The 72,089-nt window shown below is 36.1% G+C and overlaps 1 protein-coding gene across 1 annotated transcript; it reads left to right on the top strand.

Moving 5' to 3' along the window:
- The first annotated feature begins 20,041 nt into the window (after positions 1-20,041).
- ZPLD1 (zona pellucida like domain containing 1) lies at positions 20,042-59,831 on the top strand. Its single transcript, XM_040980921.1, has 10 exons — positions 20,042-20,147; positions 33,493-33,713; positions 36,181-36,362; positions 37,676-37,748; positions 42,224-42,321; positions 43,574-43,654; positions 47,171-47,346; positions 49,216-49,341; positions 59,279-59,308; positions 59,656-59,831. The coding sequence occupies exons 1-10, from the start codon at positions 20,042-20,044 to the stop codon at positions 59,829-59,831; spliced, it is 1,269 nt and encodes a 422-aa protein (XP_040836855.1).
- The last annotated feature ends 12,258 nt before the right edge of the window (positions 59,832-72,089 follow it).

Below are 72,089 nucleotides of genomic sequence, written 5' to 3'. Positions count from 1 at the left end.
TAAACACCTAGCATTTCTCGTAATACATATTTGAAGAATTTGTATTGCTTATTAAATCACTAGGCTTATCTCACATATTTCAAACTTTATTTGAAATATTGTTAAAAGTTGATGATTTTATTTTCCAAGTTGCCAAGTTTTAAATGTCCCTAAATGTCTTTTTATTTCTCTAACAACACATATAATGCTAAGCTAGATTTAAAAAAAAAATCTAGAAGTAAGCTATATGTACTTTCTGTTTAGGATTTTTAAAAATGTCTTCAAGATAAGTTCTGGCCATCATTATTATCAGTAGACATACAAAATAATAGCAAGTTCATGGTAGTTACTGCAGCAACTATGATCCTTTCAAGAAATTTAAAACTTTTTTTCTCTTAAGAAAGGATAGTCTATAATGATTCACATGTAATACACAAGTGTATTTTCCTGCTGGGAAATTTTATTTGAAGGGTAATACTTGAGCCGTTGAACCATGAACGAAAGGTCACAGTATAATCTATTTGATTATGGCCTTAGTAAACCACTGAAGATTCATGTTTTTAGCCTTTTATTGGTGTGAATAGCATTGTATTTTTTGGAGAGAATTATGATACTTATATCAGTTAAGGCTTTAATACTAATATTTTCTGTATTTCAATTTTTTTGGTTAATTTATCAAATTTATACTACAGAGCATTAAAAAAAAAAAAACTTTCCTGTACTTTGGCTGGAATGTAAAGTAGGTCAGGTCTGCAAATTACATTTCATCTAGTTTTCCATGTCCTGTGTTTGCTATAAAATGAAAACTAAAAGCCAGGCATAACAGCTTTACTAAGACATGATAGAGAAAAACATTAGAGTCATTTATAACTGTTATTAGGTGTCTAACTTGATTTCAAATTCTCCAAATGTCAAGAATGAGGGTAAGAATGGCATATCTTAAGAAAAGTAGCTGAACCTTTCTATTAAAACAATTCCTTTCTAAATATTGAATAACATCATGATAAATATTTTATTGCTAGTGATCAATGGCCTTTACCAAGGCAATCAAAAAGATGCATTAATGAGAAGACAACAGAAAAATAATTGTTTGAAGAAATCTCCTCAAAAATATCTTAAGTATCCTTCTCTAAGATTTGTAATTTTTGTGTGTTTATAGTCCCATGCTAAATTTTACACATCCTGTGAAGGCCAAGACAGTGAGTCCTCTAGTCTTTGTGGGCCTCTGTTATACCTACTCACATCTTCATTACAGCTCCAAACCGGCCGCAGAAAAATATATGCACAAATAACTTGTATTTCAAATCCAAAGTTTGTAAATGCAGGTATTTCACATAGGTGCTGGTTTGTGTCCCGGCTGCTCCACTTCCCATCCAGCTCCCTGCTTGTGGCCTGGCAAAGCGGTTAAGGATGACCCAAAGTCTTGGAACTCTGCACCTGTGTGAGAGACATGGAAGAAGCTCTTGAATCCTCCTTTGGATTGGTTTAATTGTGGCCATTTGGAGCTTGAACCAGAGGATGAAAGATCTTTCTCTGTCTTTCCTTTTCTCCATAAATCTGATCTACTTTTCCAATAAAAATAAAATAAACCTTAAAAAATACAAGCACAGCAACACATGAAATAAACATTAAATACAAAAATCTTTATGAATTGTTTAAAAGATTTATTTATTTTTATTACAAAGTCAGGTATATAGAGAGAGGAGCAGAGTCAGACAGAAAAATCTTCCATCTGATGATTTACTCCCCAAGTGACCACAACGGCTGGTGCTGTACCAATCTGAAGCCAGGAGCCAGGAACCTCCTCCAGGTCTCCCACACGGGTACAGGGTCCCAAGGCTTTGGGCCATCCTCGACTGCCTTCCCAGGCCACAAGTAGGGAGCTGGATGGGAAATGGGGCTGCCCAGGATTAGAACTGGTGCCCATATGGGATCCTGGAGCATTCAAAGTGAGGACTTCAGCCACTAGGCCACGGCGTCAGGCCCTGGATTTTTTTCTTCTCAAAAAAAAATAAAAGCTTTAAAATTTATTGTCAAATTCAGTGTTGGAGTGAACTGTTAAGTCACAAGAAAGCTAAGTTAAATTATATTAATAGGATAATTTTATCATACCCAATATGTGTGACAGAACCATGTACTAAACACATGAGATGCTTTAAGTTTAGTTAGGCAGAGTTTGGCAACTATTACTTTATTTGTAGTTATATTGCACTGTGTAATGAGTCTAACTTGACTCACTAATGTTATATTCATTGAATATACAATTGTGACCTAGAGAAAGAGTGAAGACTACTTATTGCCATAGAGTTCATTTAGCTATAGTATCTTTCAGTTTAATGCACCATCATTATACCACAAAATAAAAATAATCCTAGATTACAGACTAAACCATTTTCCTTTAGATAATTATATTATAGAAATAAAAAATTTGCATGGCAATCTTTATATTTCAAGTGTAATATAATTTGCATATCAGGATGAATCATAATTGTAACATTTGAAAATATTAATTTTTATATATTTTAAATTATTAATTTATACAGTTTAAAAATAATTTATATTTGTGAATTATGTGTATTTGTGCTCTGTATCTGCATTATTCAATTCTAATTAGAAAATTATTTTGAATGAGTATTTTATCTTATGGTAATGCATTTCTGATTTCATATCAGTACCATTAAAATGTGTGCCAACACTCTCAAGGTTGTGACAAGAAAATTCAGCAAAGGATTTGTTGTAGTTTTTGCAAATTGAGGCTATTAATAAGGCATAAAAAGTACTAGTTAAATTTTGTACATAGGTAAACCAACTAATTAAAGTTACTTATAGAACTAATATTAAATATATTAGTCGATTTTTTAAAAAAATGGAACCAATTAATTGATTAAAATTCAAAGAACTGTTAAATAACTTTTTATACCTTAGTATAATTTCAAATAAATTTTAAGATTATAAAATATCTCTGTTTTGAATGAAAACCTAAAATAAGTATAAAATGTTTGTGGTGATAGGCAAATTATTCAAGGCTTTAAATAAATTTGAAGTTTTAAGGAAATTAATCATTTTAATTTTATTGGTGATGTAATATTTAAAGAATAAATCAGCATCTTGAACAAAACAGGACCTGATACACATAATTTTTCACATTTTCATGTATGTACTCTCTTTTGTAACCAGCTAATGATCCATTTAGCCAAAATTTCTTGAAAAGCTATAGTGCTCTGACATTTACCAAATACAACATGAATGTAACATTCTTGCTCCTATGAAGGCATCAGGTTAGAGAAAAACTATGATGTCCATGTAAGTCAACAGTTAATTTTATCCTCTAGGAAACGTTCAGTTATATCCGGAGATATCTTGAGGTGTTGTAATTTAGGGAGAGTGTCCTTACTGTGAGGTTAGTAGAAGCCAGAACTAGTGTTAATCATTTTGTAATGCTGTTAAAACATCTACCAACAAAGAATTACTTAGTCCAAGATGCCGATGACTAGTTTGCAATTATTTCCTTCCATTCTGAAAGTTGTTGTTTTACTTTGTTGAACGTTTTATTTACTGTGCAGGAAACAAACCTTTTAATTTGATAAAATCCCACCTGTCTAGTTTTGATTTTGCTTTCTGTACTTTTTGTGGTCTTACCCAAATCATTGCCTGTATTGATCTTAAAATGTTTCCTCCATGGTTTCTTCTAGCAGTTTTACTGTTTCATTTTTGCATTTTTTATACAGAGTAAGAGTGTTATACTATTTAAGATTGCCTTTTATTTTATGTGTTTTGCATCATACTCAAGAAACAGTTACAGGATCTATATTCTTCTGTCTGTTGATCTGCTTTTATATATTGGTTTATTTGTGTGTGTGCTAGAACCATGCTTATCATGTTGTTTTAGTTACAACTCTGTAGTATAGGTTGAGATCAGATATTGTGATGTCCCCAGCTTTGTTTCTTTTATTCAACATTTCTTTGGCTATTCATATTGTTAATCCAAATAAAAATAGGCAAATTGTATGAACAAGCAGTCTTTACAAGGGGAACTAGAAATGATTAATGAATATATGAAATTGAATGTAATCACTAGTCATCAAGAAATGCAAATTACAACCATATGAGATATCACCCCTCTTTTTAGTCAAAAAGGCTACTATTGGAAAGATTTTTAATAACTTGTAATAATGTGGAGCAAAGGAAACTCTTACATACTGTTACAATAATATAAATTAGGACAACCTTTTTGAAGAACAATATGACAAATCTTAAAAAAAATAGGTCAACAATGTGGCCCAGTTTTTCCACTTTTGCATATATCCAAGAGAAATTAAATCATCATGTTGAAAGTATGCCTGTTTTCTCATATTTGTGGTGTTGTTATTTACACTATCTAAGACATAAAATAAGTCTACATGATCATTAGTAGATAAGTGGATAAACAAAACGTGGCGTATCCTTACAATAAAATGTATTTCAGCCACAAAGGAGAATGAAACCTAGACATTCACAAGAGAAATTGATGACTCTGAAAATGATATGTACATTGAAATAAATCATACAAGGAACACAAATATTTTGTGATCTTTCTTTTGCAAGACCATGTATGTTGGTATAAAGTTTTGGTCCGTGGGTAGTGTGTTTGTTCGCTTTTTTCACAAATTGAATAAGGCTCACAGGGAAATATTTTCATTCTTATCTAAAAGCACAGCTTAACATAAGTACATACTCAAACATATTTTAACAAAGACAGTACATACACAGTTTTTTGAATACTTTTCCTTTCATTTTGTTGCATTTCGTTTCATTTGTTCCCATACCATGTCATCATATTTTATGTCACATGAGAAATAATGTTCTTGACCCTGATATTCCAGCCTAATAATTATCACAAAAGATTGCTGTCATCTAACTCATGAATTTTCGTTGAGTTTAATGTTCCTAAAAAGATCAGTTAAATTCCAAAGGGATCTGCAGACAGTTTGAAGTAAAAAAAGTTATCTACTTCATTTTGTGGTGAAGAGTTAATTTATTTAAATTTCCACAAGTTATAAATGAAAGAAAATGAGATCATTCTGTGTTTTTCAAAATCCTAAATCCCTGTACTTCTTCAGGTTCTGTTGATGAATCATCTTGTTCACTGAGTTGTTCGAGGAATGGGCCAAACTGAGTAGTCACTGCAATTCACATGACAATTAGCTACGTATTGCTCAGTGACATTATTTTGTGTAAGTCTTCAATAGAGACGTTTTTGTTGTGTGCTTTGGTTCTCATGGTGTTATTACTAGAACATTCATCAAAGTATAGTGAAATGAACTCTCCTTCATATCAATATTATGTTCAAAATTCTTAAGTCCAATAGACAGCAACATTGAATCATTATGTGCAATGCCATTCGGTTTGATGTATTCCTTCATCCACATCTCTGCCAGCTCTTTCCTACTCACTTCATTCTTGTCAGATATTCACTGCAAAGATAGCTTACCCTGCCTCCTGTGTCCTGCAAGTACCCCTAGTGCTGGCTTCATGCTTTAGTTCTTAGGGACCATTTTGTTTGCCAGAACAGGAACTGAAAGGGGGTTTAGAATTGTTTTATATTTAATCAATCATATTTAAACAGTCTGATTATTTAAACTCAGACTGCACTTCTGTGGGAATTTCAGTTCCTCCAAGTTCCTGAAAATACTGATAAATCATCTCAATAAGAAATTTCTTCTCAGTTCTTTCACTTTTCACTATCATGGCACCATACGTTTTGATCTCATAACTAAGTAAGTCTGATGCCAGGAGCCAGGAACGCTGTGCGGGTCTGCCCTGTGGGTGGTAGGGACTGCAGCACTTGAATTCTTACCTGTTGCCTCCAAGGTGCATTAGCACGAAGCTGAATCAGAAGCAGAGTTGAGACTTAATTCCATGTGCTCCAACAAGGATAAGTGACTCCAAAATGGTGGTTTGCACACTGCGCCACAATTTTCTATGGACCATTGTAATAGAGGCAGATTGTTACTACTTGAAAAGATCATCAAATAAAGTAGTTATCTTAACATTTAAAATAGCTCAATTCAATATAGCTAAGACATTGAATTAGCACAACTGATTAACATCAACTGTTGACTAGATAAAAAAAAAAGTGTGTATGCACTATGGAATACTACTTGGTCAGAAAAAAATGACATCCTGCCTTTTTCAACAGAATGAACGCAATTTGAGATTATTATTCTTAGTGAAACAGGCCCCAAAAGACAAATAGCACATGCTTTATATGATTTGTAGCTAATAAAGGAAATGTAAATAAGTGAAACTGACATTTTGAGGTTTGATTATATTTATAATTCTTGCCTGCAATCCTGAGGATCAATAAACTTCTTACTTTTTACTTGTTGAGTTCTTTATACAGTAGAGGATTAAGCCTGTGGCTATAAAGTAAATAAAAACTATGCTAGCACAAAATAAAAAAGGAAACAAAGGAAGAAAGAAATGAAAAAGAGGGAAGATGTACTTCAAATGTGTAAATGAAATCTGTTCTCTTTATACAAACCAAAATAAATCAAAACCAATGCTTATTTTCTTTTAGTTGCTGACATTGACAGTAAGGATTTAATATAATGGCAGTCGTTAGCAATCAGGTTTTTTTTTTTAATCTACAAAATCAGGACAGCGTTGTGATATAACGGGTTAAGCAGCCATCCACAGAGTTATTATCCCCTGTGGGAACTGGTTAGAGTTATGGCTTCCTCACTTTTGACCCTGCCCCTTGCTAATGCACCTGGAAATGTAGTAGGGGATGGTCAGAATGTTTGTTCCCTTACAATCATGCTGGAGACTGTTACGGAGTTTATGGCTTCTGCCTGGCTTAGCTCCAATCATTGCAGCCACGAGGGGAGTAAAACAGCACAGAGTAGATCTGTCTCTCACGGTCACTCTGCTTTTCAAATGAAAACATATTTAAAAATCCATAAAATATAAACAATATTATGCTGATTGAACTGGTTAATCTGTATTTATTTACTTATTTGAGAGGCACACTGAGAGACAGACACAGACTTGCCATCTTTTGCTTCACTCCTCAAATGCCTGCTAGCAGCCAGGGCTAAGCCAGGCAAGTCAGGAGCCAAAACACAGAAGGTCTTGCATGCGAGAGGAAATGACACAACTATTTAAACCATTGTCTGCTACCCCTCAAGGCATACATAAATGAGTAGCAGTAATTGAGCATAGAACTGAGAATTGAACCTGGCATTCTGATACTAAATATAAATTTCCCTATTAGGTCCAATATCTATAGCTTGGAACTTTTAAATGACAAGATTTAGAATTTAACACCTCCCCCTATCGACATTGAAACTTTTGAGTATATGCTACTACCCACAACTTTTGAGGACTTGGTTTCATTGTTCTTAAAAATACTACACTTTGAACACACAATTTTGTTTGTGGCATAGAGCTCAATTGAATATATTAGGTTATTATTTCAAGATTTGTTTTCTAGTTATTTTCTTTTCCATTATTTCTAAAAGCAATGTAACTACCTATGAAGAACATTGACCTACTTGGCATTGACGTCCAGTGTATTCCTCAGGGTAACATCTTGAAGGTTAATTTTATATCCCTCAAAAGAATTCAACAAATGACAATAATAAAAAAAAATATCTTGACCATTAGAGACATCAGGATTGAAAATATATTGCTGTCAAAATAGAATTCTGTCAGAAATTTCTGGCAACTTATTTTATTTTATAATTTTTACTTTTCAAAGATTTATAAGAAAAAAAAACCCAGAAATTGAGATTCTAGGAAGAAGAAACAAAAGGAAAGCCAACAGCAATTCTTTTTTTTTTTTTTAATACTTGATGGTAGGCAAAAGGCTGAGAAATGATTTTTTTTTAGGTTAACTTAACTGTGATTTCCACAGGAGAAAGAACAAAACTATCCAAAAGTAGGATTAATATTTTTAACAGATTTGAGATTAGGACTGTAAGCCCTATTGATTTTTTTATGTGTGATAAAATTCTAAGAGGTAGACATGGGGGTGTTTCTGATGTATCTTCTGGTATGTTATTAATTGTCATGGATCCTCCAAGAAGTCTGGATCTAAAAAAACTTGATATAGAAAAAATCTAATTCTGAAAAATAACGGAATTTTTAGAAGTTCCCATGGAATTCATCGCTATTTTTTCCCTGTTGTTAATCTTTATGGTTTCATAGGCTCATATGACTGGACATTACCTTATTTGTTTACTTGTCCAACAATTTGTTTGACAAATGAGGTAAATAATAATAAGGCCCATTTTGTTAATTCTAATGAGCACACACTTAGTGACAGGGTGAGACTCAGCATTAGCCTTCTGGTTGTATTTATGTCAAGGGTTCAGTTGCATCATGGGAACAGGAGTGTCAGCCAATGTCATTTTGTTCTAACAATATTATATTAGGCTGTTGCAGAGATGCCGTGTTTGATATTCTCAGCTGCACGAGTTCAAGGGAGCGGCTTTGCTGCTTTTGAATGTTGACCATAGGTGAAATTTCAGAGGAAGCTCAGAGGGAGGGTGTGATGGCATACTTCCTCTATTTCATCAACTCTCAACATTGACAATCCACTGATTTTCAAAAGTTTTAATGCTATTAACATAATAATCATGAAGCTAAAATTCTTGGTTGGTTTTCATGGAAAGTATTATTTTATTTTTTGAGAGAAGACATACATTCTGGGAAGTTAGTGAAATCACATGCAGGGGTATTTATCACCACCAAATTCAATTTAGAAGGAAATGCAATTAATATGAATAGTGCATTTAATCTTCATCTTTTTCCATTCAATGAACTTATTTATGAATTGGCATAAACATGGCAAAATATCAAACTGATTTGTTTCTGTTGGTTTTAGTTCTCATGTGGTATTCTGAGTGTATGTATATCAACATGTGCTATATACTTTTAGTGTTTAAAGAAGTGAAATATATTTCTAAGATGGCTTTTGGAAGAAAATACATAACTATCCTTGGCTCAATATGAAGTATTTCGATGCTCAGTTTTGAATTATTTTAAAATATGTTACAAATTTTAAGGACTAATGTTCAGAAATAACCCCCAAATAAACCCCTCAACCAGCTATTCCTGAACACTTTAAGTTCAAATTGTTTGTTAGATTTTAGCAACATACTACAAAAAGTCTTTGAATAATGTTTGATGATCATACATGCAAAACTAGTTGATTGATACCAAAGAAGAAGTCAAATGTGAACAATTTTTACTAAGGATAATGAAATATATTTGATGAAGTTAATTTGCTATAACAAAGAGTGAATCTCAGGTATTTAACAATTTTGTTACTCTTTTATGTTTCTGAAATAAGTCAGTCTCAAAAAGACAGCTATTATAGACTTCAGACAAACGTACCTAAGTGAGACGGGCATTTTAGGATATGATTATCATGTCCAGCCTTGCTTATGCTCCTGTGAAACTGTGGCTCTTTTGCTTTTAACTTTGTGAATGTTATGACTTGTGGTGAATTAAGCCTGAGAATATAGAATGGATTAAAATATTGACTTTGCAAAAACAGATGAAGAGAGAAGATGGAGAAGATATTAGTGAGCAGCGTGAGGAAGGTTTCCTACTTAGAACTGCATCTATGGAATGCATGAAATTTGTTCTTTTAATATTAACAAAAAATTAAAAGCATTAAAAATTGGATAAGAAAAGAAGATGTAAGAAATATAGTAATTACTGCAGTTGCTATTAGCTCTTATTAAATTTTTAATAACAGAAATACTCAAAATCTCAATAATCTCAATAATGCATGTAATCTTACTATTATTTCATATTTTCATAGGAAGTTGAAATTATTTATGTATTTCAAATAAATATCAAATAAAAATAAAAGCATTAACCTATTATTTAGGCACATGAAATCCTCTAAACACATTCAAACTTCTAAAAATATTGACATGCATAGATTTTTCACTCCTGTCCAAATTATTTTGTATGTGATTCTTTAAACACTTTTAAGCATTGCATTTTCAAGATTTAGTGATATTTATCTATTTGTAAAGTTTCTATCTTCTAAGCTAATTATAATTATTTGTTACTTAAAGGTTTTGGCTAGTACAATGGCAACAGTTTATTTACTGCCATTTGCAACATATCCCCTTTTTATAGAATAGAAAAGGACTTGATAAATTAGAAAAGTTGATATCAATGGTGTTGTAGCCCACATTACTTACACTGCCCATGTAACCTGTGCATCTAATGTCCCTATGATTCAAATGTACATTATTCAATTTTCTTTTATGGGTCCACAGTTTTGGAGCCCAACTACTTGAATGCATTTTTCATTAGTACATTTGTAGTTTTTCCTTTATTGTTGAGTATTTCTGATTTTGAGAGAATCCTGGCATTTTCTCACACTTGTGTTTTGGTAAGCCATAGAATTCTAAAGATATAAAATCATATTTTAGCAGTGGGATTTTTTTGGATTCTTGATATGGAGAAAATCAGCTAATAAATATATACTTTTTATGAACAGCAGAAATCAGGATACATAATTAATACTGCTACTGCAGGTAAATTTTGATGTTCTTGAAATTGGTGATGTCATTATGATTCTTATAGGAAGGTTTTTACTCCTATAAGATGTGGGCTGAATCATTAATGATCAAAAATGTGTAAAATGTACTTTCAAGTGACTCAACATCTACCATCACCACCAAAGTTGGATGGATGGAGATAGGCAAGCTAGGTGGAACAAAAACATGAAAAGTAACATACAATTGCGATTTTCACATTTCCAGACTCTTTCCTACAGGCAGTTTGAGATTATAACAACAACAAAGATCTGCCTGACTGAGAGGAGAAAAACTAGCTGTGAAGAGGCCAGGGAATCTGCCCAAGATTTAAACATGTTAGATTCTCTAACATTTTTCAACCATTTCTCTTAGGCGAAATGATCTCTGTGTAGAATATAAAACCAGTTTCTCCTCAAATCTAGCCAAAAGCCATTTTTGTTATATCTTTTTAAATGGACTCAGACTACATAAAGAACTTTTCTGCACATCACAGCACCTTATCTTGCCAAAATAACTCTAGTTTAGAATTCAATTTCTTAGGGAATAGCGATTCAGCTATAGTCAATGTTGTCCCCATCTGCCTCTGTCCTGCTTATGCTTACATGTGAAAAGGGAAGGAAGGGAGACAGCATGAAGCAGGTTTAGGAGCTCAGGTTACTTGGTCAAAAAGCCATTGCTAGCACTGCCTAGACAGGTGAATAAACCACTGTAAACTGCGCGCTTCAATGTCCTCTCCTCTAAAACAGAAGAAAATTACAATACAAAATTATTGTATTTCAGTGAGAGTTAAAAAATAGTATTGTTGGGCATCTTTGAATCATGTCTGGAAAATAGCCATTATTGTACCCATTAGGCATTTCAAGAAATCTTTTTTATCTAGCTACTCTGGCTTTTCCATTTCTCTCTACACTTTTTTTTATTTTTTTAATAAGGGACAGAACATTTTGTTGACAGTGTATGTTGTCCTGCATTCTCTCTGTGTTAGTCCTGCAAACTTGACTTCTAGGCATAAAAGTTGGAGATCCAAAAATTTCTCTGAATCTTAGTGGTCAGAATCATATGCTTTTTTTTCACATTTCTCTTATTTACTTTTATTAAAATGGGACTTTTGCATTTTAATTTAATTAATATAATTTGTCAGAATTAGGCTATTCTTTCCTTTTCATATAGGTTCTGTTCTTATTTCCTCAATAGATAAAGAGCCGTGGAATGAGAAAGGATCTGCAGTAAACCCACTGAAAACATTATTAGCTAAGGGTGCTATGCTAGGCTTGGCAATTTAAGGAATTTCAGAGGTACCGTGACTGTTTGAGGTGGCTCTAGGATTCAAACTCGTTGAAAAGAATGATCTCCCTGAATGATAGTCACATTCTCCTGTCAGTATGCTGTATATTTAGTGAAGATCCATGTGATAATTCACAGAGCGTGTCCACAAAGCTTTAAGGGCGATACTGCCATACTGCCTGTTAACATGTGTTTCAATTTCAAAACTTACTATGACACTTCCCTCCTTGCTTACAATCATGGAGCTTTCCAAGTTTCAGAAAACACTGACTATTGCTAAATTTTGGTACCTGCAGTTATCCAGTAAGTTTAACCTAAAGTACATTTATCCTGCCATCATCTAACCCAAATGAACCCCTATTTCTTATGAACAATGACACCTTCCAGAAAAAAAAAAAATTCTTGAAAATTGCCATTTAAGTTGCATTGTCATACTTCCTTGAAACACACTTTTTATTTCTTTCAAAGCACTTGCCAATTCTGTTTTGTAATTCTATTTTTATGTGTGCAATTATTAGTTTTGGTGGCTGGCTCCCTTCGCAGTGTGCAAACTGTGAGGTAAAGCTCATGTGGGTTTTGCTGTTTTCTAGATCCCCAGCATCATGAAATTTAAACTTAGAAACTTCAACAAAAATATCTGTATTCAATAACTAATATAGGTATTTCAAGAAGTGGAGTACAAATATAAAGCAAATACTTTACATTTAGGATAGGATTGACCAAGTTATGAAGTAATATTTCCGTTATTGTTTTTTTTATACCAGGAACATATTTTGACTGTTGTGTCCTGGGCTAGTATTCAGGTAGAATATTTCAGCATGGTATATTTTGAGATTGTGTGATTCTGTACTATTTTATCTCAGAACTATCTTGTAACTCATCTCTATTGAGAAAGAAATGTTTTCATTTTGAAATAATCATAAAGTCTTTGTTCAATCAGTTCAAATCAATGAATATTTAAAACAGCTAGTTATAATTTTGTGGCTAATTTGCTGTAATTACACTGTTTAAAGGGATAAAGTCAATAAACAAATATCAGCATATATTTAAAGTTCCTTCAGATGAATAAAATATTTAAGTATAATGAAAATGAACCTGCTGAATTATTAAGGACAAGCTTTTAAAGTGGATTAGTTTAACACATCTGCTTTCCTGCATTTGTAAACTAAGATCCTATACTAAATATTCTAAACTATTTGTAGATTATTTAAATGTCATAGATTATCTGAGAAAACCAACAAAGAGAAAGACAAATGAGGAAGGGAAATAAAGCATATATATGAATAGATATTTTGTGTCAGAGAAAATTGGAGAAGGTTTTTCTCTTAGAAGCAACTTTGAACATTTATATTTCTTTATGTTACACATCAGTATTTTTACAATCATAAAAAATTTAGATATTTTCTTGATGGCTAAATATACTTCATTCTTTGAAGCATTATTCTGAATGTACATGGTGTATTTTATTCAGGGATACTCTACATTAAAAGATGAATGTATGCAACAATTAATTTTTCAGATGAAAGTTTTGTATTACCATACCCCTTTTAACATAAAAATATTCATATAAAAACATAGTTAAAGATACACACATACACACACACACACATATATGTATAGCTTCTAATGTCCAAATTAAACAAAGAAATAGAGAATATAGAGCTCCTGTAAGGACAGCCTATCAGAAAACACATAATTTTTAAAGTAAAGAGTTGTGATATCCAGCATTTTAATCATTGGGGAGGGTGAGCTTATATTTCCTTTCTGGAGGTAACATCATATAACACCATGACCCTTAACTGAACAAGACAGTTGGCTTCTCTTACGACATTATGGCCTCTATGCTAGGTTCCTTTCTGTTGATTTTTCTAAGGCTGGCATGGGTCTTTATTCCTTAAACCTAGATCTCTGTTAAAATATGAATGTGTGGGCCCCGGCAAGATAGCGCAGTGGTTAAGGCCCTGGCCTTGAACGCACCGGGATCCCATATGGGTGCCAGTTCTAATCCCGGCAGGTCCACTTCCCATCCAGCTCTCTGCTTGTGGCCTGGGAAAGCAGTTGAGGATGGCCCAAAGCCTTGGGTCCCTACACCTGTGTGGGAGACCTGGAAAGAAGTTCCTGGCTCCTGGCTTCGGATAGGCGCAGTGCCAGCCGTTGTGGTCACTTGGGGAGTGAGTCATCATATGGAAGATCTTCCTCTCTGCCTCTCCTCCTCTCTGTACATCTGCCTTTCCAATAAAAATAAATAAATCTTTTAAAAAAACCAGGAATGTATCTTCCCTGCCCTTATTTGGGGAACTTTTAGGATGATTTACAGTCATCGAAAACTGAAGAAGCTGTACCTGATCTTTTCTCATGGGCTAGTTTGAGGGGGTGACGGAAGTATTGGAATGAGTTCCTGCTTCCTGTGTGACATTATGCACGTGCAAAGTAGCTGGTTAGTAAATGCAGAATAGAGCTGATGTTTAGAGGATGAGGGATGGCTCTGCATCCTGGTCTAGTAGGTTAAGTTTCTACATGTGGTGCAGGCTGCACCACTTCCAATCCATTCCCTGTTTATGTGCCTGAGAAAGCAGTGGATGATGACTCAACTCTTCCGGCCCCAGCACTCTTTTCAGAAACCCAGAAGAAGCTCCAGACTCCTTGCTTCAATTTGGTCCCTCCCTGGCTATTGTGGCCATTTGGGGTGAACTAGATGATGGAAGTGCACGCTCTCTGTCTCTCTCTCTCTCTCTCTCTCTGTCTTTCAAATAAAAACCAATAAATCATTTTCAAAAAAGAGGATGGGGGATTCCTAATGTGAAAGACATACTTAATGCTTTTTTTGTGAATCTATATGGTTACAAAAATGTTTTATTTGGTGAAAAAGATGCATAAATCTTGGATGATTCAACATTGGAATAAATGATGGTCACTTTGAAGTTTTAATTTTCTTTCCAATTATGGTAGTATCATGAGGACCAGATGTTAGGAAAACGTTACAATTAACGAGGTAGGAAACTGATAAATTGAAGAGTTCATTTGTTTCTCTGAGTGTTATTTCTTGAGAGTAGATAAAGTCACTTTCAAACATGCCCAGTGTACTCCAGGTCACAGCGCTGCTATTTAATGAATTATTTTCTCAGGTGCCAAGAGCCAACTTGATTCATCTGAAAAGGTTAATGCAACTTCTTCAAGTGCCAAAGTTATCTCAGTGAATACTTTGTGTTTTTTTTTTTAAACTCTTTTAATTGGGAAGTGCCTAAATAAAAAAAAAAGTAGTAAAATTCAAAGTCAGTCATAAATTAAAGACAGATTGATTTGCTTTTTCATAACTAAAGTTCTTTTTTTTTTCTTAAGGTTCATTTCTGTGTTTGGTTATACCTCTTTTACTATGAAAGTTTCAATATTCTTTGCTCCACCCAAGAGCCATTATTTATTTGTCTGCTTTATTTTTCTCCGAAGTACCCATAGTAAATATACTGTGAGGTGCACTTAGAGGTATTGATTCTTTCTTTTTTTTTTGTTTGAATGTAAATGCTGCACAGAAAGAAATGTTTTTAAATGCTGGACCTCAGACCTTATAGCCAGCACTAGGAACATGTAAAATGTTACTAATTGCATAATTATTGTAATTAAGTGGAGACAGGCAGAAATACATTAGATTAATAAAATTTACCAGGTGACTGCCAAGTTTCTATTTGAATTAGTTCTATGTATAACATTTTGTGCAAGGTAACTGTGTAATGATTGTGGGTGGATAACGGAGTTACTGGGCCTGGCCCTGAATACTGATTTTAGCAAAGGATTGGCTGTTTGGCTTTGGGTAATCTCCATAGCATTTCTGTGCCTTAGTTTTCTCATCCCCAAACTAAGAAAAAGTAAATTGTGTATGTCGTGGTTAGAAAATATATAGAATAAAATAGAATAAAATAAATATAAAATAAAACATTTTGATGCATAGCTACCCTTAAAAGTAGTACAATTTTCAACTTCTGAGAAAAATATTCTTTTTATATTCATTGCCTGTATAAAATAGAATCATGATAATCATGTAAGCATTAGAAAATATTTTGTCTCAATTATGAATTGTTTAGTTTGAAGCACATTTTAAACATAATTTACTTTCTGAGAATTAGGAAGATTGTATATATATATATATATATATACATATATATTTATTTATTTAACAAACGCCAGTTAATCAAATAGAGTAGTGAACTAATTATAAAGGTCAAGCTCAATCTGTATTTCTACCTTGCTAATACAGTAGGTCTGTGACCCTGGGAAAGTCTATTAAAACGCTAAGTTATAGTATTTGCATTAGTGAGCTGGGTAAAACTTAAATGCATGCTCATAGTTAATATTAAGCACAGCACAGTGCCTGGGATGTAATATATCTCAATAAAAGGAAGATCATCTAAAAGATTGCTTTAGCACCTTGAGAACTGTGCTTGAGACAGAATTGTATCAATTTATGTGAAATTGAGAGAGTATTGAGAGTGGAATTACATTTTTCTCACTTCAGTTTTAATACTAAGCAAATACATCAGGAAATCTTAGTTTTGAAGGTATTTTAAATAGCAATTTGAATATGAGAAATAGTGACATACTTGGCAGTAAATCACTTAGCAAGTCACCTTTGAGCTGCTAAGTGTAAAACACCAAGCTTGTTAATGCCATTTAAGACATGTGCTGCTTTTGAAAGTGACCATTCCTGAATTTCTTAAAAGCTCAACATCTTACATATGAATCTTTCTCGCCTTACAGTTTTTATCAGTTTAAAATGTATGACTGTACTAAGAAATATATACAACACTGTCATGCACGCATTCTCTTTCAGATCTTTATTACATAGGAATATGTTATAAATTTTTTAACACTAGATATTAGGAAATTTTATAAAGCATTACATTTACTAAGGTTACTCTTAAATACCTGGAGAAGATGGGTAACGCCTCGCAGTTTCTCAAAGAAGCGCTTGCTGGAGTCGCAATCAGAAACCAGCCGGACACAAGCACTTTCAGACCGATCAGAACTGAAAGGCACATGCCTAGGTCACGGAACCCAAGAAACTGGGGTTTTATACTTCCATGAGTGTAGAGAATGTTAATATTGTTGACAAATACTGAAGAATTCCATTTCTGCTGGCCCTAGTGGGTAAATCCTTGCCTTGTACTTGTCATATGCACACTATTTCCTGTTCCAGCTGCTCCACTTCCCTTCCAGCTCCCCCTTTTGTTGCTTGGGAAAGCAGTAGAGGACGGCCAAAAGCCTTGGGACCCTGCACCCATGTGGGAGACCTGGAATAAGCTCCTGGCTACTGGTTTGGGATCAGCTCAGCTCCATCTGCTTTGCCACTGGGGAGTGAACCAGTGGACAAAAGATCTTTCTCTCTTTATCTCCTTTTCTTAAATCTGTCTTTCCAATAAAAATAAAATAAATATTTTTTAAAAAGAATTCCATTTCTGAAAATAATTTAGGAACTAAGGTAAGGCAGCTCCTTCAAACTTGCCACTATGAAATGTTGGTCAGGTTTCCTGTGTTCAGAGGAGTTGGCAAACTAATAGTTCATTGTTTTTGCTTTAGCTTGAGGGTGGAATACAAAGCATCCCTGTAGGTTTTGAAATGTCATTTTGTAGGAATTCAGATTGCAGATCATCCTTTTACAAAATATGTGTTGTCCTTTTGAAATTCCCTTCTTAATATACCTTGATATTAAAATAAAGATCAGTGCAAATGCCATTGTAAATCAAATAATACAACTCAACTAATCAGAGCTATCACTAGCCCATGGGATAACTTTGTGTCCCAGTCCAACCAGAGCACAGATCTTGCAATAGAGTCTAGGTCTGGTCACTGTCTTCTCTGTTGGATGCCAGGATATAGGGATCAACCTGCCTACCAACATCAGTGCCCCTGAAATTAATATTTCAATGACTGAAAAAAGAGATTTCAATGATTCCACTATGTGCAGATTCTAGGCCATGGGCTATTTTTTTTTTATCACTTATGTTTTAAGGAGTGTTATGACCATCATGATTGTTCACAAGTTTACTGATTTGAAAGAGAAAAAAAAAAAAAACCAGTGTGAGATCTTTTATCCAGCATTTCCCCAAATGCCCCTCCAAAGCCAAGGCTGGGAGCACATCTGGGTCTCCCCCATGGCTAGTAAAGACCCTGAAACTTGAACATTGTCTACTGCCATCCAGTGAGCGCATTAGTTCGTCTATTTTTGTCTATTAGTTCCTCTATTAGTTCGTCAAATGTGTTCAATCTGCAGTAATATTTTTGAATGTGTTGGCAATGAGAAACCATGGCCTGTCCTCTTGTTTTTGTACAGTTTTTCCTGCTCTATCATCGTGTTACTTTGGTTTGGTGAATGCATTGCAGACCAATCCTCCACCCGCATCAGCATCCCATATACCTGTGGTCCTTTTCCTCACCTCTATACTACTGAGTGAGCTCCCTGCGAACATGATTGGAGAACAGTGGAAAATGGCCCAAATCTTTGGGTCCCTGTACCCACATAAAACACCTGACTCCCAGCTTCGGACAGGCCCAGCTCTGGCTCTCATAGCTATTTGGGAAGGGAACTAGGAGGTGGAAGACTCTCTCTCTTAGTAATTCTACCTTTCAAGTAGAGTAAATTAATCTTTAACAAAAATACTCCTGTTTCATACACACATACATTTTTAAAGAACCTGTTTATTTTTTTATTGTTATTAACATTGTTTTATGTGATACAGTTTTATAGGCACTGGGGATTCCCCCCACCCCTCCCATACCCCTCCCCCCATGGTGGATTCCTCCACCTTGCTGCATAACCACAGTTCAAGTTCAGTTGAGATTCCTTCCTTGCAAGCATATACCTAGCATAAAGTCCAGCGTCTTATTGTCCAGATAAGTTCAGTGGCCTCTTGGGGAGACCTTCTGTGGTCTGAAGATAGGGCTGAGTGAATGAGCCATTATGTGAGCCTTTTGTTTATAGGCTGTCCCAAAGCATCAGAATCAAGCTATGTGGTTGTTCCATTCAGATTATTAGATTTTTGCCTAGGAAAGTAGTGTGTCACAATACTAAAAGAAGGAAGATCTCTCTGAATTTATTGAGTTTTTTTCAGTCTATTTTTGAAAGTAAGCTGCTTCCTTCCTTTCCCACATCCTCACCAAAGAAACTTTGTTCACCATAAACTCGTTAATATAAAATGATGATTCTAAAGCAAGATGTATTTCCTTCCTTGTGCTCAAGTCTTGATTAGTCATTTAAAGGGTAAATTTAGGGAAAGCTAAAATACTACTCTCTAATCATCTCTCAACCTTTCCCCTTTAAAAGGTACTAAATGATTTGAGTAAACCATTTACTCTATCTTTATTCTCACTTTATTTTTCTGTGCTTAGGACAAAATCATCAACTTAATGATTTTTTTTTCACTTCGAAGCTATACCCCGAAAGTAAGCTGTGCATTTCTAGAAGATATTATAACTTTATCATGCCAATAAAAGGACATCAGGAAAATAAGATTAAAAACCAGATTGGCTGATTCAACTGTTACCAAAAAAGTCAATTTGTATTTATTTGTCCAACCCAGAAAAACATCTTAAAAAGGATCTTCTGTTACTCTCTCCTAAGAATTCACTGTTTTCATAAGTTTGTATTAGTTCTTATTACCCACCAAGGAGTGGTTGTTGGAACAGCTAAGATGCTGTGTATACATACATTATTTTCATGTTTTTCTTTTCCTTTTTTATCAGTGTGTTTGAGAAAATGATGAGAAGCCAGCTATTGGGAAAAGTTTTATTGACATTATATAGCTATTAAGGACATTAAGAATTCTCCAGAATCAAGTGTTAAATTCCCTCCATGTATATTGGCATGATAAGGTGTTCAGGTGTCTCCTAACTGATCAGTTCAGCTTGCTGTGCTGCTCATTGAGTTATTCCTAGCAATTGTAACAAAAGACTGATTTTCTAAATTTGTGGTTTATATCCTAATTTTTCTACTATAAAATTCTGGCTTTATCACTGAAGGCAAACTAATGACAATGAAAATAATACTGAAGTATTGTTAGCAACATCTCTGCTTTCACTTCTTATAATTATTTCTGACCATGTTTAGGCCTTTAGAGAGCTTGAAATGTGTGGATATAGACAGTTAATCAAATGATAAATTGAGCTCAACCTAAGACTTTCTTGTGAGGGGAAACAAAGGCTGTGATATTCACATGATATGTAACCCTTTTCTAGGCTTTGCAATGGAACAAATATGGTTGCTGCTGTTTCTAACAATTAGAATTCTTCCGGGGTCTGCTCAGTTCAATGGCTATAACTGTGATGCCAGCCTCCACAGTAGATTTCCTGGTAAGTCTGAGCCCCATCTACCCCTCATTACTTCTGAACAAGTGATTATGTCTGAATAGACCATCATTTAAATATATATGGAAAATGAAAGACCATCCCTTTAGATCAAGTGGCTATTAACAAATGGGAAATGACAAAGAGACATTTATCTAGAGCTTTAATTTATGACCACATTAACATACAAAGTGTTCATCATAGTATTATTATAATGGCTGTTCACAGATGTGAACGATATTAGCTTCTGGCTGGTAAATTAGGAGAAGCTAATTTTCTTCAAAATTTACCTAACTGACACCTATTTTTTCTTACAGGCTAATTCGGGGTTTTAAAATTGCCCTTATATGCTAATAGATTTGTTTAGTACTAGTACTCAAGAAAGTGATTTAGGATTGTTATGCAATATCTGAAAAGTGTTGGTATCTATTAAAATTCACAGCTTTGATTCAGAGTGAGAGCAAAAGAATCCTATCAATATTGAGCCAGAAAACAAGATTTTGACCATCTTGTGGCACATGAATAGACTCTTAAAATCTGCACTCAATGAAAATTTACTTCATTTACCACCTAAATATCCACCATTTTATTTTAGCTAGAGTTGCAAAACTGCAAAATAAAGATTGTCTAATCTTTATTGTCTAATCTAAAATCTTTTTTTTTTTTCTGAGACTTCAATGCCAACTGTGTAACTGAGACCATGATGACTCCTTCTGCACCTCGCCCACACACAGTGTGCAAGTTCATAGCACAATTGCACAGAGATGCCAGGGCAGTTAGAGTCAAAGTGAGATGACCACATCAGCATAAAAACTAGAGTGTATCTAATGTCTATGTCAATTCAGACCTAGTTCACAAGAATTTAGCATGGTAAGTAAAATGTAGAGTTCTTTGCAAGAGAGAGTACAGTAAAATCTGCAAAGGTATGTTGATGATGGCTTTTAATGGTCTTAACTACATTTGCAAGAGTGACTTTTTCCGTGTTTTTTATTATGGAAAATTCCAAAGGTGTGGAAACATAGAGGTTGCTGACGAGTGGTCATCCAGATTTATCAGTCAATATCATCTGTGTATTGCATTTCATCTCTACATTTTCCACTTTTAAATAAATACATATTTCATTCTCTAGTGTGTACATCTAGTAGAAAGAAACTTGATTGTAATACTTCATGTAAATATCTAATACTCAGTAAAGTTGTCTAATACCCAGTCATGTTGTCTAATACCCAATTAAACTACCTCTAACTTACCCCCTTGTGTTGTAGAATTCCAGTATTGTTTAAGCAAGAATTCTTTGTGTTGCATTGTGAACTGAAAGCATTTTGCTTTTCTTTTGAAGAAAATAAAAAGCCATTGAAGATTTTAAAACACGTTTTGATAAATGTTTGATGTAGTCACATTTCATTTAGGAAAGATATTAATAAAAGTGTGAAAGAAACCAGTGTGAAAAGACTGGAAATAGAGAAAAATATGAACTAGTAACTGTTAAAAGAGCTCAAGGGGGCGATTATTAAGAAAAATTTTTGTGATGGACTCAACAGAACCTGAGAACTAATGAGAGATGAGAGAAAGAAAATCACATTTTAACCTTGTACAACTAATGTTGATGCTGTTAATTGTTACTCAACACATAGAACACTTGTATATTTCATAAAAAATAGAGTGTACAAATAATAAACTTCAGGTGGTTTGGAAACATTTAGTACAAGCTTCCATCCAATGGTCGGAGATATGAACTTGAATCTTGCAAGAGAGGTCAAAACTGAAGGTAGCTTTGAGAGTTGAATGGGAAATGAAAATGATTGATTTATCCATAAACTGCCATTTATTTATCTTTTGTGGTGCAGGAAAAAGAAAAAATATTCTGAGTCAGAAATAGAAATGAGAAAAGAACTTTTTGGACGAAACAGGGCTGAATATATATGAGGAAAAGGGGACATTTTCAGAAATTGAAATCCAGTAATTAGCAATTCTAGGAACTAATGTAATGAGGAAACAGAATTTGGAAATCAATGGTGTAGGTGGAGGAATTAACCTTGGGATAGGAGTGGCAGTTTCTTTGATGGGAGTGGAAAAATAAGGACACAGACACAGGACCTCAGAGTTGCACCCTCCTGCCTCCCATGTGTAGTCGAGCTACTGGCCATTGGGCAAGCTGACTGCCAGAGGTCTGAATAGGATTCTGGAGAGGGTAGCTGAGCCTTGACCCTATTGTGAGTGGACAAGAAGGCCAACATGTTATAAGGCTGCTCAGCAAAGAGAATATGGCTGATGCTATCGTTATACACCCTTGCAAAGATAAGGAAATCTTGTTGATCAATCAGAAAGTGTCTAGAACCAAAATGTATTTATCATACAGCAAAATTTTAAGGTTATGTTAGAGTGTATTTAAATGTTGTATTCTGACCATCTACATGAAAACCACCTGATAATTGCTAAGAACAAAAACAAAAATGTGAACTCCATAACATTCCCCCAAATATGCAGGATTGGAATTTCTGGATACGATGTTGGAAATTTCTTTGAAACTTTGTAGATGAGTGCAATATACATTAGGTTATATGTGAGAACAACAGATCATGTATTTCATTGCTTTCTTGAGTCCGTTATTCCAACTAAAAGCACAATCATGGGTTGAGGAGATACAATTAAAAAACAAAATCTCCTTGGACCCAGAGCAGTAACCTATCAGCTAAAGTCCTTACCTTGCACACACCAGGATCCTATATGAGCGCCAGTTCTAATCCTGGTAGCCGCACTACCCATCCAGCTCCCTGCTTGTGGCCTGGGAAAGCAGTCGAGGAAGGTCCAAAGCCTTGGGACCCTACATCTGTTATGGGAGACCCAGAAGCTCTGGGCTCCTAGCTTGGGATCAGTTCAGCTTCAGCCATTGCAGTCACTTGGGGAGTGAATCATCAGGCTGAAGATCTTCTTCTGTGTCTCTCTTCCTCTCTGTGTATCTGACTTTCCAATCAAAATAAAATAAATCTAAAAAAAAGCCTTCTCTCCTGCCAGAAAATTTCTCTTCTGAAGTAGCAGAAAAACAATACACTTCTGATACTGAACAGGCTTTAATGCCCAAAATGATGGACATCAGAGACAATCAATGAAAACTGAAATTCAAAAATAAATTTCTCCCGTTTTTCAAGATTTTTTTTAAAGGATTTATTTTATTTTCATTACAAACTCAGATATACAGAGAGGAGGAGAGATAGGAAATGGAGCTGCCGGGATTAGAACCGGCGCCCATATGGGATCCCGGCGTTCATAGGCAAGGACTTTTAGCCACTAGGCTATCACACCGCCGGGCCCTCAAGATTTTTTTAAAAATTTATTTGAAAGGCAGTATCATAGTGGGGGGAGGAAAGGAGAGAGAAAGAGAGGAGAATTCCAAATTGCTGGCCACCTTCCATATGTCTGCCACTTTCAGGACTGGGCCAGACTAAAGCAGGAGCCAGTAACTCCAGATGGTCTCCCCCATGGATTTCTGTAGTCCGGGTGCTTGGGCTGTTTTCCATTGTTCCCAGGTACATTAACAGGGAACTACATCAAATGCATCAGTTGGGATGAGTTAGGACTTGCGTTGACATTCTGGTATGAGATGTTGGTGTCACAACTGTCAACACAACTGTGCATCATAGTGCCTGCCCCTAAATATTTTTTTTTTAATTATGCAGCTACAGCCATTATAAGCATGATTTGTCATGTGCCCTAACTTTACTGGTAATTGCAGTGATCACCAGGGTTAGTGTATTGGCTTGATTCAGAGAAAAAATTTTCTCATATGTTTATGACAGGAAGTAATTTTTGCAACTCAGGTGAGAATTACATCAAATCGAGCTTCTATCATCCCGGAAGAAATTGGTAGATGGGGATAGGGAAGGGCTATCTCTCTTGATGTTCACATTTAAGAGACATCTCTCAAGGGTTTGAGAAAATCCTTCCTGGGCCACGAAGCTATCAAAGGTCTACCGAGTTCTCAAGCACATTTATATATGTTTCAAAAAGAAAAGAAGTAGTTTGGTTTCAATTCATCAGATGTAATATTCTAAGGAAAAAGAGAAGATGTATGTTATTTTTTAATAAAGAGAATTAAATTTCTTTAACTTGTATGTTGTATTACACAAGTTAGCACTTTAAGTTTTGGCTGGAATAGGTTTAAAAAAAAGAAAAATCCAAATTTCTGTAAATGCATGTACATATACATACATTCCTTTGTTACAATTTAATTCGTCATATTTTTATTTTACTCTTTTCAAAACAAATATTCATTTTATTTATTTATAAGATTGTTTTATAAGGAGGGAGAAAGAGAGAGAGAGATAGCTCTTCCATCAATTGTTTCCTCCCCAAATGGCTACAAGGACCGGGACTGGGCCAATGCAAAACCAGACCTGAGGAGATTGATCTGACTCTGCTGCGTGGATAGCAGGGGCTCAAGTCCTTGGACCATTTTCTGTTGTTTGCCCAGGTACCTTAACATGGACCTGGATTTGAATTGGAACAATGCAGTGTCAACCCGTAACCATATGGGGATGTAGGTTTTGCAGGCAGCAGCTGAAACTATGTCACTATCATGGTCCCTCATTGTTAAGCTTTAAAATTAATGTCTGAAAGAAATTCCAAATCTAAAATCCAAACAGAGCAGGTGTTCATGGAGGACTTTTACTTTTATCTGGGTGGTATTTAGTACACATTTTGCAGATTGTTTGCAGAAGGAATGCCAGAGGGAACAAAGACAGCCTACAGGTTAATTGTACACTGCTCTCTTGACTTTCCATTTCTCTTCCACAGCAAAATCACCCTTGATGTCTGCACGAGTTCCAGACGCTGCTCAGATCCTGAGCAATGGGATGGAATGAGAATGAGTCTGGCAAAGGCAAAGAGCTTTCTAAATGCAAAGCAATGCTAATGATGATGAGGGCAATCCTACCGCCCTATCTGACCTTTGCTGTTTCATGACACCAGAGCTATTTTCTCTAATTTCCATGGAATCTTTCCTTGGGCCAAAAGAGCATTGTAGCCTAATTCATTTGAAGTTAAAAGAATACATTTGATTTAAAAATTAGTTAACTCTCATCTGCCCCTGCTAATAGCTAGGAGTAAACTCAGGTCCTAATAAATTTATAGCTGTGCTCTCCCCAGACAAAAGCTCACACATTTTGCTTTTTAGATCCCAAGGAACTATTTGACCAATGTAAAATAATACATAGAAATGCACCTGGCTCCTCTGATGGATACCTTCTGGGAGCAGTGTCTGTTTTTGAATGTGAGTGATATTTGAGGGTTACAATAAAATTTCTGGCTTCTAAAAATTCTTGAGCAGCCTTGTGACATATTGAAGAAAGCTGCTACCTGCCACCAGTTTCACATATGGGCCTCAGTTTGAGTCTCAGCATCAATAATTACTATCCAGCTCCCTGATAATATACTTTGACAAAGCTGCAAAACATGGCCCAAGTACTTATACACCTGTACCTAGGGAGGAGAGAGACCTGGAAGAAGATCTTGACTCCTGGCATAGGCCTGCCCAAACCCTGACTGTTTTACAGCCTTTCTCTCTCTCTCTCTCTCTCTCTCTCTCTCTTTTCCTTTGTTTGTGTTTCTGTATCTTTGCCTTTCAAATAAATATATTGGTTTTAAAAACCAGGAATTTTTTAAATGTTAGAGACGTAAATAAATAAGAACAGACGATCTATGGTACCAGAAACTTCATGACCTCATACCATATTACAATTAAGTAACTAGTTATGGGAAATTATGTTCCATTGTTTGTCTCCTAACATTTTATTTATAATAGTGATATTACAGAAGAAAATAACAGGTTCTGTGTGCATAACGGTAGGCACAATACAGAATTCTTTTTTATCCCTTATAAATTCTTTTTTATCCCTACAAAAATTATTTACTTTACAGCAGGGTAATTTTAATGTTATAAGTTTTCTAATACTGCAAAGTTAGCTATGAACAGAAAAAGAGCTCAGACTTATCAACAGATGTTGAGATTTAAAATTAAACTTTGAATATTACATTTAAGAAGTGATATGGTGATGGAGATCATGATGGAAATTATTGTGCCACAGAGTCCCAAAAGTCAAGTGGCAGGGAAGTTTGTTTGATTCTTTCCAGGTCTGTTTGATCAAGATTTTTTTTCTGGTATTGTTTATTAATTGATATTTCAATGAACTTGGCTATTGCTTAGAAAACTAAAATAAGAATCAAAAATTCAGTTAATAGAACTCATGGGTGAGTTAAGTTGATGAAAAATGAACTGTCTAATGTTGCCTAGGTTTTGTGTCTCTGTTGCATTATTCAGTGCCTAAAGACAAAGCACAAGATAGTAACAGAGCAATTATCCCAAGAAATATGTTCTGGCCTTCGGCGTTGATAAGAAAGGCCAATTCCTGTACAAGTGTCTCCTACTTGTCAAGAGAATATCTGTTTCCCATTGTGCACCTATGACTACAATCATGAGACTAGATGAGGCACAAATGACCTATGCAGCTATTCCTGATTCCTGATCGAGCCACAGTGATAAAGCAAAGTGGGGAAGAGAGTAATTACACAGCAAGTATAGTGACTGAAAAATTCTGGATCTATTCCCTTCTTTATTTTAAAAACAAAGTTCTTTGTTGTAGAAATCTTTGATTACCCTTGCTTGTGTAAGTTCAACCATATGCTTTCTTTTCTGCCTGAAAAAGATTATCAAATTCTTATTATAAGGAATGTGGAGTCACAAGTGTGATTGTAAGTTGGCAAAGCTTGCCTCAGACAGCTCATGAGTTTCCTACAGCAGTGGGAACAACAGCTTGTATTTGCTAACAGGAAACAGATGTTGTGATGAAAAACTGAGGTGGAAAGAAACCTGTTCAATGCAGAAAAAAAACTTGAATTTCTCATCCATTTAAATTCCTTATCAGCTGTTGTTGTTTTGTGTAAATGAAATATTAATTTTAGTATTTCTTTTTTAGCATCAAAACCCCAAAGTTTATATCAAAATTGGCATGAATAGATGGAACATCAAGAAATGAATGAAAGTGACATATATAAAACCTGTGCAAGCAATATATGGTACTAAATATTACCGCCCGCATTTTGCATATAGCAAAATTATATAATTTTATAATCCTGTAAAATAGTCTAAATTATTACTGAAATTTTTATTGGAGGCAAGAAAGTAAGTTATTTTTAAGTGAATTTTTCATGAGTACAATATAGTACTCTTCAACATTAAGCACCTTTCTTCTGTTTTGCACACGTTAGTGTCTGTTATCAGTTTGGGATCAATATTTCTTTAATGCACGCACATACCAACCCATGGATACAAGTACAATCACACCACACCACTGCAACCCATGGATACAAGTACAATCACACCACACCACTGCAACCCATGGATACAAGTACAATCACACCACACCCCTGCAACCCATGGATACAAGTACAATCACACCACACCCCTGCAGTGCATTGCAGAGAACAGTGACCTGCTGTCTATGAACCCCTTCCTGTATTCATTCCAGCATTCCCGAGGTGGCATCCCACATGCCCAGGCAAACATTTCTCAGGTCCGTTTTCCCTGGACTACGTGACCCTGCAATACAGGCATCGTGCCTGTTAGAACTTCTATTTGGCATAGTTGCTGTTTTGGGGGTACAGTCTTTCCAACTCCAGTTAATGTGTTACTGAAATCTGTGGAGTGAGTTAGAGATGGGTGAGAAGATTTACTGTCTTCCCAATTTTGTTTCACATTGTTGCCTCAGGAGCAATGCAGTAAACTTACTTGTCTTCTTAGAGCTTTCCATAATCCTATTTGCTTTAAGACAAGATCCCAAACCAGTGTTTCCCTAATAAAGGACAGAGCATACTCTTCTTTTCTTCTTCATGATCTGTGAAAATTGAGAGCTCAGATAAGAAATATGTGTCTGTGAACAGCAAGACGATCCCTAACCATAATACACAGACTTTTCTTTGTGACTAGTTTTAAAGAGTTAGAAATTGTGCTAGCAAGGTGTGAAATAACTGGGGTAAACATTTTTAATAAACATTTAATGATTATTTCTTAGGCACTATTAGAACTCTCAGGGTTCATGTTCTCACGGGAAAGCAGACATCGTTTTCCAGAGTTGATGTGGTATGGTAGACTGAGTGATGTGGGACACAGCAAGGGAGGTGAGTATAGACCCTTGGGAAAAACAAGGAAATGACCATCGAAGGACAATTTGGAAATATTGCTCTGTTCTCAGCTATTTTTGCCCTACCTGAAAGCTTTCCTTGGAGATTCCATTTATAATTACTTTTTTATTATTGATATCCTTGACATTTGATGATTCTAAAATATATATCTCTTGCTATTTTCAATCTCTCAAACAATAGATTTAACATTACCACTTGCTGCCCATTTCTGGTTGATTTTGTGTTTTTTCGCCTCACAAAACCTGATCTCACCGTCTTACTGCTCCATAAACCCTTTGTTTCAAGGGATGATCCAAAATTAGCCAGTTTAGTGCCAGGGTACCCCCACAACTCCTCAAACTATCATCTAGTCAATTTTGGTTAAGATGAATCCAATTGGAAATATTCATTTCTTCCTGAAAATCTTTCTAAACTACCTTTCCATTACCAAGACAGGATGGTTGATGACGTGGTTTACAAATTCCTATCATCGTCATCAGGCTGTATCATAATTACCTACTTTACCTGTGAATACTCTGTTCAAACACAGACTCCTTTCAGTAATGGAGTTTTTGCTAATGTTTTAATGTTCAGAGTTCATCATAAAGACTGACAGAAAACATGCGTTCAAGAAAGGTTTTAGTGGAATTCTTTGTTGATATGAATCTGTGTGTACTTTGAGTTTGGAAATAAATAGGGCCAATTGTCTCTAGCCTAGTAAGAAACCAATGGCACTGTGTGTGTAAGTTTCATACTCTCTACCTTTTGCTTGTATTTTTCACTGAACTGCAAAATTCCTTTTCATGTAAAGTTTTACTTTTTCAGTTCAATGCTAATGGAGCATTATCATCAAATATAATACAATGCTCATGATCAGCCTACTGCTGAATTGAAGTGTGTTGTCATCTTTGTATTGTATAATATTTATTTGAAAATTAATTGAATAATGGCATTGATCTGTGTGTTTTTATAATTACATATTGCCTACGTAAGTATAATAAGAGGTTAAAAATAAATTGTCCTGAAACTAGGGAAAAATGTAGACTTCCAAGTTAACCAAAAGGAGACAAAAATTATTCAGTCTACCAAACAAAGCTAGGAATCTTATAATCATTTGGATTTTCTTGTGTTTAAGTAAGTTGACTACGAAAAAAAGAACAGTCAGATAGTCTTATTAGATATGTGAATGATATGTGTCAAATAAGTTTGTCTGAAGGCAAAGATGTAATAAACTGGTCTAGGATAGAACTTTATTAGGGATACATAACTTGATATGCCTGCTTACATATCAAGACTTGTATTCCTCCCCTGTTAGCTTCCATTTATGTACTGATCCTATTTGATAAACCAAAACTCAGTGTACTTTTTATACATCTTAAAAGATTATAGGATACTATAACAGGATATACAAAACTTATGTAATTTTAAAAAATTTGAGACAGATCAATCTATTGCCTATTTGATAGAGGAGATTATGGAATGTCATTTTTACACAGATTCACTACTGGAGACAGAGGGGTCTTTCATCTGTTGGTTCACTTCCCAGGGATGGTCAGGGCTAATTCAGCATCCAGGAGCTTTTTCCGGATCTGCTTCTTAGATGCAGGGGGCCAAACAGCTGTGCCATCCTCCATTGCTTTCCCAGATGAATCAGTAGGGAGCTGGTCTGGAAGTACAGCAGCAGGGAGTCAGTCAGTGCACATGTGGGGTCCCGGAGCTGCAATCAGTGGTTTAACCATTACAGTGCAATGCTGCCCTCTGGATATTTCACTTTAAACATTCTATAGGAGCAAGCAATGTGGCATAACTAGTAAAGCCACCGCTATTGGTGGTAGCATCCAATATGGATCCTGGTTCCTATCCCATGTGCTCCACTTTTGATCCATCTTTCTGCTAGTAGCCATAGGAAGCAGTGGAGGATGGCCCACGTGTTTATGCCCCTGCCACCCACTTAGGAGATCTGGAAGAAGTTCTTGGCTTTTGACTGCAGCCTGGCTAATCCTGGTTGTTGCAGTCTTCTACTAAGTGAACCAGTATATGGAAGACCCCCCTTCTTGACTTGAAACAAATAAATCAATCTTTTTTTTTAAGTCTGTGGGAAGATTGGCTTGTTAATCTATTGAAATATAATTGCATATTAGCTTTGTACTGGAAGATTTTTATTCTTTATGGTTGCTGTTTGTGATTGTTGCATGCTTAATCCTCACATATTACTAAAAACATGTCAGGATAGGAATGGATAGTAAAAGACAAAAAATTCAGATATTGAGAACAAAATGTTATTCAGTAACTGAAAAAACTGATTTTCTACTTTTGTTACAAAGTAAATACTTTTGTTCTTTGAGGACTTGGAATTTCATTTGTTTTTCTCCTTGAAGTCTTACAAATGGCAAAGTTGTGCTGCCTAGATGTCTTTAGTGTGTACAAATAGGAAAAATGTGTTTCTCTGAAAGACAGTGAAAAGTCTTTAGAAAACTGGGTTAGGATGGATTTGAACAGATCTTCTTCTTACCCAACACAAAGCCTTTAGTTTGTGATCATATCTTCTGGTGGGATCAGCTTGTAGCAAATCCAGTTCCATTGCAGGGGTTATAAGACTTCAGTTAAAAAACAAAACAAAATAAGACAAAACAAACAGAGCACGGAAGAGAGCTCTCCATCTAGGCACTGTCATTTGTGAAAGTATTTTAAGCAACAGTCAATCTCCCCAGAGCTGAGGAAACCAAAGATTCAGGTGGTTTAAGTTAAGAATGGAACCTCTTTTTGTGACCTTATGTATTGGTATGTAGCCATTTTGTACATTTATGATATAAAGTAATGCAAAGATACTTGTTTTCCATTTCACTGTACATGAAATGAATTCTTAGAGAGCTCTCTAATCTGTCAGAATTTTATTTGCCATTCAGGTGGACATTCTGTTACTTTACTCCTCAGGGTAGTCCACCGTGGCCAGAAATTAAGCACATTGTTTAATAAGTAGTTTTGTTGCCTTTTGGAACTTCCGGCTTATTGAGAAGACAAATAAACAAATACATATGTCATTGTTTGGCAATGTGACATCATATAGAGAGTAGCCTGAGTTAGATGTAGATCAGGGAAGACTTTCAGAAGGAATGAAATTAGAGACCTGGAGAATGAGTAGTAGCTACTCAGGTGAAGTGTAGTGGTAGGATTAGCATTATAAGCAAAGAAAAGAGAACAAATTGAAGGCCATGTATATAAATCTGAATTATGAGTTAAATGCTCAGAGTATGCTATTATGTACCAACTTACATGCAAGAAGATGTGCCAACTTTAAGAGTGTAACCGTGTTAACATCCTCAAGCACTCCTGTCATTTCCATTGAGATGAAGACAAAGAGCACTGTCACCTCCCTGCAAGTTTTCCTGCAGCCCATATTCTAGACATGTCCACCCCAGGATGTAGCCACTACTGTTGCAGCAATAACTCAATAGAGTGATAGGAATAAACCAAACAAACAAGTATAGATTCAGGTTGATGAAGGAGAAGGAGGTGAAAATGCAGAGGTAAAAGGTAGTGGATCATGGAGAGTCCTGAGTGAAATAAGTAGCTGTTGTCAATTTGAGCAAGAGGATTACATAACTGGATTAATATATTAACAGCCATACTAGTTGGAGGAGATGACGATGGACATAGAGGAATCATTAGGAGGTTTATGCAGTATTCCACAGAGGAGACTGATGCCATAGGCCAAGGAATGCCACATAGATTGAAAAAAGTCAATAGATTTAAGACGTGCTTGTTAATTCTTAAGTTCTCAAAGGTATTTGTGAAAACGAACTCATTTATTTTAGGGCAGATATATTAAATGGTTATATTTGCATTTAAGCAGTTAATGTTGCTCAAAGCTACAAACAGATTCCCTCAATTTTAAATGTTATTTTTTTTTATGTTGGCAAAGCATACTTTGTAATTCATTCATTTTATTTTTCACTTAAAAAGGGGAATATTGCTTGGGATTTCCTATAAAACTTAGCTTAATATTTACCTTTCAGATACGATAAAAAATGTGCATTTTCCTTAAAGCTAATTTTAGGACTTTGAAGTTTTTACCAAAGACAGAAATGTGTTACAATGTGTTAAAGTTACTGTAGTTTTCTATGGTTGCCATGACAGAGCACTGCAAAAAGGTAATTTTAAACAATAGAGCCTTATTGTCTTATAAATGTTTTAAAACAACTAAATTTAATTTGTCAACATTCTGAAGACCACAAGTTTAAAAGCAAATCAAGGATTTCCAAATAACATGTTAGATATGGGCAGTGAAGACGTAATGTATATATTTTTAGGGAGACAGTCATATCCATATTAGTTCCCAGAACAAATAAAAGCAACCTGCAATCAGTATGGAATGAGTCCATTTTCAACCTAGAGTCTGTACACGCCTTGTAAAAAAGCTAAGTGTCAATATGAAAAGTGTGAGAGTGCATGCGAATTCACTTTTGCAGATTTAGGGCAGAGCTCATCATTGAAGTTACAGCCTTACAGAGTTCCATGCAAGTTGTGTTTTACTTTTCCATGGCCCGTTCATTCTTTAAACTGGAGACAAGATCATTATCAACTTCTTGTTGTCATTGAGAATGCTATACATTTTTTGTTAACATCAATGTCTTATTTTATGTTCCCTTTGTCCTCAATGTGATTGCAATCTATGCAAAATAAACTATTTTTTGGATGGATGTTATCACAATATCTGGGATAAAATGTGTTAAGCTCTTTGGCTTAGGGTTTTTTTTTTTACTACTTTCCCCACATTTAACAAAAACACTTCATTTGTGGAGAGCTTCATCCTCTAGACAGATGATCTACATTTAGTTACTGTAGTTCTAACTTTCCACGGTAATCTAGCATTTTCTCCTCAATTTTGTAATCATTAGGCAGTACTAAACTGATACTACCTCACGCTTACTGAGCATAGGCTCAAGGAAACAATGATGAAGTGTAATTCCCACACTGTAAGAGTTCTCCCTAAATAACCAACTAAAGTGTTATTTTTTCTTAGTAAATTTGCACATTGATTATGGTGTATTCATATCTGGAAATGAGTTGATTCTTCCAAGGAGATGACTAAATATTTAAAGGGATGTGTAAATTGCTCATATCCCTCTACTATGCCTTTGTAACTTACATTGGCTTGTTTTGGTTTTTATTTTAGCTGAACGAGACATAAGTGTCTACTGTGGGGTGCAGGCCATTACAATGAAGATTAATTTTTGCACGGTACTTTTCTCGGGTTACTCTGAAGCGGATCTGGCACTGAATGGAAGGCATGGAGATTCCCACTGCAGGGGCTTCATCAATAACAACACCTTTCCCGCAGTGGTCATTTTCATCATCAATCTCAGCACCTTGGAGGGCTGTGGAAACAACCTAGTGGTAAGATTAGTACGAAATGTTGTGCTAAGTCTGAGATCATAAATAAAAAATCCTCCCATTTCATGAAATAATCAAAACCTTCATCTATCTTTCAAGAAAAAAACAAATCCAATAAAATGGAATAAATCTCTTTCCTTTGTTTGTTTGAGGGCTACACTCCCAAACCTACAGTTCCAATAATGGTTCTGTTTATGGTAGCTCAGCGCTTGAGGGATCTTGGGTTAGTTGCGCTAGCTCTTGCAACTTTGTCTAGTCTCAGTGTCTTTGCTAACTGTTTCTGTTCAGTTTATCATTAGCCATATTCCTAAAGTTTGCTGTGGACGCATCTGGTCAGACAATGTTACAGTGACTTTGGCGGTGAAACTTTTACACTGTGATTTTAAGTTCATTCCGGAAGAAAGATTAAACACAGACTGGGAAATTGGAACTTTCTTTAATGGCTAGTGATTGAATAATCAACACCTGTACTTGTAAAAGACAGTTGTCCATATTTCTGATGTGAATTTCTTTGCACTTCAAAATGTTTATTATGTGTGATCTTATCCTTGAGATCCACTAGCATACTCTCTCTGGTCACTGTGAAACTCAGAACTCCAATTTGAACACTTCCATCCTGAGTAATTTTGGTCTATATCATTATCTTCTTTATTAACACTATGAATACCAAAAATGAAGTAGTGTTATCTGAGGTGACTATATTGTCTTCAAAACTGAAAAGTGTATATAATGAAAAAAAATTGTGAATTTAAAATGTTTGTACCCAAGCAGGGCTATCATTTAATCACATTTCCCCATGAATTTCTTGATGCGTCCACATATTGTGACTTCAGAGAAGTATCAGGCATACTGAAATTCGCCTAGTACTACTTTTAATTTTATTCGATTCCATTTTATACATTTGGTCAGTCCTAGAAAAAAACCAAAAAAGAGATTCATTGTGTATGACTTTTACTTTTCACAAATTGCTCTCTGAGGAAAGGGGGAAAGCTTGGTTTTTCTGAGAACAGAGTTTCAGACTTGATAGGGGATAGAGGACAGGAAAAAGATTTCTTTGAACTTCCTTATTTCTTCCCAGAGGGCAGTTACAATATTGTGCCCATAATTGTTTCCAAGCCTGTAGCTTTGTGATTGCTGATTCCTTTTATTAAAAACATTTATTCATCTCTGAGTTGCATGCAGCTAAGTTATGGAGCAGGCCTACGGGTCAGTGAGGCAGGCTGATTATGACATGCATGTGTTTCCTTGTTGGTGGGAAGGAACTTGTGTACAGAGCAGCAGCACTTCCTTATGTACATTTCCTTATGTACATTGCTTTTAGTAGTATTGGGGATTGCCGTGAAAGCTAAGCAGTCCCAACCAAACACACAGAGAAACAAGATTGTCATATAACTTCTGGAAATTCATGATTTCCCTGAAACACAATAATGAACTCTTGTCTCAGAGGGTGAAGAGTCTATGACCGGAGAGGAACATCCAGAGCAAACTAATCCTCAGGACATGTCTGACTTTCACTATGATTTCAAAAACATTTCCAGAGCCCCAGATGCTGGTGACCGTGGCATGCTGAAAATGAAGAGGTGAAAAAGAATGAGATGGTTCCTGTCAGTTAAGTTTCTAGGATAGCTGAGATGGCTGGCAAGGCAGCAGGCTGATGAAATCTTCTGCTGTGACTGGCAGACAGACACATCCCATGTGAGAGAGTAAGAGAAAGTTTCCCAGGGAAGAGGAGCTGTAGAAACACTATAGTACAGAGAACAGGAAGAGCTGGCTGAGATAGAATGTACTAAGACGGGGGAGAGGAGGCTTGGGAGCAGGAGCAGTATTACCGGGAGTCACTGCAGAGAGTTCACACCTTGGTACCTTTGGTAAATGTGAAGGTTTATTTAATTAAAAACACATATTCACGGCCTGGCGGCGTGGTCTAGTGGCTAAAGTCCTCGCCTTGAATGCACGGGGATCCCATATAGGCCTTGGTTCTAATCCCGGCAGCTCCACTTCCCATCCTGCTCCCTGCTTGCGGCCTGGGAAAGCAGTCCGGGACGGCCCAAGGCTTTGGGACCCTGCACCCGCGTGGGAGACTGGGAAAGCAGTTCCTGGTACCCGGCTTCGGATCGGCATAGCACTGGCCATTGTGGTCACCTGGGGAGTCAATCACTGGTCGAAAGATCTTCCTCTCTGTCTTTCCTCCTCTCTGTATATCTGACTTTGTAATAAAAATAAATCTTTTTAAAACAACACATATTCACTTAAGTTGTGTGTATAATGTCAAAATCATGGCATTTTGGAGCTGAATTGGACTCTAGAAATGATCTGTTTTAGTGCTTTATTTTGCATGTGTTATACACATACATATATATATATACAAATATATATATATAATTACATATACAAACACAAATATATGTGGGGCAAGAAAGGGGAGAGAGAGAGAGATTTAATTAATGAACTTGGTTTACCATTCTAACAGGTATCCACAATTCCTGGAGTCAGTGCTTATGGAAACACATCTTCAGTACAAATAGGAAATATTTCGGGATATATTGATACTCCAGATCCACCAACAATCATCAGCTATCTACCTGGGCTTCTTTACAAATTTAGTTGCAGCTATCCACTGGAATATTTGGTTAATAATACCCAACTTGCCTCGTAAGTTTACACTCTATTCTTAGTTTCTCACATCGTCTTGATGCTTGAGTTGTTACTTGTATTAATAAACTTATATAAATTTTATGATTTGGCCAAACTGATGTCATGTAGTGTTCCCAGCATGAGTTGTTTATTCCTATATAGTTCTCTTTCTGGCTATCATCTTCATTATCAGTTGGTATCTAATCATAGGACCTAAGTCAACAGTCACATAAAGCCTGGCTTAAACTATCCAGATATATTCCTTGAGTATTCCTTATTCCTTTTACCTGAGATTCCTGATTGATTATGTGTTCCTGAGGCTTCCACGGTGTTTTCAGGTGTGAGGCACCTGACCACTCCTTCACTGGGTCCTCCTTTACCGCAGCGTTGCGTGGTATGGTTTCATTGTTAGATTTTGCTGTCTGAGATGGGTATTTCTCCATGACTTCTGAGGGTGCTCATGATTGCCCAGCATCAGCACTGGGAAGATGCTCTGACCCGCAACCAAGGAGATCCAGACATGGGCCAAGACTCGCTTTTACGTATTTATCTGAAAGCACATCCTCTAACACAGTTTTTCTTATGTTGCAATATAGTCACCTGGATGTGTCAGATATTTTTTGACAAATGTAAGTGATGATTATAGGGTGGAAATTTTGTTTCTCATTTTATAATTTGCTGTTATGAATTTCAAGTCTTGGCTTCATCTTAGTGATAAAAAAATAGAGGCTTTGGTGAAAAAATAGCCATCATTAGTGTTAATAGCTCAGTGATGACAAAGAACTTGGACAAGAGCAAGGCTTCAAAGCAGAGAAAAGGCTGTGTCAGAAGAATACGAGTGTAGAGCCGTCTCTCTCTGCTCCCTGCTACCCCACCTTAACACATTCCTAGGCTACAATTTCTGTGGGAGATCATTTATTCCATCCACAGGTAATACACATGTACTATTTGTCATGCCATGTAATAGCAGCAAAAACAAACTCCTTGATCTCACAAAACATCTAGCGGAACTGATTAAAACATATTTTTTATCAGACTTGAGATTCTTTCTTTAAAATAAGGGTTTTCTATGAAAAGTCTCCTGTAACACAAAATGAAAAAAAAGATGACTTTATAAGTAAGATTAAAATGAACAGTTTATTTTTATTGGATCTTTCTTGCATTTTGATTTTTATTTTTCAGTGATTTAAATAGTATGCGCATTCAAGGTCCTTTTAAAAGTTCTGTCAGGCTTACTTACATTTTTTTTTTTTTTGTCTAAATGCTAACATTCAGTTTTAACTGTAGCTTAAATTCTAATCATCTCTTTCCTTCTTCTAATTCTGTTTCAGGTCCTCAGCTGCTATTTCTGTAAGAGAGAACAATGGAACATTTGTCAGCACTTTGAACCTGCTCCTTTATAATGTAAGCTGATGGATGAAGGATGTTGTTTTCCCTTTCATCATTGTGAAGAGCCATTTACAGATGACTGTTATATAAAAATCTGCTAAAGCCACGTTCACCCCGCTGTACTTTTGGTAACATTTGTCCACCTTTACTGCCATTTTCATGTGCTCTACTAATGAAAGTATCCAAAAGTCTCTTAAATTTTGTAACATGTGAGGATTGATTTAAATTTCCCATAATAAATGTATTCCTGCTATTCTTACTCCAAGTATATACCTGTATTGTCATATATAGATTCATTTGTGCCTGCAGGTGTAAGTCATATCAAAGGTGATTTGGAAAGAGATATTTTTGTGGTAAAGATAGAAAATGCCCAAATGATATTTCTCCTAAATTCATTGTTGGCAATGAAAATGTTAATATTTTGATTTTGAACTCTGGTGACAATTCTATTACTTCTCAAATAACTTGGATCTATTACATGGCATTGTCTAAAGTTTTGTCATGTAAATAGCGACAATGGCAGCAAAATGTGAAAAATACATGGATTTCTATTTATAAACTTAACATTAATCCACCAAATGATATTTTCATGTTGATTAAAAATTTTTATTCATACATTTAAATGCCTGATTTAAATATCAATTTTTCAATCTATCAAGCAACATTTTTGTAAATTATGAATCTGATTTTTGCATTATTATTCATGTCATCATGGCACTGAGTTATAATTCATGCAACTGATTTAAAAGTCAGCGCTTTGTACTTTGAATATAATGAGCTATAAATATTGTAGTAGGACATTTTCTGAAGGCATTTAAAAAATAATGCTTGTAAGTTTGTAGTCTGACACCACAGCGTTCTAAACAACAAATGAAAATGTACTGGAATGAAGGTTGCCTTTCTGTCAGTTACTAACTTCCTTTCTCAAAGAGATATTGCCATGTTACTCGCTTCCACAATATCCTGGTGTTTCCAGGTGTGTATTATTGCTGGAAACGATAGTTTTATGAATATTTTGAGTTGAGAAATTTCTCCCTGTTAGTTTATACATGTAAGTTATTTGAGGTAGAATTCATGTGACTAATTTGGGTTTAATATTATAATTGAATCAGACAAAGATGAACATTCCCAGTGTTAAGAAGGTAAAACATATATCCACATGGAATTTCATGATACCATTATTTTCTTGGAAATTAAATCATTCCCCCAGTGTAAAAGCAGAAAATCAAATTGAAAAACATGAATTTAAAGACAGATTTTCTATAAACCTCTTTATCATTACATATGATACTGTAGTCCTATTGCTAACAGAATCTTTTTATTATTATTATTAATTACGTTGCATTACGTGACACAGATTCATAGGCTCTGTGATTCCCCCATTCCCTCCTGGTGCCCTCCCCCTTGGTGGATTCCTTCACCTAGTTGCAGTATTACAGTTCAAATTAAATCAAGTTCTTTTGTTGCAGAATCTTAATGCTAATTAAAATCATATGATTTGATAATAACCTAAGTATTTGAATTCTAATTTATATCAGGCTATAATTAAAGTAGGTGGCACCAAAATGCATTTAATTTTTGTTTGTAATGGAAGTATTATTAGTGATTGCTTAAAAACAAACCAAATTTTAAAAGTTATAGTTACTTACTAAAGCCCAAAGACTTTCACCAAATTGTTATTATTTTTTTTGTTAGCAGTTCTGGGTGTTTTTTAGAATAAATACAATTTTACAAAAAAAAATGATAAGTACAGAGCCTGAGTACAAACCCACTTACTCTTGCACACAATTTTCTTGAGTATTATTCACATTTCATATTACATATTTATTAGAATTAATGCACCAATATTCATACATTATTGTTAACTACACGATATGATTTGCATTTAGTTATTTGTTCCTGTTGTATATTCTTTGGTCTTGACTATCATATCAAATGACACGTACCTGTCACTACTTTCTCATACAGAAGGAATGTCACATCCCCTGAGTTGTTTTTAAACATGATGCCATCATAATAGTGTGTCATGTCATAGATATTTAAAAATGTTGCAATTTTCATAGAAAAAGTCATATATGTTAACTAATTTATCTCACATTATATTTGCTACTTGCTTAAAATATTTAGTTCCTGAGAAGGAATATTATAACATTTGTAAACCAGATGTCATTTGATGGCCATTGAAGTGCATTTTCTAGGCAGAATTTCATATTCCCATCAATGCAGTTTACTTTGAGCTCAACTGTGCCTTATTTTTGCATAATATGTATGCTAATTTTCTCCTCTTTGATAAAAAAGTGAGACTACCTTTGTGTTTTTGAACTGTACCTGGATGTGTGTTCTGAGTTAGATCAGAAAAGAAAATCTAAAATAGAGTTGTGGTAATCATGAGTACACTTTAACAGTTGGGGTAAAACTAAAATTAATGGAATTGATTTTAAGGACAATACAATAGAAATAGTAATAAAGGAAAGTAAGTGAAGTTATCTCTTGAGTGACTACACAAACTATCACAGAAGCATGTTTGAGAAACAATTTCAGGAGGAAGAAATTGTAGATTTATAATTAAATCAAAGCCTGATCAAATATCATCTGCAAATGACTCATAAGTAAACCATTTGTGAAGAAAATGAGCATTCTTCTGATGACATGAGTATTGATGCAATCATGAAGTGAAAGAGCTGTAATTAATGAGGTATGGCTTCCTTGGAGAAGTTGAAGAAGGGAGCACAAAGATAATTCGATAAAATATTATTTATCAGGTTTGATTTGATATTATTTATCAGGAATATACAAAATAAAATAAGGTTACCAATGTCCAAATATTACATATAATCTCTAATGTATTTGGAAATGCAATGTTCCACATGAATTCAATTTTTAAAAAGCATAAATATATCACTGTTTTATTATAAAGTGTAATATTTTCTTCCAAGATTTGTAAACATATATTCCATGTTCTCACTTTTTTATGACTTTGGGATTTTTTTAATGAAAATAAAAACTTTTGTTTCAAAACAAAAATCTTCAGTTACACTAGAATCTTCAGTATCATTAGAATTTGAGGAAATAATTGTCTCAAAGTCAAATTACTTGATTAAACTTTGAATTGTTTAAAGGTATTCTGTAACTTTTCCCATCTATTTCTCCACTACTGAATTGTAGTCATCACTTTCTTTTTTAAAAGGATTTATTGTATTAATATTTTATTGGAAAGGCAGATACAGAAAGGAAATACAGAGAGAAAGATCCGTCTTTCCAGTTCACTCCCCAAGTGGCCACAATGGCCAGAACTGAGTTGATCTGAAGCCAGCAGCCAGGAACCTTTTCCAGGTTTCCCACATGAATGCAGGGTCCCAGGGTCTTGGGCATCCTCTACTGCTGTCCTAGGCTACAAGCAGGGAGCTGGATGGAAAGTGGAGTAGCCAGGATATGTACTGGCACCAATATGGGATCCTGGGGGATGCAAGGTAAGGATTTAGCCACTAGTTTATTGCGCCAACCCAATACTTATTAATTTCTAATCTGCTGTATTAATCAACTATAATGGACTAGTGTGGGGCACAAAGATTAAGAACCCACATCCTATACCTTCGTGCTGATGTTTTAATCTCTGTTTTGCTTCTGATTCCAGGTTGTGCTTAATGTGTAGCCTGGGAGGTGGCAGATAATAGCTCAAATGTGAGAGTCCCTACCCCTCTCATAGGGCACCCAAACTCACTGCTGCTTTAGCTTAACCTGACCCAGACCCAATTATCGCGGGCACTTGGGAAGTGTTTCAACAGAAAGCACATGATTGGATCTGTCTTTCAAATAAATTAAAACAAATTAAAAGCAGATTACAGTAATCTGTAGATTGGGGAATGATGTAAATAAATTCTAGAGATGGTCTAAAAAAGGGTAATAAAAGCATTAGAATGAAGTCCTGAGATGATCTTCTATTAAAAAACACCAAGGAATTTGGTGCAGAAGTTGTATGTCACACATTTTAGGCAACTGAGAAAATGTATTAGTCTCTTTATTGGCCCTTAATACAATTTTGGTAGTTGTTAAGTTTTATTGCAGATATTTGTGTTAAGTGAAACATTACCAAACAATATAAAAGACCTAAAGTTTCAACAGTAAAATTTTAAGTTGAGGCAAATGTAATATAAATAAACGGCATGTAATGTTAGCACTATTGTAATTTTTCAGTAAGTGGAATGTTAATCAAAGAAAGATATCTATTGGCCATTGAGCATTGTGTGAACTGAGTCGTTGAGTAGAAATGACACAGTTGAAATGTGGGACGCAATGATTTATACATGGAGATAAAATTGTTCAGAACCATTCAGCAAGAAATCAGAGGACTAAATAAATCTTTTTGGTGTTGGCAGTGTAGATTTATGCTGACATACTTTTCTTTTTCCTTTAATTGGTTGTGTCAAATGAAAATGCACTGTTGTTGGGCAATACTGACATGATGTTGTGTTGTGTTGTTTCATGCTTAGGATTCAACCTACAGAGAGCAGCTGATTATTCCCAGCATAGGCTTACCTTTGAAAACCAAAGTGTTTGCAGCTGTACAGGCCACTAACCTGGATGGCAGGTACTTATAAATTCTTTTTCTTTGTTAGTGAAGAGTGTCTAAACCTTCATGAGTAGCAATGTTAACTTAATCATATTTAAATCCTTTTGGAAAATACTGATATTGCTACACTATACAGAAATACCATTAAAAAGAAGCAACAAATTGTAAATGAAAATAATGGCTATCACACTGTGTCATTAATTTAAAAATCTTTCGATAAAGATAGTGTGGGCAGGAGGGTTAGTGACTGGAAAAGGGCTTGTCAAGGTCTTCTGGACCAGTTAATATCATTTCTTGATTGCAAAGATAATAATCTAATTCAGTCATTTGTGAAAATATTTGATGTGTACACTATTCTGAATGTATGTTGGTATCCAATACTAATTTATTCAAAAATAGAACTCTTCCCCCCAAAAGTTCTATGCCAAAATTTCTCAGCACAATCTTCTGGAATATCTGTGCAAAAATTTAAAAAATTCAGCAAACTTCTTACGACACTTAGAACATTCAGAGTGATCAGAACCAGAGAGAATTTAAAATGTTGAGGCAACTACTGTGTCCCATGAAAAAGTGTTGTGTATAAACAGCTTAAATTCTATGCACCAGTTTCTGGTGCAATATTATCTAAATTTGCATCCTGATCAGATTGTTTGGTATTCTTGGCACTTTTATTCTCATATATGATTCTAAAATTATGTTAATGTGTTTTTCACTTTATTGCCACATTTCTCATTTTTAATAATTCCAAGAGTTGGAACAAAGTAACATATAGATCTAGCCATTGTGAAGCCTTGGAAACGGCTGGGAATTTGTCTCATGGGTTTCTCCTACCTAAACAAAGTGTTTCTTGTGTGCTCATACTACTGTCCCCGCTGTTTCTGGTATATAATTTATCAAGTAAATGTTTTGCTGTATTTGATGTGTATATTAATATTACATATTAATTAATATGTAAACTCATACATGTATGTATGTAGCCCGCTTCCAGGTTTTGTTCTTCAGATTGTGATCATTCAGTTTTCTTGTGCACATTTCTGTATGTGCTTGTGTGTGGCATCAGCCTTATTCTCACTCAACATGGGAATTCGACTTTTTTGCAGATTTTTAATGTCTCAAGTTGAGTACAAGATTTTAATAAATAGACAGTCTGTGTGATTCACGGAAAATAAAATCTGTGGGTTAAATTTTGTCCATAGTTACTGCCTGTGCATTAATAAGCAACTCCCAAAGGGAGCTCCTGATCCTAGATTATGCTCGTCTCCCTCTGCAGATGGAATGTCCTGATGGATTATTGCTACACAACCCCATCGGGAAACCCAAATGATGACATTCGCTACGACCTCTTCCTGAGGTAAGTGTCTACATCTTGTGTTGATACCAAAGACAAAGGTGTAGATAACTGAAATGGAAAATCAAAGTAAGAAAAACAGATTATAGTACATGGCTATCGATTTTGAACTTACAGGTTTACATATTGAACTTTTAGCCCATTTAAAGCTGGAAGTATAAAATTTTAGATAAATTTGCAGCACAAAATGCTGATAATGCTATTGTTGAATGAGAATTTTAAGTAAGTTAGGTCTCACGAAAATGTTTTATTCATCTTTGGGAAATATGGGAGTATTTCACTGTCATTGAGAAAGCATGATTAAAATATTATTCGAAATAAGAGAAAGGGAATAGGAAGGAATTATTTATCTGTGGCTGGGCCATCTCATCATATGTCAAAAAGAGAGTCAAATTAAAGTAATGAACTGGATAATTTAGACCCCCAAAATGCTTTTGTTCATTTATCAGTATTTAATAAGAAAGTATAATATAGCCTGCCACTCCTTTTTTTTTTATCAGAGCCAATAACTTTAATTTCATTCCCCAATGGACAGTGATAGAGTGAATGTAATCTACATTTAGGAAAAGGGGACATTGATCATAAAAGCATTCAATCATTCTAGTTCCCTTTCAGCATTTTTTAATATCTGACAGCAGAACAGACTTGAGAGTCAAGCAATGTCTTCTAATCATGCTTATAAAATGCATTTGGCTCAGATCACTGTAGCTTCTTGGCACACCACTGGAGAGATATAATGGGAAGCAAAAGGAATATGTTTTATTGGCTATTCAGGATAAGATGATGCTCAAAGGTCTTGGCCAAACTGACTCCCTTACATATTATATTGCTCATAGTATTAATTTGTGTAACATTTTTGGAGAAAAAAATCAGTATGGATGTAATTCTTTAAAAATTATGTATTTTTATTTTGTTCTTATAAGTATGGAAGTATAGTTTAAAATACCTGCAGTTTTCTAGTCTATCTGTAATAGATAAGAGTCATAAAACATGGGAGCAAAGTATACAATAATCCATAGGTAACTGGATAAGTGAAGTAATGTGAGAGGAGAGAGTGGGGATAAGCCTGGAGGAAAAGTGAATGCTGTGGGGTCTGTATGTGCTGGAATCCAAGAACGACTAGCAGAAATACATTCCTAGAAGGAGAAGGTACTTCCCTAGAGGACAGTTGCTAAGAGTGGGCCTGAAATGGAAGAACCAGCAGGGCAGGAGATCACGGAGCATGAAAGGGGAGAAAACCCATACATCCAGTCCTTCTAAAGGTGAAGAAAACCCTGGGAAGCCAGGAGTCCAAGCATGGTGGCGAGACTGGTTAATGGACCTGTAGACCTGAGAATTAATTATAATTCGTAGGGATTCAGTTCAGACAGGTAAATAAAAGTCAGTATAGACAGTTATTATATAGCATCATGGCCACATTTTGCTTGTGGTTAAACAGAGTAGGGAGTCCTCGGGCTGATGATTCTTACATTCCACATTGCCTTACAAGTCCTCTGAAAATCAGTCCAGGAGACTCTCTTCCAAGTCTGAAAGACAAATGAATTAATGCATTTCTTGCAGTTTTCCAACACACCATAAAAAATGTCAAAATGGCAGGAAATGAAAGAAAACTAAAGCTGAATAAAAATCACCTGAAAAATATTTCCACAGAACAGATAAGAACTGTAATTAAATATGTTGATGTTAATTTTAATGCTAAAATAACAATTGTGACAAATGTATTAATATAAGATGTGAATAACATGCAAAGTTGTATATGGAGTGAATAGGGACTCTCTGTACTACTTTGTACTTTTTTCAGTAAATTTAAAAGTATTCTGATCTAAGAAGTTTATTTAAAAACAATAGTTATGGAAATGGAACCATAAGAATTTAGGTAAGTTTGTATAGGACAATAAAAGATAAGGCTATGTGATATGCAAATGCAACTAGATGAACTTAAGATGGAAATAGGGAAAATAATTATATTACAGAAAGGAAGCCACAATTAGAAAGCATTCAAGGGAGTACTGACACAGCAGAAAGCACAACAGGGGACTTCAGGGATAAACATTTTAAAATGCAAATGAAAAGAAACAAATATAAAGGAAAAGATAAAATGGATTAGAGTAGGGAAGACAGCAATAAAAGGCAGTTAAGGTGAATTCATTATGTATATAGCTTCCATATTTAGAATTGTGTCCCAAGAAGCCAAAATTATAGAACAAATATTTAAAATATAATCCAGGAAACTTTTATAAATGAAAGAAAAAAATCTGCATAGTAAGAAGGCATCTTAGGTGAATTTGAAGTTTTCACAAAATAAGACAGGGTATGTATAAAAAGACATAGCTAAAAATCACACTAAAACTTTTTGACTTGAACCTGCCTCTGAAGGAACTTAATTCTAGTGGCCAACGATTGAGGGCACAGAAGAGTTAACTGACATCATCAATAAACTGTGTATTAAATATGGCAATTTGTAATATTAGGAAACAAAATACCATCTAGCATTTTAAAAAGATTGTTTGCTCACTGAAATAAGCCAATTCCAAAAGGGCAAATATCATATGTTCTGTCTGATATAAGCAGCCTTCAAGAAAAATATAAGATCAATAATTGCATAGGTAAACATGCATGTACACAGACTCATTTAGAGGAACTGTGTAATAGAGACTAACATATTGAGATGTAAAGATCCAATGCAGTATGCATCTCCACTTCCAAATCAAAGATGAACTCCCAGTGAAACTTTTAAATATATCTTGATAATTGGATGCTGAACTTTATGCAGTCCTCTATGTCTACAATGTACGGATACACTTAAACAGCAGAATGTTGGACCAGTGACTGTGTTTGAAGGATTATGCTATTGTAATATAGGCGAAATCAGTGTGAGGAGAGGAATTAGGGAGGGGAGAGGTGAAATTCCAAGCCTATGGAACTGTATCATAAAATAAATAAGTTGATATAGTATGCAGTGGTGACAAAGAGAGAGCGCATAGCTACTGGTTGACTCCTCAAATGCCTGTAATTTTGCATTGTTTGGATTGTTAAGCATATGAAAGTACTGGCTTCCATAAAGGTGACCATATTATTATAGTCAGATTTGTTCTATACAAATTTTATGGTCCAGGTTAGTCTTGTCATATCTTGCGAATTAATGGATATTTTTCTTTTATATATATATATTATAGATATAAAACACAGTATATTTCATATATAATATAGCAATATATGATATAGCAATATATTAATATATTATATACAACACATATAATATATTAATAGAATATATTATAATATATAATATATATAAATATATATAATAATATATGATATTGTAATGTGTAATGTAATACATCATATATTATAATATACGTTATATGTTTTTTATATATATATATATAAAACACAGTGTAGTTCTAATAGCTTTTAATGGAATGGCAATACCCTTAATACTGTATAAATTAATTTTCTTAGTCCTAGTAGACTGCTTTTTTCCAGTAAAGTCGTATTTTCACATTTCCTAAAATATAGCTGTGACAAAGATCCTCAGACTACTGTCATTGAAAATGGCCGAAGCCAGCGGGGCCGATTTTCCTTTGAAGTGTTCCGATTTGTGAAGCACAAGAATCAGAAGATGTCTACTGTCTTCCTGCACTGCGTGACCAAGCTCTGCAGAGCTGATGATTGTCCGTTGCTTATGCCAGTACGTTCTCAAGCACTCTTATTCCATACTGTTGAACTGATCTAAATTGGAAGGTTGTCAAATGTCAGGAACTAATTTCTATGCAGAAAGTGGCTATGGATTGGGCCTGATAATTTCCAGCTGAATTTACTCATTCGTGCAGCAAATACCTACTGATACTTCATTTGTAAGAAGCAGTACATTGAGGATACAGAGTTGATATATTTGTAAATTCTGAATTAAATTAGCTTCTCTTTAGGAGTATGAATTAATCATAGAAGAAACAAAACAAAAAGTTGTATTGTTCAAAGGCAGGCCTGTATTGGCTGCAGTAAGAGGTACCTGTCACCATTACGAGAAGAATGGAACAAAGGTTTGGAACTTTGAGAGAGGGGATGAATCTTAGCTGTGACTGTGAAAATGGATAAAGCTAAAAGAGGTCTAATCAAGTGTATGAATGTAAGCAACACAGAATACTACTGTGAAGTACATATATAGCCATCATTAAAATATAGGTCCATTAAAATATATATTTAAGTTAATAAATACATATTTAATAATGAATAGAAAAATTAAAATCTGACCAGACCACTACGATCAGGTTACTTACTTGAAAAATGTTCAGATTAATGAATAAAATGGGATTTCAATTTTTTTTTTGCACTGAAATGCTTAACTTCAATTCCATGTCCATGAACTTTTTAAGTCCTCTTGTGTGCTTACATTTATGCTCAATTGATGCACACCCGAAAAGCTTTTGTTCACAGTCAGTGAGCTCTTGGATTCAGCCTAGCTAGGGGTCCCCATTACTTTAGATCTGGGCTGACCCCATAATCCTTACTTCAAACAACCCTACACTCTCTCCAACACCCTAACTCCCTAATTCCCCCCCCCCCATACAAAACTTATATCATCATCTTTATTATCAACCATCTTCCCCCCCAACACTATTTCTTCAACACCTACAATATTCCATTTCCATTCACCTCAACCATACTCCTAAACTATAATACTACCAACACACCCATCCCCCCTCATCCCTATACAACCAACCCCAATATTACACCCAACCCCCCAAACACATAAACCCACCATTCCTACCATCCTCCCAGAATATCATTACATTACTAAAAAATATAACCATCCCCCCACTCAAATATCCCCCTCCCTCTTCTCTCCTCATTTAATCTTCCTCCAACACCCTCCCCCATCTCCCAACCTTCCCCTCATACCCACACATCATTCCCCCACAAACCACTCTATTAAACTCTATAACCCCGAGTACCAACAAACCATAGACACTATCCCTCATTCAACCCCCCCCGACACTACCACACCAATCAACACCCCCGCTCCCCCCTATTAAAACACTCCCTCCTCACCAACCCATTTTCTCAATTACACCCCCTCACCACTCCTCAAACCAAACCCCCCTAAACCACAAACAACCCTAAAATCAACCCCTTCCCCTAAAAAACAACCACCCTAACACAAACCCCCCCCCTTCCCCCCCCCCCCCCCCCACCCCTTATCACCATAGCTCATTCCATAAAAAACCCAACCCCACCACCCAACCCGACAACCCACCCATCCAATCCCTTGCAGTTTAGGATAGACCTGCAGGGACCACATTCACTGCTTCACTTGCCATCTAAATTCTGGTTGGACTTGACTGTTCAGTGGTGTTGGCAGAGAAGGGAGCACTGCAGATGTGACATCTGCATGTTTGTGACCAGACAGCCCAAGCCACGAAACTCCTTTCTCTGGTTGTTGGAAATTTACGCCCATAGTTCAGCTAACTTGACTTTCTTTAGAAACATTCCCCACCACTCTTTACAGTCTTATTGAATGCTGCTTAAATTTTCCAATTTGAGTGCTCTTTGTTTCCTTTCAGGATCCTGCATAGCGCATGCCCCTACCCATCGCACTGTTAACACTCCTGAATACAGATGCACTAACGGATACAACTCTGTATTAGCATATGCTCTCATGAACACAGCCATGTGCACGTTACGTGTGGGTACACATCCGCACAGACCGCACAAAGAAATACAGATTTAAGACCGTGTGAAGCAGGGCATACAGAGTTGGTGAAAGAAAGCAGCTATACAGGGTAGACAACAGTGAATCTGAAGTTGGAAAAACCAGTTCTAGGCTCGGCTTGTTCTCAACTCACTTGAAATTTTTACAGTTTTCTAGACAGGATTTTAAAAAGCATGCTTTGATATTTTCTTTAATTTACAGTAAAAGGAAAAATAACTCCATTTTGCCTCATATATATTAATAGTGTTTATTTCATTTTAGCCATAAAACTGCTATCATGTTTCACTTAGGGTTTCTTTACTTTGCCCCCCACACTGCCTGTCCCATAATAAAAAGTTTTGTCTGATATAGGTTAACAAGTAAATAGCGGTTGGGCCAGGAAGTGCTTTAATTGTTCACTTCTTGGTGATTATTATTTGAAAAAAATTAATGAGCCTCAATAAATAATTCAGGCATGTGTGAAGTAGGAAATTTCAACCTTAGTCTGTACCACCTGAGTATTTGATTCATATTTGAATTCTTTAAAAATTACTGCTCTGGGAAAGGCCAAATCTTATCTCTATTTAACTGTAAAAAAAAAAAAACCTCAAATTACATTAAATGGAAACACAGTTTTTGTTACCAATAAATAAGAATATTTGTGGGTATAAACAATAAAATCTTTTTTCCTATGCATACTATTTGGGGTTATTTTGCCATATTAGAAAAATCCTTGAAAGTGACATCACTTCTAATCTTATGTAGATGAATTTGCTCCTTGAGAACCTCCTTGCTTCATTCTTATTTTAGTTTACTTCCTTAAAACTAAATTCTGATGCATATTTTAAAATTATTTATCAGTGGAAGACGATTTTAAAAATATCATGAAAAACCCAATATTTCTAAATCCTGGAAATATTTACCAAATAGAAAATCTAATTGTAGTACTGCTGCCAAGCTGGTTAAATATTTTGCCAAAACTTCCAAGAGCTAGAACAAAATCTCTGATGTAATATCTGGATTAAGTTTCTTCCAAGTTTTTAACCTCTCTTCTTGAGAGATGTCACTTGCTCCATCCACAACATATTAGGGCTGTCTCTGAGTCACCTCAGGTCTCCTCCGGCAAAATCCTATGGGAATGGGCCAGGCTGGGCTATGCTGCTGCACCTAAAAATGAAGGCTGGGAATGGGAACTTAATCAGACTGCAACACCTAGTATTGAATACTGAGACTGGAAGGAGGGCATCTCAGACTGGGCCACAGTACTTGTTGGCATGTGCAAGATCCAGCACAGGAGTTGTCCTGGTCAGAGAATCTTGGGGACTCCCGTGTTGGGTTACAGCTTCTATTGGTGAGTGTGAGGGCTGAGACTGGGGACAGTCTGGTCTAGGCAGGGGTGCAGCACCCATCAGCTAGCAATTGGGATGAGCTGGGGAAGGCCAGGTTGGGCTAAGCTGCCACACCCATTGGCAAGGGAGAGAGCCAAAATACATGTGAGCCAGCCAGGTGAGGACACAGTACCTGTTGGCAAGTACCAAGATTGGAGTAAGTCAGGGCAGAGCACACCCTGGCAGGTGCAAGATCCAGGGCTTGGATTGTGCCCAATAGGGAAACTGTTGGTATTCCCCTGCTGGGCTGCGGCTCTTGCTGGTAATCACAAAAGCCAGGCCTGGGGTCAGGCAAAGCTGGTCATGGCAGCAGCAACCATTGGCATACATGGGGTTCAAGTCCCTTGAGTTCTCCCTCTGGGTTTTTCTTTCATCATTTTGATAAATAACTATAAGATGATCTTTTTGTTTTTGTGATTATGGTGACCTTACTACCCAGAGGACCCTATATAACAATAATATACTCTCTGTGCAAAAATAAATTCAATTCCGTATGGACATAGAACTCAAGCCATGTCCACCCACAGGCAAATCCAATGAAAATTTTATGTTCAGCTTAATGACCATAACCTACCCTCTTTTCTTAGTATTATTTTAGTTTTACCATAGGTCAGATAGAATTTATCTCTTCGAGTTCTCTGATTTTATGTAGACAAGTCCAATTTCAAGCTTGATTTGCTCTTTTCAGTGTTCTGAGATACTTGGGAATTTTGCTCTATTTACTCATCAAACCACTCCTTTTCCTTAGACATCTGGCTTAGCACTAGTTTAATAAACTATTAAATTCATAGCTCCTGTTATGTTTTATTTTCTAATGGAGTTGACTCCAGCTTGGTTATTTTTGCCTCACAATGTGAATCTTTTTGCTAGTCAGCATTTTTCTATCATAGGACATCTGGAAATTTTAAGATATGCTTACCAGAAAACAAAGTCCTGTGTATGTAAATTATTATGAAGAAGCTCAAACCAAATTCTTGTTTTAACTGTAACTGTTCATCTTTTTAGGTAGTTAGTAATTCATTTGATCATATTTACGTAGTCCCTACCTGGGTTTGGTACTCTGCTGAGAAAGGAGAGTAGAAAACAGACCATGTCATGGATTCCACTCTTAGGAGTTGGAGAGCTCAGACTGTGAAGAGCCCTGGGTCAGTGGATAATTAAAAAGATCTGAAGGCATTTAACTTGACCATACAGCGCATTTTGCTACATAGATGACAAGAGATATTTTACAAACTGGTTTCCTAGTGCTAAGGAAGGTAACATAATTATTCCATATAAAATGAGGGGACTAAAAAATGTAATGCAATAATAGAATTAATAGATACGTTTATTTTATAAAGTTTTGAAATGAACACATATTTTCCCATAATATGAATTTCTATGAACTTTTCAATATTCTTCATGTGTTTCCATGGTTGTTCACTTTTTCCCATTTATTTCAACCATTTATATGAGAGAAAATGAATGAATGACAATCTATCAGCTATTTCTGACTTTTCAATGGCTGCTATTATATTTTTTCTACTGTGTGTCTTCAGATAATTGCACAGTTTTTCCCGAGCCCATAAAGTTTGGTGTTCCAATCTGTGTTTCTAACTCCAGAAGTTTTCCTTTACTCATTTAGCATGCATGGATATGTCAAAATCCAATAGATTTGAGGAAGAAATAGAGGTGTGTGGAGACAGAAGTTTCTTGAAAATGTATACTTCACCTTTTTGAGCCAGACATTGCTTTGGTTGTTATGTTTTATTTTTATTACAGTAATAAAAATATTGAAGAATACTGGGAATATCAACCACTCAAAAACAATTATCTTGCCTTTATTTACTAACAAATTCAATTCTAAAAGTTATTAAAACTGTCTTCTGCTGAAGGTGGAAAGTTTTTGTTTTATTTTGTTTTGTTTTGTAAACTCCCAATAGGTTAATATTTCCCCACCCTGGGAGATTACAAACATAGCCAGACAGTGTGGTGATACCTAGAATACTACTCCCAACAATCGTGGAAGAAACTGTGAGAATTATAGCAGACAATATGACAGCTATTAAGTTCAGAATGTCAAAAATGACAAGGGTATCCAGTCAAAGCATTTCCATCCTATTGGAGATAGTTTGGAATGGTCTTTCTATTTGTACTTTGCTTTTTAATTTCATTTTTCTTAGTATTCTGCATGGGATGGCTTTGTAGGCATAGAGATTCTCTCCTGCAGCTCCCCTTCCTTCTACATCCCCTCCTCACTTTCCCCCATATTATTACAACATTGTCAGCCTTCAGCAAATTGTAAGCCAACTTGCTGTGTATTGTGACACAGCTTGCAAGTGTTTTGTGACATTGAAGGTAAAGGCAGTGATAGAAAGTCTAGTATGTTTTCAAGGTATATTAATCAGTTTCATTGGAAGTTCTCCTTTTATCCAGGAGTAGAGATGCTTCCTTCCCAGTATGCTAGTCTCCATTATGCAGTTCATATATAAGAATATATGTACGTGCATGTTAAGCTATATATTTGTTATATGTATTTGCATAAATGTTGCCTCATATCAGAGAGAATATATGATATCTGTCATTTGGGGATCGGATTATTTCACTGAGCATAATACACCCTAGTTGGTACCATGTTGTTGCAAATGGCAGAATTTCATTTTTTGCTTAATCTGTAGAGCTCCATGGAATAGATGCAGCACCACTTTTTCAACCATTCCTGTTTTGATGAGCATCTGCATCATTTCCAGGCCTTTGCTATTGTAGACTGTGCTGCCATAAGCATAAAGTTTGTGGTCACTTTTTCATATGCAAGATTTCACTTTATTTGGATATATTTTCACGAGTTTAATAGCTTGGCCATATGGTAGATTAATTTTCAGTTGTCTTAGCATTCTCCATACAGACTATAATAGTTGCTGCACTAGCCTACATTCCATGAGCGGAGAAGCAGGGTGTTTTTTTCTTAACATCCACACCAGCAAGTGTTTTTAGGTATTCTTAGATTTCTGAATTTAGGTCAATCTTAACTAACTGGATTTAAGTGGAACCTCAGTGTGGTTTTAATTTGTGTTTTTCTAATGGTTAAGGATTCTGACCATTTTTTTTTACATGTCCATTAGCCATTTGAATTTGTTCACTTGCAAAATGTCTGCTTATTTCCTTCACCTATTTCTTCACAGGGTTATTTGAGTTTCTGAAGCTTTCCATAAATCCTGGATATTAGGCCACTAACATTTGTACAGTGTGCAAAGATTCTCTGTCATTCTTTTGGTTGCTTTTCCACTTTGTTAATCATTTCCTCTGCTGTACAGAAGCTTCTTAGTTTGATGTAATCTCATTTGTTTATTTTGGTTTTGGTTGCCCATGCTTTTGGGACTTTTTTAGGAAGTCCTTACCAAGGCCTGTATCTTCCAGAGTGCTTCCTGTATATTATTTTCTAATAAGTTGGTGGTTTTTGGGTGCAGTCTTAGGTCCTTGATCCACAGAGAGTTGTTTTTTGTATAAGGTGAGAGATGGGGTCATGCTTCTTACTTCTACAGGTTGCTACCCAACTGTTTCAAGAGTATTTGTTGAACAGAGCAATATTTTCCCGAGGATTAGTTTCAGTTTTCTTATCAAAGATTAGTTGCCTGTACATGTGTGGGCACAATTCTGGGGTTTCTATTATGTTTCATTGATGTTCTTTGTTTCTATACCAGTACCTAACTGTTTTGAGGACTACTGCCCTGTGGTATGCCTTGATGTCTAGAATTGTGATTCCTCCAGTTTGATTTGTATTCTTTAGGATAACTTGGCTATTTGTGGTCATTTGTATTTCCAGATGAATTTTTGTATTGTCTTTTTCACCTGTCAGAAGAATATTGTAGGGATTTTGATTTGGATCACATTGAATCTGTTTATTAGTTTTGGTAAGATAGACATTTTGATGATATTGATTCTCCCCAAATTAAGTGACATAGTAAATTTCTCCATCTTTCAATGTCTTCTATTTTTACTTACTGTTTTATAATTTACACTTATAGAGGACATCTACATCTTTAGTTAGGTTTATTTCCAGATATTTGAGATCTTCTCTGCCATTTCAAAGGGGTCATACTTATAAGTTATTTCTTACCCAAGACATTACTTCTGTACACTGAGGTCATTGATTTATGTTCATTAAGTTTTTAATAATCATTTCATTTTGAAAATCTTTAAATAGTTGATTAGGGCACAAAGGGTCAAGGGCTACAGGAAAGTGAGTAAGACCGTTGTTTCTACATTTTCTCTCTCTTTTTTTCTGTATCTGGTGGAAGGGAAGAGATAAAGGGAGAAGTCCCACCCAGCCTCCCACCTATGCTAGCATCCACAAAGTGAGGCTTGTTCCGAGGGCATTGCTCAAGTGGTTTTGAAAGTTCAACAGTTCTGAATTGCTGCAAATTTTGCATTAACCAGGCCCAGAGTGTCTGCCAGTTTCTCTATCTACACCTTTAGTAATGCCTGTCACTCTTATGTTTGGCCTTTTGATAATGCCCTTTAGTTCCCGGATGCTTTTCTTGGCTTTACTTAGTTCCTCTTCATGCTGACTGTTTCAGCATTTTCACAAGAGGTGTCTTCCAATTCTGAGATCTTTTCTTCTGCTTCACTCATTCTATTGTATTGTTCATTTCTAATAATTTTGATTTTGTTTCAATGTTGGTATTTCTTATGTAATATATTCCTTAAATTTCTTGCACTCATGTATGTGCTTCTTGTTTTTTAAAGATTTATTTATTTATTTATTTTCTATTATTTTTATTGGAAAGGCGGATATACAGAGAGGAGAGACAGAGAGGAAGATCTTCCATCCGATGATTCACTCCCCAAGTGAGCGCAACGGGCCGATACTATGCCGATCCGCAGCCAGGAGCCTCTTCCGGGTCTCCCACACGGGTGCAGGGTCCCAAAGCCTTGGGCCGTCCTGGACTGCGTTCCCGGGCCACAGGCAGGGAGCTGGATGGGAAGCGGGGCTGCCGGGATTAGAACCGGTGCCCATTTGGGATCCCGGGCGTGCAAGGCGAGGACCTTAACCACTTGCGCCATTGCGCCTGGCCCTGTGCTTCTTGTTTTTATGGAGCGTTATTACAACTTTAAAATTGTTTTCAATTTTTTATTATTATTTTTTATTTTTAAATGTTTTTGATTTTTAAACATTTAAAAAAAATTTTATCTGGAATTTCCTTGATGTCTTCCAAAGTTAATTCTTTAAAATAAATTTATTTATTATCAGAAAATCAGACATACAGAGAGGAGGAGAGACAGAGAGGAAGAACTTCCATCCATTGATTTACTCCCCAAGTGTCGGGCTGCAAAGGCTAGAGGTGAGGCAATCTGAAGCCAAGGATCCAGGAACCTCTTCCGTGTCTCCCATGTGGGCACAGGGTCCCAATGCTTTGGGCTGTCCTCGACTACTTTCCTAGGCCACAGGCAGAAAGCTGGATGAGAAGCAGTGCTGCCAGGACATGAATTGGCACCCATCTGGGATCCCAAGCGTGCAAGGCAAGAACTTTAGCCACTAGGCTACTGTGCCAGGCCCTCCTAAATTAATTCTGAGGTTGAAATAGTGTTGCTTCTTAGAGGAGGCGTCAGTAACCTCATTCATTGCAGTCATTGTGTCCGTGTCTCTTCTTTGCCCTTGGACATTGCAACTCAAATTAGTGGATTCTTCTCTTTGTGTGGCCATTTCTTAAGTTGTGTAGACACATGTCTACAAGTCATCATTACTGATTCCATTCATTACCTGGTTTTCCATGTGTGTCACTCAAACCACCCCCTCCAGCAAGTTTTTTTTTTTTTTCAAAATCAACAGTCAGTATTTTTTAAAGGAAAAGTAATCCAATGTTTAAGTTAAGTACATCTTGAATGTCATTCTATTATTTTTTTTGAACAAAATTGAAACAGTTTTTAATAAGTAAAAAGAATGACAGTAATTACACACAGAAAATGAAAACAATTTGGGAGTATAACATACTTTCACTTCTCGGTGCTATAGTGGTGAACATAGCTGCCTTCCAGCAAGTTTTAATCTTGGGCTTCAACGATACATTTCTGAAATGGCCTCTGCATTCAAGGCTCCCAAATTGCCACTCTGCCTCCTGTGGTTTTGTGCTGTGGCCTCATCATTGTCTGGCTCAGTCTTCTTGCATTCTTGGTTTCAACAGCACCCAGTATTAGGGAAACACATGGTATGACTTTAATCTGAATCACAGGGCTGGCTGTTAGTGGCACCTGTCACATGGAATTTGTTTTCTTTCTTCGCCTTCCCAAAATCTGCTGGCAGTTAGGTCTGGGGATAACCTGAATCTTTCTTTGATGGGACTTGTGGGATTCCAAGACAGTTATATTTTCACAATGGGGCAAGTGCAATGTGTTGAGCTGGAAGCGAGTTCTTCTCAAGTTATATCATGCACAGCTCCTGTTGCTTTCCCCAGGGGTCTTGCCAATGAGTCAAAATGGCACCAGATATGGCACAGGAGGACTGTTTTTATTACAGTTTCATTACGCTGAACTGTAAAATCCACCTTGTTTCCACAGCTGTCTGATAGGGCTCCGCTACTCTGCTTCTGCTCATGATCAGACTGAAAAAGCAATGGGATCTGCCGTCCTATCACTGGATTCACTTCCTGCGTTCCCAGTGATCTCTGCTTCCCCCTGAGCACTGGTGGCACTCCTCTGGGATATCTGTTTATTCTGGCATCACCGTGCCGTGTCTGCTGATTCCCCATGTCCAAGGGTCTCCAGGTGCCCTGTTGCTGTCCTCTTGTCCTCTCCTATTTTCTGAGGTTGTACCCTCTCTGCTTTTCCTTGACGAATACTTCTCTAACCTTTTAAATTATCCTCACCCTATTCTTCCGTCTTGATCTCATCTCCTCTATTCTTTAATATATTTTTAAAAGCAATTAAATATTATTTCAGAACAAAGTTTATGAAAGAAATATTTGGAACACTTTATAAGAAATCATCAAAATATTTGTGGAAAATGTGCAATATGTACAAAATGTATGCATGGATTTAAAAAATTTTAAGTTGAAGCAAAGATAACTCAATTCCATTTTCCATGGACTTTTTGTGTTTGCCTTGTATATTCTACTCCTTTGTAGAATAGAGAAAGTTTGTGGGATATGGACATCTATTGAATGAGTCATCATGGTCCCTTCATCCTATTTCCATAAAAAGGAAGTATTTTATAAAGCAGATTTCTTCCGAGAGTGTTACTTAACAAAGATTATGGTTTCCATTTCCTCTCTTTTCTTTCTTTGTCTTACAATAATGCATTATAACACACTAAAGAATCCTATGAGAGTGCTGTATTAATTTTGGCCATGGTGTCTTTTAAAATAAAGCAACAGAAAGCTCATTTTTTTCTGCCAATGTTTATGTATCTGAAAAGAAATAGCATCAGATATTTAATAAATACAATACCACATTCTCCTATTCTTTGTTTCAAATACTAATTCTGAATTTCATGAGTTATTTATTGTCTTAGTTAAAGCAGTTTTTATATATGACCAATTCGTAGCATTTTAGAAAAATGACACTGAAGCCAAACTTCAATTTAAGCATGTTTACATTGTCATAGAGACTGTGACAGATGGAAATCTGTTCATCTGTAAAACGGGGGTATCACTTATATATCAACCATATGGCTATTGTTATGACTGAACATACTGAAATATAAAAGTACATTTAATAAATCATCTGGCATCACACACACACTAATTGTAATAACGTTTATACAACATAAATAAACAGACAATTGTACACATTTTATGATTGAGAATATGAACACTTGCATGGTCTGTACACACCCACACATTACACACAAATATGAGCTTCACTATTTATATAAGGTCCAGGGCTCCTAGAGACATGGGTATTGCACAGAAACAAAACAAAATAACAAAAAAAATCAGGGAGATCAAGTACGTGTATGCATCATATCCTTTATGTTTGCTAGGAAGAAGGGAACATTTGAGTTTCAATCTGCTTAACAGATGCAAATACAACATCAGCACAGGATTTATGTTTTTCTTTTATTTAGTTATTAAGTGTGAATTTGTCTTCTTGGAACTGAAACTGATGTTTTCACAGATTATGTTGGTCAAATTGGTGACATTTAAAATGGAGTGGTACTAAATAATGTATATTTCTCTATAACAGAATAACAAATGGCAGGTTACAGTGCCATAAAAATGTAATAGCTTTTAACAATTTTTGCCCTCACTAACATGACTAGAGGGAGAATGATGAAACGATATTGGCAAGAAACAATATAGGATGGTGCACTTGTATTATCTTTGTCTATCTGTGACAGTGGTAGAATGTGGTTTTGAGGATGATAAAATCCAGGATGTGTGGCACAGAGAGTGGGAAAAGAAAACTTAGAAAGGCTTTCATTTTTCCTCATTGAACAATGGGTGGAGATTAAGGGGGATTTAGGTAAAATGTTGGTACAACATAATTGAAAAGGCAGACTACCTGAAGGTCAGTGTTCATTTGAAATGACAGTGTCATTTTTTTTTTCTCTTCCCACTCCCAACCATCCAGATGAGACTCCAACAAACAATTCACAGATTGGTAAGATAATTAATGCACATTGAAATGAAAAATTTTTAAGCATTGTTGTTTTAAATTTTCTGGTGATCAGTTACAAAACAGTAACCAGTTAAGGGCAATGATGTAGTTTTATATATTTTTTTATGTTTTAAATAACAATTCAGTGATGATTTTTGCGTTTATACATGATTAATCAATGTTTATAGAATTTTATCGTATGGGGGATTTTGTTTATTTTGGTCTGCCCATGAGATATCAGTAATCCTCTCTGATATTAGGTTCAATTACAGTGAAATAGATTGTAGCGTAATAAGATGAGCTTGTTGTGATATGGACCTTTACAACTGTGTGTGTTTCATTATTTGCAGGTTCCCTGAGTGTGCCTCATTTCCAGCTGAACACCATCACCAGTGCACTGATCTCAGGATTAGTCATTCTGGGAGTCATGACTTTTTCCCTTCTCCTGTGCTCACTGGTCCTCCTACGCAGAAAGGGACCCACCAGTTTGGTGTTAAATGGCATAAGAAATCCAGTCTTTGATTAACAGTAGCAAGTACCTGTTTTAAAGAGAAGGCTTCAATGATAATACTGTATGTGAATACAGTCAGTGTTCTATCTGATTTGAATTCCACCCAGAATTTGATATTTTTAGAAGTTTGATAAATTTTTACAGTATAGCTCATCAGCCTAATTCCAGTGCAAGATTTTTGACACTGTTGCTATTATTACTCATATATGCAGCCTGGTCTATTTTATGGCATGAATGGGTATACTCAGAACAACAACAGCAACAACAAAAATATTCAAGACCTAGATCTTACAGGATCAGATATATTTGATTTTATTTACATTTTATCTCAAATAGAGGCAAAGGGTAGACATAGAAAAAAAAATGGAGCTTATTGTATTTTTCCCCTTCAAGCAATAAAGTTCAGTGCAATTGCATATTGCATATTAGATTTACATATGCAGTCTCAAAACAAAGATTGTTTTTTGTTTTATTTCAAATAATTGCAATTTACGCATCTGAGATTGAACCCCACATTATAAGACCTTGACAGTTTCGTTGCTTTCGATGTGGACATGCCTTTTAAAAGAAACTCTTGGGAAATGATGTTAAACTGGGGCAATCATTGGTGTAGCAGGTAGTTGTTAACTCCCAAAGGATATTCAGTGGTGCTAGATCATTTTTCATTTGGATTAGAATAGCTGTGGTGAGTTTCCTCCTTCTGGTTCATGTGAGAGCACATGGTAACTCTCCTCCCAGGTAAACAATTCAGCTGCTCTGACAGCTGTGTTTCCAGCAGTGAAGCAACCATGCAAAGACTGTTCTTATTCAAGAACACAACATGGAAAAACAAACTACAATTGTAGGTAGGCAACATTGTCACGACCACATAAGCTTAGTGGTCTTGCCAAGGATTTTAACAACCTAAGTTCCTCTTTTTTCCAAAAACAGAGGAAACTGTAAGAACTTTGCTGGAGATCCCCCAATTTTTTCCTTTCTCATTTAATTTTTGATTTAAGCCACACAATTCTCAAAAGACCTCTTTGTTTTTAATAGATTGTCTCATAGGTTTCATAACTGCCATGGAATATGCAAAATTTTCCTTTGATGGTAAAGTGCAAGAGACATTGGATATTTTATCAGCTTTGCAAAAAAGTTTACAAGCTTTGTTTTACATATATCCATTTTCTAATGAAGAATAATAATAATAAAAACCCCACTTCCTATCTTTATTCAAGAATCCACACAATGAAACAAATAATTCAGTGACAGAAACAAAACCTTAACATGTGTAGCTACTTGAAATATTATGCTGAATATTAAAAAACCGCTGTGGTAACTAATTTCTATTGAGCATGGGGAGTTTATTATTCTGCACAGATTTTACTAGATGACATATGGATCATTATGTAATTGTAGATTTGTTTCAAATAAAATGTTTATACTGTGCATTAATTAAATTAGCCATCATGTTAAAGGATACTTGGCTCCAATTTGTCACAATATTTCAGGAGTATTTATATTATTATAATCAGAGTATTACTGCCACAATTTTGTATTTGAAGACATAAATACAAAGTGAAATGGGAACTGTAAATTAAGGGGTAATTTTCACACACACACACACACACACACACACACACACACACACACACACACACAGATAAGTTTAAATCCCTTAAAAAGCCAATCTCCTCTTCTCTTTGTAAACACCAAAATATGTTTGAAGAGGCCATTTTGAACTTTTTGCTAGTATGATTAACTGACCATGGGCTGATGTGACCGTGTATACACTTGGATAGTGTAGAGCTTTAGCAGGCTAAAGTGGATTGCCATTGATCTGAGGATTAAGTTCTATGAATAGGATGTTATATCATTTCAGCTGGTCTGTCAGTCTGATTTTACGCTTTTGCGATGCCTACTGTTTCAGCAGTTGACCTTTTAAATTCTCTACTCAATTTTATGGAACTGAATAATGGACATACATCATTTGGAAGTAATTGAAGTCTCGCGTTTTTTTTTTTTGACCATCCTTTCATCATAAATGAGAGAATCAGAATTACAATGAGATAAATCTAGTTTGTTTTATATGGCTTTTTTTTAAAAAAAAAAAAACTAATCCTGTAGTTATGTAACATTTGGTTATAGTAACTTTTCTGATAATTATAGTGTGAAAACCTTACAAAACATGTGCAAATGTTCCTTCAGTTTTCATACCTCAAACTGTTTTTTTGCACTTCAGGGGTAAGGTCTGATGGCATGTAAAAGATGATTGTTTAATAAAATGATTGTAAATCAACTCATTGAACTATTGACCTTTATTGAAAATTATTCCTCCTTCCTATTTTAGACATCTCATTCCTACTTTTAATAATATAGAGAAATATTTACTGTACAAGAAATTGTCTGATGAAACAGGGAAGCTCAGTGGCCTCTGAGGATAAATGAGGTATGTCCTCTTGGTTCTGAATTTCTGGAGGAGCCCCAGGTTTGCAATAACTGCCTCGAGGCCAGCTTAAGGAAAGACACTTTGCTATCAGAGTTCTAATAACAATGAATCGTATAAGGCCATGTGTGATAGCCTAGTGGCTAAATCCTTGCCTTGAGTGCACCAGGATCCTAAATAGAACTGGTTTGTGTCCTGACAGCTCTACTTCTCATCTAACTCCCTGCCTGTGGCCTGTTCCAAAGAATTGAGACCCTGCACCTAAGTGGGAGACCTGGAAGAAGCTTCTGGCTCTTAGGTTCAGATTGGCTCATATACAGATGTTGTGGCCACTTGGGGAGTGAACCGGCAGATGGAAGTTCTTTCTTGTTTTTCTTCTCACTGTGTATTTGCCTTTCCAATAAAAATAATTAATATTTTTTTTTACAGGAAAGTGGGTAATTTCATTGTTTCCACACTAATATCACCATGTTTTCCCCTGTATCTGGGATCAGGGGAGAAACAAAGGGAGAAGCCCCACCCAGCCTCCCTCCCATCCCAGCTCCCCAATGTGAGGCACGCGCCAAGGGTCCTGCTTAAGCAGTTTTGATAGTTCAACAGTTCTGAATTGCTGCCAATCTCACCATTCCAATTGTGATGAAATCTATTCAGAATCCACTGGCTGACATCTGAGATCAGCAGTTTAATTGGAGTGATCTCCAAAAAAACTTCATCTGAAATGATGCCAGACCTGATTCTTCTGTGTGCTTGTCACTACAGGTCCGGCACAATCTGTCGCCCAAATCATCTTATGCACATACTGGTCGCTGCAATTGCTGGGTCAGTTCTGTTTCTAGCCCTGTCTTCCACGTGAACCAATGGGTGTTGTAGTCCAGCTAGATCTTACCCACTTCATACTTGTTCCTCACACAAACCAGTGGGAGCTACAGCCTAGCTGGGGCGACTCCCCATAACCCCCACCAGTTCTGCCCCCTACACTGGTTCCCATGCATGCCAGTATGTACTAGAGACTTGCTCAGTCTGTCCCACACTCCATTTAGCTTTCGTACATGTCAATGGGCATTGAAGCCTAGTTCAACCCAACCAACTTACTATCCAGCCCACACACATACTGGCAGGTGCCCCTCTGTCTAGCCACCCCTGCCACTCTCCTTGTTTTCATGCTTTCCAGTGGAGTAGTAACCCTCGAGGATGTACCCACTATCTCTCTACTAGGCCACTCCAACTCCCAGATTATGCACTCTGCAGGTGGTTCTGGCATTTAACTTGACAGAATTAGCCCCCAGTGCCAGCATCTGACAGCTGATGCTGTGGCAAAGACCAACCAACCCTCACCCACTCTAATTTTTGCTTGCACCAGTTGGAACAATCAGCCCACCGTGGCCCTTCCCTTATCCAGCTCACATGAGGCCCACAGGTGTTGTAGCCCTGCCTGGTCAGGTCTGCCCCCATCCTGACTCATGCTCTCCAGTGGGAGTGGTTGTCCAGCAGGGGAGTCCACATTCCCCTGGCAGCCCTGCCTCCTCACCTCGCGCCCCTCGTTCTCACGTGTGCTGTTTGGGTGCTGCAACCACATCTGGTACGGTTCACCTCACCTTGGCATTCCCTAATGTGCACTGGTATGTGTTGTGACCAACCCGGCCCAACCCACACTCTATTCTGGTGCTCAGATTCACCAGTGGTTGATGTGAACATGTTCAGCCTGGTCTGCGCCCCCACCTGTGCCATAAATATGATGGTGGGTATCTTCCTTTGGCCAGGTCTGGGTTGCTCCCTATTCTGGTTCTTGAGCTCTGTTATAGGGACTAGGCTCTGACAAAGGAGTTTCCCAAACTCATCCTTCAGAACCTCTTCTTATGGCAGATCTTGCACGTACTGATGGTTCCATGGGCCAGCCCTCATTGCTGGCCTTCAATCCATTCCAGTTCTTCGTGTTTCAGCCCAGCCAAGGCTTGTCCATACCCAGACACTGCTCACACATGACTCAGTAGGGGTAGAGACTCAGTGTAATCCGTCCTACATCTATCCAGGTTCTCCAGAGCTCTAGATGGTTCTGGCGTCTAGTCCAGCTTGGTACATACAACCCCAGTCCACGCTTGTGCCAAGGGATATTGCAGCCATATCCAGACCAGAATGCAGCTCCCACTTCAGCCCCCGCACCCTCCTGTAATGGTGTACTCTCACAGCTCCCCAACCGAGTCTATTCCCAGCCCTGGATTATGTGTGTGCCAGTGGTTGCTCTGACCCAGTTGGCTTAGTTCCTCACCTTTCACAGGCCACAGGCAAGGAACTCGATTGGAAGCATGGTTGCCAGGATATGAACTGGCACCCATAGGGGATCCTGAGCATGCAAGGTGAGGACTTTAGCCACTAGGCTATTGTGCCAGGCCTAAGGCCACATTATGGTAATTTATTACCAGTAGTAAAAGAATTGCAACAGGGCAGAGGACCTGCACAAATTTATAAGGAAAGGAGCAAGCTGATCATAGCTCAGTGATTTCATTTTGAGAATGAAATTTCTTTAATTATTTACCAAGAAAAACTGTCCAAATAAGTAATTTGGAAAAAATTTTAAAATACTGATATAGGAAACTAAACAGTCACAAGCATGACCTTGCCTATTATTCAGGGTTCCCCAAAGAAAAACAACCAATAAGATGAAATAAAGAGTTGGCTCCCACCTGATGTAGGCTGGGAAGTTTCCCAAGATTTGCAGTTGGCAAACTGTAGACCCAGGAGAGTTGACAAATTAGTTGCTGCCCAAAAGCTGGCTGGTTCAAAACTCATGAAGAATTAATTATTCAGTTGATGTCCAAAGGCATGAAAAAGAAAGCATGTCCAAGCTTGAAAGGCATTTGTCAGGAAGAATTCTATTTTATTTACACTAAGACCAGATTTGGGGTTTTATTTTGTGTTTCAGTGGATCAGATGCATCCAACTGCTGAACAACAAAACTTCCTAATAAATCTGGTGATAACAGGGAATGAGTAACTAGAAATATTAACACAATTTGACAGTACATATTTAATGTGTAGGGTTAAAGTCTCATGAAGGAGAGGATTTTATTTTATATTAACTGAAGCAGCTGAGTCAAATGGAACATGACAGGACCATGAATGGGTAGGCAGCAACCAACTTTAATCAGGCCACGTTATCCCACAATAGCAGGACAAACAGAACACAAGGGAGCATCACCTGACAGAACTCGCTGGAGACACACGATCCCGCTGGCTTGAGAGTACTGACAGCCAGTGAGAACAACGACCTCAGAAGGGGTAACAGGTGAAGGAATGAAGAACATGCAACACAGTTTATACGGTGCAAAAGCAACAGGGAAATGCTGGCTCCTGAGAAGAGAGCTCACTTCTTTGAACAAACTTGTTCACAGCTCTCCCTTCAGAAACTCAAGGTCAGAAGAAAATTGATATAAAACCTTTTTGTTTCCGTTTTTGTGAGCATTTCTTGCCTGACAGCTCCTTGGCAAACTGTATCAGTCTATTTGAATCTGAGTAATACAGAAGAAATGAACAGCCTTGACTACCGCTTTTCTGAGACAGCAAGGAAAGAATGGATTTGGGGGGTTGGCATTTCTTAGGTTTATGTGGCTAACCATTACATTTAGAAATCTCTCACTAATTTTCATTTATTAAATACTTTGAATTCTTGGAAATGTGACATTGAGAACTTAGATTTTATTCAAGTCTTAAATTCCCATTGCCTCAAGTATCTCGATATTTCCTTTCTAACTTAATTGTCAACATAATTATCTCCAATATTTTTTTCATTTCATGTGTAGAAAAGAGCAGTGCTATTGTTACATTGAACTTCAGTCAAAGGCAATGTGGCCAAAATTTAGAGGTTAGTTTTCATCAGGAGTGTAGTTGTGTTAGTATTGCCCAGAGCAGATTTCATCACTGAATAATCTTGCTGGTTTGACTATTCAACTAACACTGGAAGATCCTGGGAGGGTTGTGTTTGTACAATTTCACACAACTCTGACTCAAAGTTATGTAGGTCTTACAGCTGTTTTTCTTCCTATATTTAGCTTGTAACTTTTCTCTTTTTAACTGTAGTTGGCGATTGACTAAAATGAAAAAAATGACCGTAGAGGAAACAAGGCTGTTTTCAGGGATTATTTGGTTCTTGTTAATTAGAAGTAATTTGTTACTTAAAAACTACTGTTTTGCTAGTGCATATTTTATGATTGATAAAATGAAGTGTCAGCAAGAGATATAATGGGCCTACCATGAAGGAAACTGAACCCAGTAATCCCTCTCACATTTTTAAAGAAAAAATCATAGATGCTGCAATACAATTGCATAAATCATAAAGTGGAACAAAGTTGGTCCACTATTGCTCATTGATTTGTCCATCCTTTGAATACTTTCTCTAATTTGTAAGTGGATTAACAATGAATTCCTTTTATTTTATATGGATGATTTGTGCCTCTAAAACTTGATAAGTAACTCTTTAAGTCATAATTGTGAACACTGCAGTTTAATCGGTAGAACTGTGTGGTTATTTCACTAACAATCTGTTTCAAGAATATTCTAGGCTAAAGAAGTATGTGCGTGGGGCCAGCATATCACAGTAGGCTAATGCTCCACACTAGGGCACTGACATTTCATATGAGGGCTAGTTTGTACACCAGCTGCTCCACTTCACATCACTCTGATTACAGCCTGGGGAAGCAGAAGAGGATGCCCCAGGTCTTTGGGACCCTCTATCTACATGGGAGAACCATAAGGAGCTCCGGGCACCCATTCTTGGATCAGTTCTGGTTATTGTGGCCTTTAGGCGAATGACCCATTAGATGAAAGATTTCTTTGGGTTTCACAAATTTTGCAAATTATTTTCACAGAAAAATTATGAACTGTAAAACAATCACTCAACTTTTTTTTTACTACATACATAATGTTAAATCTATAGGTAATATTGGTAAAAAGTGAGAATACAGGAAGATTGATGACTTGTAGAGGTTTTTAGATCTAGTACATTTGGAATAACCTCATAAAATAAATGTTATTCTAACTCAGAATCATTTTAGTTATAATTGAAGTGTAATAACCCTTCAAATTTGACTAACTGGTGAATTCACGCTTTGTTGTCAACATTCTTGTAACACTTGAAGTGTTTCCCTTGACCGATTTCTTATTAAAAGTCTGAAGATTACTAAGGATTAAGACAATGAAGAACTTCAGATTTGCTAGAACAGATCCAAGCTTCTTATTTATCAGCATGTTACAGTGTGTGATGACAAATACTCAAGAGCTGAAAACTGACAGAGAAATCTCTCAGTACTGATAAGGTCCTATGAATATGGTGCTTCATAGAAGCTCAAACCACCAAAAAATGGATTTATCTGTAGTCTAAAATAACAAATATTATGGATAGTATTAATGTATGTTTGACTTTTGCTAGTTTTATTTCATTAAATTATAATCATTGCATTGGTTAGAATTATATCCATTTGTAGGGAATAGACAAAATATCACTAGTTTCAATGAAATCAAAGTTCCTGTAACTGTCGCACACTGGCCCTGCAGTTTGACTCCATGAAGGCCTCAGGGACCCCCATGCGTTTATTACTTCATCATCTCTGGATTGTCGTTCTCTTCTCTAAAATAGAAAAAGGCACCAAAAAAAAAAAGACGTAAATTGTGTACAACATTAACTGTTTGATAAGGTATCTAGATGCACACGACATTTTCTTAGCATACTTGGTTACAATTTAAATCCTTTAGTCACTCTACCAGCAAGGATTTCTGGTAAATGTAATCAGAATTATGCATGCCCATGAGTCCAGTCATCATTACAGGATAGGCTTATATTATATTACTCCAACAGAATCATTATTCGCTCACAGCTTTAAAATGTTACATACATTCATATAGCATGTGGTTGGTTTATCATTATAATTTTTTTCATAACTAATGTCTTAGATGTATGTGTGTATTCCCAATTATAAAGTTTTTAGATCTATTACGGTAAGTTTGCAGTATTATATTATATGCACAGAAAGCAGGAATTATTACAAATAATTTTACTAAACAAGAAAATGTCTATGCTGCAATATAAAAAGAAAATAAACATAATGCAATGGAATGTAAATATAAGTAAAATAACCCCATAGGAAGAGAAGGGAAAGATTGACAAACATGTTCACTGTAACTAGTCTAGAAAAGTAATGAATTTTGACACCAGTCTCCTGTGGCTTTCTAGAATATTCTCTGTTCTTGAGAAAATATCCCCAAATTGTTGGGCATTCCTAAGTGATTCTTACATCTTATCAACAGGCAAATGACTTGCAGTATAATCAGACTGCAGTGGTGGCACACCAGGCAGATGAGCTCCGGCTCCCAGGCACGTAAGGAAAGAGCTGACTGACTTTTCATTTGTGCGTTTGTTGCTTCCATAACACTAGCATTCAGTATGGTCACACACCCAGGGTGGTACAGCAACGGTTGTGCTCTGGGAAATTTGTTGGACCATCTTTGCTGTGTTCCCACTGAAAATTTGCTTGTCCGTGCTTTCTGAAGTTGATGGCTGGAATGCATAACAAACAACATTTAGGCGTTTCCTGTTCTCTCCAGGAAAAAAATCTGTTTGCCAGTGTTATTGTTTAAGCTTCATTTTACAAATAATCTGTTTCATCCTTGCCCTTTTAAGCTGAGAAAAGCTGCATGTAATGATTGCTGTTTGTGCATAAAGACAATTTTCAGAATGATTTTACCACTTTGCCCACCAATTCTTGAGAGAAATGGCACATGAAAAAAAGTGAGAACTCCAGATTATCTCTGCTAGTTCAACAAAACCCTTTGCTTTAAATAAGCAAATAACTGGTTTGTAGACATTTTCACCTCATCCCATCATGGATAGTAACTGTGTGCTGTCCACATTGCCTCCCTGGAACGGGCAGCAGGGACCACATTCTTTTGTAACTGTCATTTCCATGAATCAGAAAAGAAAAGAATGCTGTCACTGATTTGCTCTAGTTACTCCTTCCGTATCAGGATAGTCTCAAAATGGAAGCTAGTGAAAAGTAACTTTGTACAAATGCAAAGGTTTGAAGTAATACTTAGAAGACTGTGTGGTTTCCCAAATTGTCAATCATACTGTTCAAAGGGACCTATTGTGTATCAGTTTGAAATAATAACTTTTTCCCCTTTATATGAACCCAGACAAACACAGAGCCATGGATAGCACATCAATGTGTTTGTTTATCTCTTTTTAGGCGAAATTGCTTCTGCTGGTATCTAAATTCTGTGATAGTTCTAAATGGAAAGGAAGAAATGAAGAAAAATAATCTGCTTTAAATGTAGATCAGAAGTTCAATGTTGAGTCTTAAAATTTTTAGAACCACCAAAATGCTTCTATTAATAATGCTCACATTAAATAATTGTTTCAAAGGAACTGTCAGAAGGAAACCATCAGTCATAGCTTTCCCTAGCTGAGTTTTGATAACTACAAAAATCTAAGACTTTTAGTGAAATTGTGAGTATTATTTTGAAAAAATCATTTGTTAAACATGGGCAAAACCTTACTTCTAGGGTGCTAGGGTCCCAAATTCATGAATCAGTTCTGCAGCTTTTTCCAGGCTATTAACAGGGAGATGAATCAGACATGTGGCAGCTGGGTCTCAAAGAAGCACTCAAATGGGATGCTTGTATCACAGGTTGCAGGCTCCTGGTACAGTGCTTCACTGTGAGTGATTGCACTTTTCTATCATTTATTGATGTTGGGGGCTGATCAGTGAGTTAGGTGGAGCCTGTGTGTATTTTCTCCCTCATAGCTCATTGCTTATTCCAAAACAGAGATAGAAAAGATAAATTTTGTGAAGTGAGCTCTCCAGATTGAGAAAGACTTTTGGTCAGAAACACACATACTGGAATTCTTCCGCAGGTCTGCTCCATATTCTTTAGGAGCGAAGAATGCTTTTGATCATAATCATGAAACTTTTCTATTGATTAGATTTCATCAGTCTTTGTCTCTGATAACACTGTATGTAACTAAAAAAACAAAAAGCAATTGCTTTGAAGTTGTTCCTTACGGAAATCTCAGCTTGGTTTCTGCACCTGTGTCTGTGTCGGTTAGGACTTTTGAACTTGCCAAGGGTGACCTTGTGGGCCATCATAGTAGTGTCTTCCAAATTTTTCTTATTTCCATCAGAAAGTAGCATGAATGATTATTAAAATTTGTGTGTTAGTAAAGGCAAGGCTAAATGATGCCCATAGGTAGTTTAACTAAATATTTTCTCAGGGGAGAGAGGTTGTGAGACAGCTACTAGAACTTGTTAGGGGATAATGCTGTTGCACGGCAAGTAAAGCTACTGCCTGTAACACTGGCTGCCTGTTGAAGTACCAGAAGTTCTACTTCCAACCCAGTTCCCTGCTAATGTGCCCAGGAAAGCAGCAGAAACCATTCCAAGTGCTTGGGTCCCTGCACCAACATGGCAGAGTCAAATGGAGCTCAACCCCAGACATTGTAAACATCTGGGGAATAAGTGAATAGAAAATCTGTTTCTGACTCTTTATTCTCTGTCTTTGTAATCTTGGCTTTCAAGCAAATTACAAAATCTTAAGAAAAAAGAAAGAAAAAGAGAGGAAGAAAGGAGGAAGGGAAGGAAAGAAAGAAAGGAAAGAAAGATAGGATAAAGAAAGGAAGGAAGAAAGTCACAGGTTTCCATTTGTAAGCTACACAACTTGGAGAAGTCATTTACCCTCTTTAAACTTCAGCTTCTGAATTGATAGTGAGATTTTTATATACACTTTTAGGGTAACTTGAGAACCAGGAATAGTTTATGTAATGCATTTGGCCAAAACTGCTTGCTCAGTAGACATTTAACTTCCTACCATGACTGATTTCTTATTGTGAATCTGTCTGTCACCATTATTGTTGGGACTGGCTTAATTTGATTTTACATGAAGTGGAAAATAACATATGATTATCATGCAATCAATGTTAAAACTTACCATTGCCCTCATTCCTAAGAACTACTGTGACTTCACTTGTTCCTTTTATTCTCTTTATACCATGGTTTGCTGGGAAAATCCTGCATTCATCTATTAATTGATCAAATATTTTTGAAGTTCTGACCCTAGAAGAGATAGATGCCTTGAGATAAATTTGCATCTATTACATTTGTTTATTCATGTTAGTTTCCAGATCTGTATAGTGAAAATAATAACTATCATCTCAGTATTCCTGTTAGAATATCAAAAGATCGGTGTAATGAATGTAACTTCAAAAACCAAAAATGAAAAGCTTCAGAGTATAAATGGGTAATCGAATCATCAACACCTTTCCAGGTCATGTATTATGAAGGCAGAAGACAACAGTTATTGTATCTATTTTCCAAGGCCGAATTGTCTGTTTTTGCTTCCTTTGGTAGACTTAGCAACTTAGGAAATAACTTCAAAAATAAGAAAAGAAATGAGCACAAGGACCAAATTTATGAAGTTTTGCTCTTCTTAAAGAGGTTAAAGGAAAGCTCTAGAGTTTGCTTTAAATATGGTCATTGAGCTTCAAAACTTTCATGAGAAAGTTTTGTGGAAAACAATGAGTGGATTTCAAAACTTTTTTTGCAGCAGAATAAACTTGTACTACCTTGTTGAAAGCATCCATTTCTGAACAGGATCTATTTAGAAGCACCAAGAAGTATAAAATATCAGTAAGAAAGAGTAATTTTTGTATTTAATTCATAGGCTTGAGGACATTTGGCTGATATGTTATTTTTCTGACAAAACGCAGGAGTAGCTTCTCTGCCTCTGCCTCTGTTACTTGCCCCCAAGTGTTGGAATGAACTGGAATCCCGAGTTAGAATACTGTTTGAGCAAAGATGTAACTAC

Source organism: Ochotona curzoniae, unplaced genomic scaffold (genome assembly GCF_017591425.1).
Source record: "Ochotona curzoniae isolate NIBS_2020 unplaced genomic scaffold, NIBS_Ocur_1.0 contig_3498, whole genome shotgun sequence".
Taxonomy (NCBI): Eukaryota; Metazoa; Chordata; class Mammalia; order Lagomorpha; family Ochotonidae; genus Ochotona; species Ochotona curzoniae.
The sequence above is the reverse complement of the archived record's forward strand: the minus strand, read 5'-3'. Positions and strand labels throughout refer to the sequence as shown.

What these genes read in the sequence shown, in the direction of transcription:
- ZPLD1 (XM_040980921.1), top strand. Translation starts at nt 20,042, where the DNA reads ATGGAACAAATATGGTTGCTGCTGTTTCTAACAATTAGAATTCTTCCG. An exon ending in GCCACTAACCTGGATGGCAG is followed by an intron (nt 42,322 to 43,573) that starts GTACTTATAAAT and finishes CTCCCTCTGCAG; the next exon opens with ATGGAATGTCCTGATGGATT. An exon ending in TCCGTTGCTTATGCCAGTAC is followed by an intron (nt 47,347 to 49,215) that starts GTTCTCAAGCAC and finishes GTTTCCTTTCAG; the next exon opens with GATCCTGCATAGCGCATGCC.